The sequence below is a fragment of the Aegilops tauschii genome, chromosome 5 (genome assembly GCF_002575655.3).
Source record: "Aegilops tauschii subsp. strangulata cultivar AL8/78 chromosome 5, Aet v6.0, whole genome shotgun sequence".
In the NCBI taxonomy this organism is placed as follows: Eukaryota; Viridiplantae; Streptophyta; class Magnoliopsida; order Poales; family Poaceae; genus Aegilops; species Aegilops tauschii.
The window spans coordinates 558,140,370-558,212,458 of NC_053039.3; the positions used below are offsets into that span (position 1 = coordinate 558,140,370).

Consider the following 72,089-nt stretch of genomic DNA (forward strand, 5'->3'; position numbering starts at 1 on the left):
TGCCCGTGGAGGGGTGGTTGAACAGTAGCCGGTGGAGTAGCGCGCGGTGGAGGCTGGATGAACAGGAGCCCGTGGAGGCTGGAGGAGGTCGACGGTAGCCCGTGGAGGCTGGAGGAGGTCGACGGTGGAGATGAACAGTATCCCGTGGAGTCCCGTTATGCGGTACGCCACACCCCTCCCAATGAACAGGACCCCCGTTTCGACCGTAGGAGGTCTGTTTCATCTGTTTTGCGGTACGCCACACCCCTCCCGATCAACAGGACCCCCGTTTCGACCGTAGGAGGTCCGTTTCCTCCGTTTTGCGGTACGCCACACCCCTCCCGATCAACAGGACCCCCGTTTCGACCGTAGGAGGTTCGTTTCCTCCGTTCTGCGGTACGCCAGGCCTCGTTTCCATCGCCTGTTCCGTCCAAGCCCTCCCGATGAACACGACCACGCATTCCATTCCGACCTAGCCGGTTGGCTCCCACACGTTCCGTTGCCTCCCGATGAACACGACGCATTCTGTTGCCTCCCCATGAACACGACGCATTCCGTTGCCTCCCCATGAACACGACGCATTCCGTTGCCTCCCCATGAACACGACGCATTCCGTTGCCTCCCCATGAACACGACGACGACGCTGTTTCTCCGTTCCGACCCAGCCATGTACACGAGCCCTGGCCGTACGTATGCGCGAGTAGGCGTTCAAGACCCCGCCCGTATGTACACATACGTGGCCGTATTTTCTTTCTTGCACCCTGGCCGCTGTACGTACGTGTACATGCTACGTGCGCGCCTCTACTACGACACGTGCACGCCTCTACATCCACCAGTATATATGTACGTACACGTTCGCGACCAGAATGACAACGCTTTGTACGCTTCGACCAGGTGGGTCCCGACTGTCAGGCACTTCCTTGCGTGTGAAGATGTAGCTGGTGGGTCCCAGCAGTCAGGGGGGCGAATCGTTTTGTTTTTTTTGCCCGGACGCACTTCCTTGCGTGCGAAGGTGTAGCTGGTGGGTCCCAGCAGTTAGTGGGGAAACATTTTTTTTTTGCGAAATACGGTGGCCCGTCCGGTGGGTTCCCGCTGTCAGGTGGAGGAATAATTATTTTGCACGTAATAAGGAGGCACTTCCTTGCTGCGGCCATGGACCCAGCTGTCAGCCTCTCCACGTACAGTCCACGTCCGATGGAAGCCGTTCCTTGACCACGTTGACCACGCCGCGCCGAGAGCACCAGGGCGGTGGACGACGACGAGGCCTAGGAAGGGGATGACGCGGAGCCGGGGAAGACGCGGCAGTGGATGCCCACGCGTAGAAGAGTACGAGGGTTCACTGGTTCGCTGCGGTGTGAGGTTGCCGTCGCCGCAGAATAACAGGGGGTGTGGGTGAGTAGAGGGATGGCCTGGCCAGCGGTGGGAGTAGTAGGGGGCGGTGAGGCCTCCGCCGCATCACAGCCGGCCACGGGAGGCAGGAGCACGAGGCACGACCGGCGCTGGTTTGGGCGGCTGGAGCAAGAAGACCAGAGGTTGAAGAAGCACTACGGTCGTTGGATGGACATCGTACGGTCACTGGAGCTAGAATCGTGCATATTGACTAAGTTGACAACGCCCTCCGTCCCCGTCAACTTAGTAGGCCCACAAGTCAGCCTGCCACTATACTGGGTCCCAGCTAACAGGGGGAGTATTCATTTTTTTCGTGCGTAATAAGGAGGCACTTCCTTGCGTGCGAAAATATAGCTGGTGGGTCAGCGGCGGTAACATTTTTTTCGTGAAATACAGAGGCCCTTTCGGTGGGTCCCTGATGTCAGGTGGAGGAATCATTATTTTATGCGTGATAAGGAGGCATTTCCTTCCGTGCGGCCGTGGACCCAGCTGTCGGCCTCTCCACGTACAGCCCACTTCAGATGCATGTCGGTCGTTGACCACGTTGACCAGGCCGCATCGAGAGCACCAGGGCGGTGGACGACGGGGAGGCCTAGGAAGGGAACGACACGGAGGTAGGGAAGACTCGGCAGTTGTTTCCCACGCGGAGGGGAGTACGACTGTACGAGGGTTTACTGGTTCGTCTGCCGTCGCCGGAGAATAACAGCAGGTGTGGGTGAGTAGAGGGATGGCTAGGCCAGCAATGGGAGTACGGTGGGGCGGTGAGGCCTGCGCGGTAGCAGAGCCGGCCACGGGGAGGAGGGAGCAGGCAGTCCCGCCGGCGCTTGTTTGAGCGGCTGGAGCAGGAAGAGCAGAGATTGAAGAAGCACGACGGCCGTTGGATGGCCATCCAACAGTCACTGCTTGTGCGTCAACCTTTTTTTAGGAAAGCCTCAAATCTGTGGAAAACAGCATACAACCCATCTGCCATTATTTCTAATAATTTACAGCCCATTTGCTAATTATTAAGGTTTTTTTGGAGCCCATATTCTTTTTGTTAGCATTACAGCCCATATTGTGGCCACGGTTAAAAAATTATACGAAATTTTGCATATGTCGGTGTGGTCCGAACTGTTTTTAATCCCAAAATTTTGACTCACATTCAAACTGATTTTAAAAATAAATGTATATCAATATAAAATCCAACAAATTCTCCACGCATAAAAATTAATGTAATTTAAAATCTCGAAATGAAAAAAAGATATTTGAAACTAATTGCCGGTTTGATGTGTTTTAAAAATGTACAGCCCATTTCTCATTACTGATGGGCCATTTTCTCGGCCATCCGAATGAAAGCTCTCCTCGTCTTGAAAGATTTGCAGCCCAACAGGCCTGACAAAGCGACTTACTTGGCAAATCACAAAAAAATTGGGCTGTGGCCGTGGACCCAGCTGTCAGCCTCTCCACGTACAGTACTCTTCCGATGGAAGTCGTTCCTTGACCACGTTGACCACGCCACGCGGAGAGCACCATGGCGGTGGACGACGGCGAGGCCTAGGAAGGGGACGACGCGGAGCCAGGGAAGACGCGGCAGTGGAAGCCCGCGCGGAGAGGAGTACGAGGGTTCACTGGTTCGGCTGCGGTGTGAGGCTGCCGTCGCCGCAGGGCCTGGCCAGCGGTGGGAATAGTAGGGGGCGGTGAGGCCTCCGCGGCAGCACAGCCGGCCACGGGAGGCAGGAGCATGCGGCACGACCGGCAAGTGCTTTGGGCGGCTGGAGCAAGAAGACCAGAGGTTGAGGAAGCACTACGGCCGTTGGATGGACATCGTACGGTCACTGGAGCTAGAATCGTTCATATTGACTAAGTTGACAAAGCCCTCCGTCCCCGTCAACTTAGTAGGCCACAAGTCAGCCTCCGACCATGGTGGGTCCCAGCTAGCAGGGGGAGTATTCATTTTTCTGTGCGTAATAAGGAGGCACTTCCGGTGGGTCCGAGCTGACAGCGGGGGGGGGAACGTTTTTTTGCAAAATATGGTGGTCCGTCCGGTGGGTCCCAGCAGTCAGGGGCAAACATTTTTTTCGCGAAATACGGTGGCCCGTCCGGTGGGTCCCAGCAGTCAGGGGGGAAACGTTTTTTCTGCGAAAATACTGGTGGCCCGTCCGGTGGGTCCCTGCTGTCAGGTGGAGGAATAATTATTTTGCGCGTAATAAGGAGGCACTTCCTTGCGGCTGCCATGGACCCAGCTGTCAGCCTCTCCACGTATAGTACTCTTCCGATGGAAGTCGGTCGTTGACCACATTGACCACGCCGCGTCGAAAGCACCACGACGGTGGACGACGGCGAGGCCTAGGAAGGGGACGACGTGGAGCCGGGGAAGACGCAACAGTGGATGCCCACGCGGAGAGGAGTACGAGGGTTCACTGGTTCGGCTGCGGTGTGAGGCTGCCGTCGCCGCAGAATAACAGGGGGAGTGGGTGAGTGGAGGGATGGCCTGGCCAGCGGTGGGAGTAGTATGGGGACGGTGAGGCCTCTGCGGCAGCACGGCCGGCCACGGGAGGTAGGAGCATGCGGCACGACCGGCGTTGCTTTGGGCGGCTGGGGCAAGAAGACCAGAGGTTGAAGAAGCACTACGGCCGTTGGATGGACATCGTTGACCACGCCGCGCCGAGAGCACCAGGGCGGTGGACGACGGCGAGGCCTACGAAGGGAACGACACGGAGCCGGGGAAGACACGGCAGTGGCTGCCCACGCGGCGGAGAGTACGAGGGTTGACTGGTTCGGCTGCCGTCGCCGGAAAATAACAGGAGGTGTGGGTGAGTAGAAGGATAGACAGACCAGGGATGCGAGTATGATGGGGCCGTGAGGCCTGCCCGGCAGCACTGCCGGCCACGGGAGGCGGGAGCAGGCGGTTCCGACGGCGCTGGTTTGGGCGGCTGGGGCAGGAAGATCAGAGACTGAAGAAGCACGATTGTCGTTAGATTGACATCTAACGGTCTGACACTGGTAGAGTCGATTGTTGACTAAGTTTCTTTTTTGAGAAACCTTGTGTATGCATGCACTTAGTAGGCCCACAAGTCAGCCTCCAAATCTGTGGCAGACAACATAAAGCCCATTTGCTATTTTTTATAATTTGCAGCCCATTTGCTAATTCTTAAGTAATTTATTACAGCCCATTTTGTGCCCAGGACCACGGTCAAAAAGTTCAACATTATTTTGCATATTTCGGTGGAGTCCGAACTGTTGTAATCCCGAAATGATAAACATTTTTTTAAGAACTTATTGATTTGCCAAAAAAATCGTTTTGTTTTTGTAAGCAAATAAGACGTGGGACAATTGAGTTGGTTTAAGGGAAAACCAGTGGTAAAAAATCAGCGCTGGGTGGGAAAAAACAACAAAAATAAGGATGTAAATATGAAAAGGGAATTTTATGTGTTTTCAATATAATGATACGTGTATATGAACTAGTAAAACTATAGGTAGAGATTAGAAAACGGATGTAGGACATGCGTTTCAAGAGGAAAATAGAACTGGGCTGTGTGTTTGATTCAGTAAAAAAACTGCCTGTGGATGTTGTAAGACAAAATATAACTAACGCTGGCGAGCCAGAGGCCAGTAGATACCTACTGGATCTTTGTGCCCCGTTGTCGTCATGGGCTGGGCCTGTTAAAAACAAAACCAACCCTGGGCAGTCTACAGCCCAGTTGAAACTTGCTCGACCTGAAAAAACAATATACGTGCTCAATAAACGAGAGAATTCTCAAGTACAGACTGATAACTGGGATGCAGCACGGATATTGTTTTTTTATCATGATAATAAGTGCATGCACTTATTTCGAAAAAATTGGAGAACTGGGAATTCGAAGGGCGGGTGCTTATGCTACCCATCAAATAAAACCAGGTGCCTGAAAATTCGTTTCGAAACAAATGATTCAGCTCTATATCCACGTCGACCCTCGGCATAATGGTTGGAAGCAAATGCAAGTTCATACCAAAAGATCGTTAACAACAATACCAACTTGCGGACGACAAGGTAGTACAACTACCAATACCAAACTAACTTATAATCTTTTTACTCCCGGCCCTAGTGTTCGTCTAGTAGAAAATCTTGTAGAGGACCAGCTCCCGCTCCTTCTCTTGCTCCAGGTCCCCGAGGTGGTACTGGTGCATCACCCAGTTGGTCCTCTGCTGGTCGAAGTTCTTGTTGGTGTGCAGCACCAGAACCTTTTTTGCTGCCCGTCTTGCCGGCCGTTGACCATCACTGGCAAGGTATTGCCGGTCTTGTGCCACATCGCGTGCATGCCGCACTCCGACTGTATCTTGCGACGCGTCCACGTGCCCCTTTTGAACGCCCTGGAATTGCGCTGGAAGAAATGCTTCCTTAGGCCACTCAGTGTGATACCTGCAGTATTGTGGAATACAGGTTTTAGTGTACCTAGTTGGCATTTTCATAACATCTTTGGCATGTTGCAGTCACTTGTTTCACTTTTTATTAACTGTCAAATTGTAATTGCTTCACCAGGTCTGCGTCTAAAAAGAAAAATAGAGCTATAAACAAAGGAATATGTTTGTGCAAGTAGACGGCCGATCGGTGTCTTACCTGGAAGTTTCTTAGGTTGGGTGTAGCATATGCCGTGCTCGCCGTCGATGGTTGGTATGAACAAATCGATGAGAGACTGAAATCTCGCGCTGTCAGCACTCACTTTGGCCTCAAGGTGCTCGATCAGCTCCTGATCCGTGGGATCGAACTTGACGCCAGCCGGCAGCACCGGCCAATCCTTCTTCGACTTGCATCGGTAATTCCAGTTATATGGTACTCAATGTATGATCAATCGACTGTTTTAAGTGAATGATGAAAGATTTCGACAGATAAGTGGTACTCCAAATCTGAAGTCCAGAATACCCGAACACGCTGCCGGGATTCTTGTGTTACCTCACGTGCAGCGTGTTGTCACGTCAATTCAATGTGTGGACATGATGAATAATTTGACCGACGTATACTAGTACTGCTACTGTACTACTTACTAGTCGTATTTAGTGTCACAATTTATACATAGGTTTAACTAACAAGTACGCACTTGAAGCCTAACTGATATATATATATATATATATATATATATATATATATATACATATATATATATAATATATGGCTTCTGCACAGCATCTCCATCATCATTATCAGTACATCCTACGCAGGTGAGTTAGGATGCACTTGATCCCAGGAAGGTATCTATCCTTGAAACCAGAGGAGTGCTTCAAAGTAACAACAGTACATAATATCCAACAAAAGAGGGTCGTGCTACAGCAGCAGAATACATGGCTCAGTCTAGATATCAGCATGAATCAAGTTGTGCATATTTGCTGTTGGCATGAACCACATCGCCGCATGTCGGGTTTGCAAAAGCCATCCATCGCATGGAAGCTTGATGCCTTTCACACACTGAAGATTATCTGGCAACAAGCTGTGTCGACGAATATCTGGATATGGTGATTCATGAAACCCATGGTATGATGTGTAAACACAGCCCCCCTCACGAATGGAAGTTGCATAGCACAGTAATCATCGCCGGTGATATGATCGATGATTGGTTGGATGATCGGATAATTGAGCCCGAGGAACAAGGAGTGGTTGCCGAGGCTGTAAACCCGCCTCCAGTTGAATACGCCTGGCCCAACGGAGCTGGGATCTTTCTCGAACATGAAGCAGCCATAGCCATCAATGTCATGAACGCCCCACGCATTGTACTGCATGTGGTTTGATGTAATGGTTTGGTCAATTTGGTACGTGCGAATGAGCATCAAATGACTGCCGTTAGCTGAACGAGCGATAAACCACCACCCATCGGCTGGTATGATTCCAGGTCCTGGAATCATGAAGGCCAGCGCATTTGTGTCTGCTGCAACAATTCAAATTGGAGACCAAAAGGACAAAAATAAACAATCATGTTCAGAGTATGTGTGGAAGTAAGATTATTATAACAGTGACACATATCATAGACAGAGAATTGCAATGTCGTGGTCATAATCATACCCCAAGTTAAAAAAATAAGCCAATGGCTTTCATATTCTAGCAATATGTCATGGTTCAAACATCATGTAACAATGAGAGGAAAACAACTATGACAGCGCCTACTCATATTCTACCATAGCACTTACTACTACTGTTCTCATATCAACTCTAAGCAATAACATGCGTTGTTATAAAAATCTTGTAAACGAGAGTAACATATAGCAATCATGATGTTATGCTCATAATATGTATTCTAACAATCATTAGATGCCAATTGTTCTCATATCAACTCTAACAATAACATGTGTGGTCATAAAAATCTAGGAAATGAGAGGAACATATAGCAATGATGTGGTTATAGACATGCTATGCATTCTAAATTTGTAACAAATGAACATGCAGTCGTATTCATAAGGTAAAGATGAGATGAGATAGAACAATTACACGACGATAGATTCCACCAGTATAGGCAGCCAATCTGTGCGTCGACCGCGTAAACGATGCCATCGTGCACTATAGCATCAGACAGAAATGGTGCCTCAACAGGATTGATGATGAGCCATAACCATGTATGGCGACCGGATTCCAGATAGACTAATCCCATGTTGAACAAGGCAATGAGCTTGTAATCCATGTAGTCTTCTGATGGTGTGGGCACTTCGCAGATTACAACTTTCTGCAAACAGAGGTCGAGCCAAAAGCTTGACGTGTCTCGTGCGTAGTAGCCAGGAGTGTCCGGCGGGCCGCGAGGCTCGATGGAGGCGGTATCCAACGATGGAAGGGTGATCTCTCGCTGGGTGTAGATATCCACGAGACGCCACGGACTACCGGTGTGGTGGATGAGGACGATCCAGTTGGCCTTCATGCCCGCCCAGTAGTGGCCGCGCATGAAGGACAGGTGGACGGGTAGTGGTAGCATGTCAAGGGGAACCACGGCAACCTCCGTAGGATCGCCAAGTCAGTGTCTGGGCCACCTGCGAGGATCGGGCATCAGCAAGCAGGGTGTCTTGAAAAGAGCAGGCCGGTTGCAGACGAGTAGACGGTACAAAGACACCGAGCATGCGGCCAGACGGACGGTGCTGAGTAGGTCCATACGACTACAGATCTGCTCCAAGAGAACATCGGGGAGGGAATTCCAATCACAGCTCTGCGTGTCAGTCGGTTCTGCCATTGGGGTTTTCGGTGCCTGCGAGCCAGCGGGGAAGTGGATTCGGGCGGGCGAGCGAAGAAGCTTCTCCTCGTGTGGCCGAGCAGTGAGCGGGGGGATATGGTACTCGCGAGCTACCAAGGAAGATGGTGCGGGCGAGCAGTGAGCGGGGGTAAATGGTGTGCGGCCAACAATGGGGAAGAGAGGAGGAAGAAGAGTGGAAGACGGGGAAGAAAGTGCATTCAATCTCAATTCTACTAGTACTACTACCAGGATATACCGTCCTTCGGAGTGTAAATAGTTACACCGATGACATGTGGGTCTACCACAACAGGGCCCATATGTCAGTTAATGGAGGACAGAGGTGCGTAGGCGTATTTGCGGAAGCGTGCTCTACTGGCAAACATGATGGCAGTACTGGGTAAGGCTGATTTAGTAACACCAACACGCTGGTTCAGCTTATTAATTACGTGTCCCATCTGCTACAGCGTGTATTGTCACTTCACTGCGAAGACTAGTTGAATAGTTCTCTCTGACCGAGATGGGGAATAATGGATCGCGAGGACTTCCTTTCTACAGTATCCCTATGCCTCTACGCTCACTTAACTCATTTTGCTCCGTACCTAGTCACTTGTTGAAATCTGTAGAAAGACAAATACTCCGTATGGGAACAGAGGGAGGCGTTTACTCTGTACTATTTGGGAACAGAGGGAGTATCACCATATGGAGGGAACAGAGGAAGCTCAAAATATGAACATGTCAATGGGAGGGAGTAAGCCCCATGCATGCATGCAACATGCAACACTCACACGTACACATGGACGCACGCAACACTCACGCACCCATGCGGCACACAGCACACGACGCAACACACACGCTCACGCTCAAGTGCTCAACCTACTCCCTACGTCCGTGAAAGACTGTACATTTAGAGATTTACACATTGACCAGGGCATAATTAACGCCCAAAAGTAGCAGACTTATGTGTGCATGCGACCATTGAGATAAGAAGATTAAATGAAGCCGTTGCATGCTGTAATTAAGGATAGACATGTAGCCTATACCTATAGCACAAGTTGGTGCATTAGTCAATCAATATCGATTTAGATTAAAGGCTAAATGCATTGGAAGTGTAGATATACATCATGTACTACACTCTTTGTTTTATAGCCGATGTACACTCTTTGTTGGAAGACCGAGGGAGGACACGTGCATGCACTCACATACACAGCCAGGGCGGTTCGCGCGCAAGGGTTGGACTCGTGTCGCGCCTGCGTAAAGTTTTGTTTAACTGATTTCTTTGCTCTGCCAACTGACAGGTGGGACCCAGAAACCAGGTGACAATTTAACCAGTCAACAAAGTGCCACGTCGACTATGTGGCCGGTCAGTAGGGGTGCAATACGGTGCTCTACGATGAGCTAGTGATCGTATAATCGCCGCAAAACTATATGTAGTGACCGTAAAGAGCGTATTGTTACATACGTTGACCACCAATGTATTTTTCTTGTTTGAAATTAAGCCATATTAATCGGAAAGGACGCAGTATGGACTACTACTACTACTTGTCTGCAAGGTTTGCTAGCTAGATTGGCACAGCAGCGCGGCGGCTTGCTCACGCGCGCCGCGCTAAGGCCAGCCATCTGGCTCGAGCGAAGGCCAGCGCGGCGGCTTGCTTGCTCGTGAGTCACGCTCGGGCCAGCCTGCCAACCCGTGCGGAGGTCAGCGCGGCGTCCGGCCCGTCCGGCGGAGCGGCGGCCAACTCGCTCATCACCGGCGCCACCGACGAACACGCATCAGTACTGTTTGAAGTAATGTTCAGGAAAAATAATGATTTGAGGGGGAATAACAGGATAGAAGGTCAGATGTGGGTCCCTCGTGTCAACAGTCAAACAAAATGTGTTGGTTTAAGCTGCCTCTCAGCACGTACGTGTGGGCCAACCCTGTCATAAATGGGTTTAAACGAACCTAATCGGTAGGAGTACTAGGTAGTTTTTGGCGTGGATTAAGAAATTATGGGTATGTTTTTGCTATTTTTTGTACAATAGATTCTTCCTAGGGCTGGTTGAAAGTGGTAGTTTTTGTTAAATACTCTACATATTGTAAGTAGGAGTGAAAGTTAAGCTTTGGAAGCCAATAAGCAAGGCTAGTTACATAGTGCATATGTGTACATGATTGAAAGTAAATATCAACCATGAGTGACTAATATCTTGATGGAAAACTCGAAACTATGGAATACTAGGAAAAAATGCATGGTTGGAAATACTAGCAATGTTCATGTCCGTTGCAACGAATCATAATTAGAATAATTCTTATTCACAAACTTGGTACAAAACACTCTAATTTTGATATACATATGTCACTAGAGATATATTATGTTTCAATCAGAATATATTCCTTGGGCTGTTTTGGTGAGGTCAGGGAGGGATGTGGTTGGTTTTAAGATACTAATTATGGGTTTTTCTGCAAATTGGTAGACAAGTGGCATGTTGGTGAGAAAAGGCAACAACTTACCTCACAATCGTTAGATGTAGATCTCATGGTCAGAAACGACGGATGGCAGACACACCAGCATCACCAACTTAGTCTTGTGTAGGAGTACTAGCAAGATCCGTGCATTGCACGGAACATCAAGATGCATTTTTTATAAAATACTTGTTGTGATTGACCCTTGCGGGAGTAATCCCATGTGTAAAAACTAATGATATCTCGAGAAATATGAGATAAGGTGAAGAGGAGTGGGGTGTGGTGGTGGTTGGTGGTCGGACTGAGCGGAGGCATGGGGATTGACGACGCCGGCAGCGGCCACCAGGCCAGTTTGTTCCAGAGGCTTCCTTTCTTAATTGCTCAACAATGAGGTTTGTTGGAGATAAGGATGAACGAGGGAAGGCCTTGTCTGCAAATGTGGAGAGGGGTGCGGGTATCTTTTAGTTTAATTTCCATCCGTCAGATATAGATCGGACGGTCTATATTGCAAGATGGCACACGTACCATCATCACCAACTCGGTTTTTTATAAGAGAAGAAATATAAGTATGGAGATACAAACGTATTATCGATACTTGCTTTTGTAAACTAGCATCTACATTCTATTCAACGCTTCGGCATGTGGGGCCTTAGAACAATGACTTCTCGACTGTGTAAAACAAAGATTTTCCCGTCGCCGACAAGGAGGGGTGACGGCGGCGCGCTTTTTGGCTTGCTCTAGTCCTAGTAGTCATACTAGGTGGTCTAAGCACGTGTAGATTTATTCTTTTTCACGTCTCGTGTTCGCCGTACTGCCACGACTGTTGATGAATAGACGGTAAATTATTCACGGGGAAACCCTTGTTGAGCGTGTTTGCGAGAGAGAGAGACAGTGTGCGTGTGTGATATGTTAGAGACTGAGGCAATGATAACAGATTCTTTGTGTCTATGTGTGCGGAGGATAGAGAGAGACATGTACATGGGGCTTTGTGTTGTGCAACGTGGAGACACGTATACATAATTAGAGAGTGACTGTGTGAGATACACATGCGGACATGAGGAGAGATGAGGATCCAGATAAATGGGTGTTTGTGCGTGTCTGTGTGTGTTTGTGCACGCGTTTGTGTGTGAGAGGGAGAGAGTGTATGTGGAGTAGAGAGACCACTGATGATGTAAACCTAGTATAAGGGAAGGGGGAATGGTGTGACATGTGTAGTAGCGAGATAGCACGGGTGTGGGCGGGGGGAGCAGACTATTTGAAAGAGACATCGAGTGTGTGTGTGGGAGAGGGGTGTGAGAGCGAGAGAAAGAGAGAGCTAGCGACGGAGAGAGAGAGAGAGAGAGAGAGGAAGAGAGGGGGCGAGAGGGGTCGTTTGTGTCCATAAATGGCGTATAGATAGGGAGACAATGTTGATGTTGTCCAAAATTGGCCTATGAACGGAGACGCAAGGGAAGCGAGTCATCGTGTGTGTGATAGGGACTTCATGAGAGATCTAGAATAGATGGTGTAGAGAACAATGTGCGAAATCGAGAACGATTATACATTAGGGAGCTATGCAAAGAGTCACGACATATATGTATACAGGGAAGGAGCTGGGGCGGGTCCGCATGTGGGAGAGATAGAAAGAGGAGAGTGGTGCACAAGGAGACAAAGTGTGCTTGTTTGCAGTGGGGGTGGTGTGTGAGGTGAGTGCGCGAGAACCACATGACTAGGGAGATAGACGTTTGGGGGCGACGTTTTGTGTGTATGGGAAATATACACTCTACATAGTGCGTGTGCTTGGGTAAGAGAGATAGCGGGAGACCTAGAGAGTGAGGGAAGAGATGTGTGCATGCCCGAGAGACAAAGTGATAGAGACCTATGTTGGGGTCCGGACTTTACAAGAGAGAGGGGTGTTAATGTGCTCGTGTGTTGGTGTTTGGGGGAGAGAACGACTTCTCTATGTGTGTGTGTGTGTGTGGTGGTGGGGGGGGGGTTGACTTCAGATAAAGAGTGAGGTGTCTATATTTGAGGGACTTTAGCGTAATTGAGATATTGTGCACTCATGGTTGATCAATTTGTTTCACAGTTTGTACTATGAGATAACGATACTTTTGAACATGCGTGATATACCTTGATGACCAGAATTACAAACCTAAGATTGGAATTTTGGAATTCGACTCCATCATTAGCTTTTGTAATTCATTTAAATGGAGGTACATTTTTTAAGCCGGGATTTCGTGATTTCAAATTCATATATCAAACCTAGAGATATACACATACGGGCATGTTCAAACTTTATAATCATCCACTTTATTCATACACATACACATTTTTGCTTTTGTCATCATATTTAGGATAAACACATTTGGAATTTCATTTGAATTGGACCGTATGATGGTATTTGCTTGTAGTAGCTCAATGATCCATATTTGAATTGAATGGACAATCTAAGTTTCGAGTTGGAGACAATGATTTTCAAAACTTGCACTTTTTTTGCGTGCAAAACAAACAAATTGTCGGCCATGATATCATAGTCGGCCGTACGAGAGCAGAATACTTATAACTTTAGGCGCCAAAAGCTTTCAAACTTCCCGCTCACATCGAAATATCATGCGCCCGAAAGTTTAGCCCTGCGATATTCCTGTTTTACCCCTGCCACATGAACGGAAAAGGGCTGCTTTGGTAACTCCACTGTTTTCCCCTCTTTGCCCCCAACATTCTTCCCTAGAGCCCCTCCCCTTCCCCTCCCCGACCCCCCAACCACGGCAAGCCGCCGAATCTAGTCCTCCACCGCAGCGGTGGACCTCACACCCCGCCGGATCTACCTTCCGCACCTTGGAACCCCCAACTACCAACTCACCACTTCACCGGAGCCGCTTCAGCGACTGGCTTGTCCACCGCTCCAGATCTCCTTGACCGCCATCATGGTCCACCGCACCGGATCTGCTTAACCGGCGCCCTCGTCCACCACAGCGTAGGCCCTTCACTGACTCCCTCGTCCGCCCCTTCGCTGGCCCTTCATACAAGCCCTCGTCCGCCGCAACAGATCTGCCTCACCAAAAGCACTGTACAACGCGCCCGTCGAAGCCTTCGTCCATTGCACCGGACCTGCTCCACGGACGCCATATTCAACTCCACCGGCCCTGCTTTACCGACGCCGCAGCCTCATCAGGTTATTTCGATTTGTACTCCTTTGGTTTTTCTCTTTATCGTGCAACTGTTCACTTACCACAGATGAGCTTTCTTGTATGTCGACAGGCGCCGCAACCGTAGCACCGGAGCCGCTTCAGCGACGGCGACAGCCGGCCCAAACTCAACCGCAACACGAGCACCATCGACGATCCTTAGCTATCAAGTATGACAACGATACCCATACGCCGCCGAGAATCAGGTACTATTATCCAACGGCCGGCGCCTACGTTCACTTTCCTAGCATAAGCACCGCACCTTTGAATTTCTTCAGGGCATCATTCAGTTTTTCATGAGACGCGTTATTCTGCTTGCACCTGTAGGGCCATACTTCTGGCAGTGAACATGTTACATGTGCTAAATTACATACCGGTGCACATATAGTTAATATGCTTTAGTTTTGTTCTGATGCCACCTGTTGGTTCCATCAGACTGCTTAATGTTCTCTATGCTTAATTACACATCAGCAAACTAGCATGTGGTTCCACTGCTTTTTGTTCGTTTTACCCTACATTTTCTGATGCTAGCTATTACATCACTGCTCCGAGCCTCTGTTCATTACTTGTTTGTGTGTTCTTGATCTTCCCAAGTTGCATGACTAATTTGATGCTTCTATTAATTATGGAGCTGCCAACCCCATCAAGCAAAATATTTGTTCTTTTGGGGCTGGCACCTCGAACAAGCATAAAAATAGAGGGAAGCAGATATATTGTCGTGTATGCACACACCCTTCTTTCATTAGTTTAGATGAACCATTGATGATCAATTCGGACCAGCGCATGCGATTAAAATTAATTTTACCTAAATAGATGGTGCAGAATAAACTACAACAACTAGATTTGCAACCACGGGATGCTGACGATATCTTCAAAGAACATTGCAACAGCAGCTAGGCTTCACAGTAACATATGGTAAGCCAGTGTGTTTTAGTACATGTGAAATGTATGCGAGTGGGCTGCTTTCTTGGCTTGTGCCCTCAACATGTAATCCTACCGAATTACAAATAGTTCAATTGTCTGCTTTGTTGTATTGCTTGATTCGAATGCTTATTTGTTGTTACGCTATACCTGAGTTGGCCAATATGTCAGGAGTGCCTGCTGTACTATCGTAAAGAAATGCATGCCTATTTCATTTGAGTCCTTAACTTTTCCTCTCAACTTCATCACAAGACTGTCTTCGTAGTTTATATGAGGCCACACTGTTAAGTGCTTTCTCAGATTATTTCAACTGCTTAGATGCCTTGGCAACTTAAATATAGCGGTTGTACACTCCCTTTCAACTAGGGATGTCAGCTGGGTCCCGTTTAATCCCGATTAAAGTCCACTAGTGGTATGATAGTTCAAAAGAGTTTTTGTTTTTTGAGGAAAATGAACTAGGGAGGTAGCAAAAACTAACTAGATGGGACTGGCGGATGTCGTTTATTTGCCACTTACATCCCTAGTTTCATCTTACCATTTTAATTTCTTTTCAGCTGATGCTGCTTCGAACCATTTAAATATAGTTTGCCATGCTCGGCAATAATTCGTCCGTCGTTTACCATGTAAGCTTAGTGCCTGGATCATACGATAACTATCTCTTACTGATGTCCAGCAGAAACCTTTCAAGATGCCGTTCACACTAGGACACAATGTACAACCCCAGAATCTATTTGTGGAAGCAGTGCACCATCCATGTTACTAGATGGTAGCAGTTCAGAGGCAACACCGCCGGAGAGTAGTCTGAGCACAGATATTATAGTGCTTGAGGCTCTACTAGAGGCGGAAAGAGATGGTGTGGCTGCCATGAATGAGGTAATCTTTATCTTGAGGCTGGAAATTACGGAATTAGCGGCACGCATTATGCAAGCAACCCAAGAATTGGAGGAAGTAAGAATGTTGCATTTGAAGACGGAGGAGGTCCTGCTGTTTCTGCTATCTGAAGCCCAAGGTAATCCCGGTTCTTCTTTAGATACCAGTTGAAATTGTCATTAGATTATTGTACTTGCATGTTGTGTCATGTCTCTGAATGGATTATGTTGCAAGACCCCCTATGTTGTCCATGTGTTGTAATGATCCGAATTTTTTAGGCGAGGTAATCCTCAATACTTGTATGATTGACATAAGGTGAACTGTTTTTCGTGTGAGCATATTGTATTGGATGAAATAACTGTTGGACTCAGAGTGTATCCAACCTACTGAATTCGAAGATCACGACATTTCTAAATCATAATCATATATAAAGGTGGAATAAATCTTTGTTGTGGTTTTGAAGAAATAAATAACAAAACGTATAATTATCTGTGGATATTTGTAATCGAATACAAATTGGATTTGAATTTAGTTTGCCAGGTCCCAAGGCAAACGTGAATGGTAATTCTCCCAAGTTTTGAAAGAAGCGGCTAAACACCCACTATAATTTCTGGGCTGCCCGAAGCAAGTGTTTGCGAGATGGAAATTACTGTCTACCCCTGACACTTGACATCCTTATCGACCGGATTTACACTGCTGTCGATAGGGGTAGACTAGTAACTTCAATCAGACGTGATACGATGGCCTCTGAGCCCATTCAGACACGGTGGGCACCAAACGTGGGCGGCAAAACACATTTGATTCAAGCTCGTCCGAAAGACATGTGTCTCTTCCTCCATTTCCCCATTCATACACGGTGGGCGGCAAAACAAACTCTCCTCGTCCGAAATCGATGTAGGCTAATATTTTAAATAGGGGCAGATGTGTAACTTCCATCAGACGTGACACAACCGCCCTACCTGTCAGGCCCGTTCATACACCATGGGCGCCAACCGTGGGCGGCAAAACACCCTCTCCTCGCCCGAAATAGTTACCGGCAAATATTTGGGAGATGCGAGATTACCGTCCTATCCCCAACCGACGCGATGTCCGAAATTTTAAACAGGGGATAAGTTCGTAACTTTCCACCATTTCAGAGAAGCGCGTCCCAAAGTTTGAGATCCCCCTCCCCTCCATTTCCCCATTCATACACCGTCGGCGGCACGACAACCTCCGCACTGCGACCAGCCTCCTCCGTCCGCCACCCCATCCTCCACCTTGCCGGAGCCGCTACCCCTACCCCATCGTACACTGCAAGAGATGGACGTCTCTCATCCATGGCGCTGGACCAGGATCCTTTCATCGCCTCCTCTCGATTCATCGGCGCCGTCGTCCACCTTGCCGTTGCCGCTCCTACGACCGCCTCGTCCACGGCAACAGGATATATCCCCCGACCCGGCCGTCTGCCGTCTAAAGTCTTCTTCCCCGCTGCCGACAGCCATCGCACCCGCAGCACCCTCAACGTATTAGCATAGGCCTACACGCGTCGCGAGAGAGGTGGTACTCTTCCATATGTGCTTAAGTTATTGATCTCACCCGGAAAATAGATCGTAATTTGTTTACTGTACTTTTCTTGTCTGTACCAAATCGTAGTGGCTAGTTGAAAGCAAACATTGGTTGCGAAGTAGCTTTGTCCGGTTTGCACCTTCAGATCCGCCATGGCATGGGCACTATACTCGTAAAGCTTATGGTTTCCCCCCTTTATATTCACTACCATCATCGTAGGTGCTTCGTGTCGTGCTAGCACTGCTCCTCAAGACCTCAACCCAAAGCTTACGTGTTGAAATACGAATCTGATATGATGCTCATATCACTAAAACAGAGAATGTTTAATTGGTCACCTAATGTTCCTATATTCATTTCGAAAAGCATGTGCGCCACCCACTGGTCCAGCTAGTTCCACTTTCCTGATTTTTCTCTTGATGCTTAGGGTTTTCCCCTTTTATCTACTCTACTATGATCTACGTAGGTGCTTTCTGTCGTACTAGCATTACTCCACCCTTCAAGCTAAACAACACAACACTCAGAATTCGAAAGCTTAGTTGTTCAAATATGATTGTGATATGATACTGATATTAGTTAACCGACACATTTAATTGGTTAGCTAAAGGTCCCACTTGAGTTTCCAAATGCATGTCGCGACATATAGAGAGACAACATAATTGCATTTCTTTGTCACTTGTTGACCGTACTTTCTTGTCCATACCAAATCTTAGTTGTTATTTCAAAGCAAATATCGGTTGCTAACTACCCTTTGCGCGGTTTGCAGCTTTAGATCTGCCATCCCACTGCCACGGTCAACATTGTACTCATCATGCTTATGTTTTCCCCATTTTATGATGACCACAATCAGCCTACGTGGTTCGTGTCGTAATAGCACTGCTCCACCCATCGAGCTAAACAAGCTTAGTTGTACAAATTCATATCTGATATTATTGCTGATATTAGTAAAACTGAGAGATGTTTAATTGGTTAGCTAAATGTTCCTACTTTAGTTTCGAAATGCATGTGAGCCACATATGGAGAGACCGGAAAGAATAGTATTTCTCTGTGCGCTCTGGTTCATCATGGGTGGCCAACCGACATTGTATTGAAAGACTTGTAATATCTTCAATCTGCTTGCTCTTCTGCTCTTCTTTAAGATGATACTCTTCTCTTGCGGTCGACTGGTCAGGTCGAGTTGTTCTCCCTTAGTATATTTTGAATCTGTCAGGTCAGGTCGACTTGTTCTTCTTTATTATATGTTGAAGCTATCATCTGCGAAGTGTCATCACTTCTGGAGCTCTCATATTTTGAGTAGTAGGCCACATTATATTAATGCACACAACAAATTACAGCATGCATGACATCTTTTAAAAGAATTGCAGAGATAGCACAAAGGGGTTTACAGGGAGGCAGTATTGGATTAGAATCACTTCTGCATTACAAAGAAAATCTCACTTGTTTTTATGTTTTCATGCATGTCAGATATTGAACATTATCAAAGTGAATATGAGAATGGGCGCACGAGAGGAATATTGCGGAACGATCCACTGGCTAACAAACTTGGCATGGTGGAGGATGGCCTATCTTATTCACCCATCAAGGTGCTTGCTCTAACTTTGCAAAGTTGTATTGGTCGCACATATTTTGCATCTGACCTCTTGCATTACTTCTACTTTGTTACACCATCTGCTTAGTTTAAGCATCATATATGAGTATATGACATACCTATCCATTTTCTGTACCTATTCCATGTGTCGTCACACTATGTTTTTCCAGTCAAATGTTGTTCTTTCGTAATAGATGTCCAAAAGGAAGAGGGTGAGTGCAGATCCTCAAGGAGTGCAAACTAGGTATTTGGAAAAGGTAGTGATACCTGTTAAATCAGATAGATCAGCAGCCACAGAAAACACAGGCCCAACTGTACCACACTTTACCCCTACTCCAGTGGCCAAACCCCTATTAATACTGCTGGGAGCCCAGCGTCAGGTACTGTCTATGATATCAATTCAAAATTTGAACTCCTAAATTTCTCCTTGTGCCTTACCTTCTCTCTTGTATGAAAACTAATTTCAGATGAATCTCCTTGCTCAAAGGATCATACGATCTCAAAACAATAATGGGCTCTGCATTGCTCTTGTCAGTACCTCTCTCCCTTTTGCCTTGTAGCGCTGTACTTAATTAATTGCTATTTGATTATGTATCATCAGTCTGCACCTGAGCTTCATTATCCTCTGTTTCTTCCAATATTATTTGATCTATATTTACTCTTTGCAAAATGTAGAATAATGGCAACGCTTATAAAGAATTTTCTTTGGGGAATTTATTGAATTATCCTTCCATCAACATGGAGAAGGGCTTTGTCCAGCCCGTGTTAACATGTAATGTAAGTTCATCCTTCTCAAGCCTTCAAACTTTGTTCTATTATAGATTTGGATATGCATCATTTCCTCCACTGTTATTTGCTTTGCTGTTTACATCTGATTGGATGTTTGCAACAACTACCAGTTTCAAATTGTAGTTGTAAATACATGTTCCTTATGCAGAACAGATCCATTTATTTGCTTATATAATTGTGAAACCTGTTACGTGTCTCCTTGTTTCTCTTTCAGACTCGTATCTCTTACGCCAGGCAGAACTTTAGGGAAGATAAGCCAAACCATCTTGAGGACAGCGAGATGACCCCAAGGTCCTGTCTTGATGAAGACAGTGAGTTGAAGCTACTCACCAGCAGGTGTGAGACAACCTCTGTGCAGTCGCTGCCTCAATCAGTTGGACTTCTTCAGTCTCAACTTAAAGCGGAAAGGCTTGCTTCAGCTCAGCTGCGACTTGAAGTCAAAGATGCAATGAAGATGTCAGAGGACTGTCGTGTGCACCATCATGCCTTAAATCTAGTGTTGATGCATCTATCATTGACACAACTGAGGTCTACTCAGCTTCTTCAGCTGTTTGGAGGGCCCGACATGGCCAGGTCTAGTGTCTTCTGAAGTGCTCTCAATTTTGTATATTCTTTTGTCGGCGCGTTTATTTGCACTGGTGGCGAACTTTGATGCCCAGTGGATGTAATATGTGTGATAGCCGTGATAGCCTAGCGTAAGTTACTTGCTTATTTATTTCCTTGTTGTCTTGTTTATTTGTTTGCTTGTAGTCATTGCAGTTCTTTTTCCGCGGTTTGCTAGTGGCTGCAATAACCTATTTTTTAAAACTAGGCCACAATAACCATGGGCTAATATTTACTGTAGTGACACTGGGCCTCCTACGGGCCGTAGAAACAGTGGGCCTTCTACGGGCCGTAGAAACAGTGGGCCTTCTACGGGCCGTAGAAACAATGGGCCTTCTACGGGCCATAGAAACAATGGGCCTTCTACGGGCCGTATCATCAATGGGCCTTATACGGGCAGTATGATCGATTGGCCAAACATGGGCCAATAACAGGCCGCATTATGGCCGTAAACGGGCTAGAGTTGGAATCGTCCGTTCATGGGCCGACCATAATGGGCCATCGTTAATAGGCCGTATTTGATGACGCTATGAAAACGGCCCAACGTATTAACGGACCACAAACGGGCCGACTGTAACCACGGGCTGAATTTGACCCACAAGCAGAAAATGACAGTAACGGGCCGTAAGTAAACGAATGCTGGAAATGAGCCCAAGAATAAATGGGCTCTGAGAAGGCCGAAAGATAACATGGGCTAGAAACGGTCCAACGGAATAACGGGCCGTTAATGGGTATAAAGTGATACACTGTTCATTACGGGCCAGTTTCACCACGGGCCGTTAATGGGTGTAAAGTGATACACTGTTCATTACGGGCCAGTTTCACTACGGGCCGTTAATAGGCCAAGAGTTACATAGGGCCTCATATGGGCCGAAAGACGTCATGGGCCATACATGGGCCAGAAGTGAAAACGGGCTGGAATCATATTGGGTGGCCTAGATGACGCTACTGGGCCTAATTCGGATAGGGCGTAACGGGCCTTAGGTTAGCGGGCTGTAAATGGGCTATATGCGAACAGGCCGTTAACAGGCTTTACATGGGCCGGCCCGCCACCTTTTGACCAAGTCAAACGGGCCGGCCTTTTCACAGGAATGGGCCTCTGTTGGGCCGTGCAACATGTCGACGTATCATAGGCGCCTTCTGTCCAATGAGTGGATGACATCTGTCCCAACGATGAGCCGACACGTGTTTCGTCCAGCCAATGATGATTTTACACGTGGAAAATCCCCATTGGTCGGGGCTGTTAACGGGTTATCGGATCCAAAACCCGACCCGATAGCTTAACGGCGTTCCGTTACGGTGGATGCCACGTGTCGGTCACCCTTGACGAAAGCACTTCTGTGACGCGGGATTTATCGTCATGGAAGTGGACACTTCCGTGATGATAATTTTGGTAATGTCATGGAACACTTCTACGACATCACAGGTATGACTATCTTGATTCTGTCATAAAATCGTCATGGATGTACATGCATGACAGAAAATGCGACCTACTGTGACAAACATGTATCATCACGGAAGTGTATTTTTTTTGTAGTGCCACTCGGTAGGATTTTTCAAACTTAGGCGAGTACTGGATTGCACTTAAGCCCCCGAGTGAGAGGCCTGCTCATCACTCGGTAGGATTTCTTAAACTTAGGCGAGTACGGGACTGCAGCTAAGCCCCCGAGTGTGAGGGTTGCTCACCACTCGGTAGGATTTTTCAAACTTAGGCGAGTACTGGACTGCAGCTAAGCCCCCGAGTGTGAGGGTTGCTCACCACTCGGTAGGATTTTTCAAACTTAGGCGAGTACTGGACTGCAGCTAAGCCCCCGAGTGAGAGGGTTGCTCACCACTCGGTAGGATTTTTCAAACTTAGGCGAGTATTGGACTGCAGCTAAGCCCCCGAGTGAGAGGCTTGCTCATCACTCGGTAGGATTTCTTAAACTTAGGCGAGTACGGTACTGCATCTAAGCCCCGAGTGTGAGGGTTGCTCACCACTCGGTAGGATATTTCAAACTTAGGCGAGTACTGGACTGCAGCTAATCTCCCAAATGTGAGGGTTGCTCACCACTCGGTAGGATTTTTCAAACTTAGGCGAGTACTGGACTGCAGCTAAGCCCCCGAGTGAGAGGCTTGCTCATCACTCGGGAGGATTTTTAAACTTAGGTGAGTACTGGACTATAGCTAAGCCCCCGAGTGAGAGGCTTGCTCATCACTCGGTAGGATTTTTCAAACTTGGGCGAGTACTGGACTGCAGCTAAGCCCCCGAGTGAGAGGCTTGCTCATCACTCGGTAGGATTTTTCAAACTTAGGCAAAATGGATTCGCAGCTAAGCCCCCGAGTGAGAGGCTTGCTCATCACTCGGTAGGATTTTTCAAACTTAGGCGAAACGGATTCGCAGCTAAGCCCCCGAGTGAGAAGCTTGCTCATCACTCGGTAGGATTTTTAAACTTGGCGAAACGGATTCGCATCTAAGGCACCCACTGGGGGATTTGAAACATATAAAAAAAGAAACATCAAACATTTAGGAGACTGTAAAACTGTGTCTTTGATAATCAAACTAGAAGGTATTTCTTATTACATCTCAACAGTCTGAATGCTTAAGTGTAAAAGGGGCGGAGCAGCTCCGCATTCCAAGCGCGTGGCTCGTCTTTCTTGTGCTCGACGTTTTAAAGGTGGTACGCTCCGTTGTGGAGCACTCTGGTGACAAGGAAGGGGCCTTCCCAAGCAGGAGCAAGCTTGTGTGGTTTCTGCCGATCCACTCGAAGAACCAAGTCTCCCTCTTGAAATGCTCGGCCCCTCATGTTTCTGGCGTGGAACCGATGCAGGTCTTGCTGATAGATGGTCGACCAGATCAGGGCCATCTCTCTTTCCTCTTCCAGGAGATCAACTGCATCTTGCCGTGCCTGTTCTGCTTCATCTTCTGAGAAAAACTCGACTCGGGGTGCATTGTGAAGCAAGTCACTCGGAAGCACAGCCTCAGCTCCATAGACCAAGAAGAATGGAGTTCGGCCAGTCGACCGATTGGGAGTTGTCCTAAATCCCCAAAGCACTGATGGAAGTTCATCGACCCAGGCGCCTGCTGCGTGCTTGAGATCACGCATCAGTCGGGGTTTCAGTCCTTTGAGAATCAATCCGTTTGCTCTTTCAGCTTGTCCATTCGATTGGGAAGCATAGTCGACTTGAGTGCCTTGGGAAGCGCAGAAAGCTCTGAACTCATCAGAATCGAAATTCGACCCATTGTCAGTGATGATGTTGTGCGGAACACCATATCTGAATGTTAACTCTCTGATGAAGCTAACAGCAGCACTAGCTTCAAGATTTTTGATAGGCTTGGCTTCAATCCATTTGGTGAACTTGTCGACTACCACGAGCACATGAGTGAAGCCGCTCCTACCGGTCCTCAGAGGTCCAACCATATCCAACCCACAAACAGCAAAGGGCCAGACGAGTGGAATGGTCTTCAGGGCCGATGCAGGCTTGTGAGACATGTTGGAGTAAAACTGGCAACCTTCACATTTGTCGACTATTTCTTTTGCCATCTCATTTGCTCGTGGCCAATAAAATCCCACTCGATATGCTTTGGCCACAATGGTCCGAGAGGACGCATGGTGGCCACAGGTCCCCGAGTGGATGTCGTTGAGGATCACTCGACCTTCTTCTGGTGTTATGCATTTTTGGCTGACTCCACTTACACTTTCTCTGAACAGCCTTTCCTCTTATCACAGTAAAGGCTTTGGATCGATGGAAGATCTGTCGAGCCTCTTCTTCATCCTCTGGGAGTTCCTTCCTAAGAATGTACGCGATGTACGGTACTGTCCGGTCGGGAGTGATGACCAAAACCTCCATGATCAAGTCGACCACGGCTGGGACTTCAACTTCAGTCGGATCAGTGGCACTCTTTGGTTGTGGGGGCTATTCAGTGAAAGGATCTTCTTGAACTGAAGGTGTATGAATATGTTCCAAAAACACATTGCTGGGAATGGCCTCCCTCTTGGAACCTATCTTTGCCAGATCATCGGCTGCTTGATTTTTCAGTCGGGGTATGTGATGGAGCTCTAACCCCTCAAACTTCTTCTCTAACTTTCTCACTGCATTACAATAGCCAGTCCTAGCTGGGCTTCTGACGTCCCACTCCTTCATCACTTGATTAACCACTAAATCCGAGTCACCATAGACCATGAGGCGACGGACGCCGAGTGAAATGGCCATACGCAACCCGTACAGAAGTGCTTCATATTCAGCTTCGTTGTTGGAGGAGTCAAAATGAATCTGGAGAACATAGCTGAGTTTGTCACCTCGGGGGGATACCAATACCACCCCAGCACCGGAACCATTCAGCATCTTGGATCCATCAAAGAACATGGTCCAATGCTCCGAGTGAATCTGAGTTGGTAGTTACTGTTCGACCCACTCGGCGAGGAAATCTGCTATTGCTTGGGACTTGATAGCTTTCTTTGCCTCAAACTTGATATCCAGGGGAAGGAGTTCAATCGCCCACTTTGCCACTCGACCAGTTACATCTCTGTTGTTCAGAATTTCTGACAATGGTGCGTCGCTGACGAATGTGATGGAGTGATCAGAGAAATAGTGTGCAACCTTCTTCGTGGTCATGTAAATCCCATAAACAAGCTTCTGATAATGTGGATATCTTTGCTTGGATGGAGTCAGAACTTCAGAAACATAGTATACTGGGTGTTGAACTTTATAGGCTTTTCCTTCTTCTTCCTGCTCGACCGTGAGTACTGTACTGACAACTTGTCCAGTGGCTGCAATATAAAGCAGTAAAGGCTCTTTGCTGATTGGGGCAGCGAGCACCGGCTGGGTGGAAAGCAGGGCTTTGAGCTCTGCAAACGTTGCATCAGCTTCAGGAGTCCACTCGAACTTGTCAGATTTCTTCATCAGTCGGTAAAGAAGCAATGCCTTTTCACCGAGGCGAGAAATGAATCGACTCAAGGCGGCCAAACAACCAGTAAGCTTCTGGACATCGTGCACGCGCACAGGGCGCTTCATCCGGAGTATGGCACCAACTTTCTCTGGGTTCGCGTCGATCCCTCGTTCGGAAACGAGGAAACCGAGTAACTTTCTGCCAGGAACTCCGAATGTGCACTTTGATGGGTTAAGCTTGATATCATACCTTCTCAGGTTGGCAAAGGTATCAGCAAGGTCAGCCAGCAGGTCGGAACCTTTACGCGACTTGACCACAATGTCATCCATGTATGCTTCCACATTCCGACTGATTTGAGTGAGCAGACACTTCTGAATCATCCTCATGAATGTGGCTTCGGCGTTCTTCAGGCCGAATGGCATGGTGACATAACAGAAGCACCCGAATGGAGTGATGAAAGTCGTTTTTATTTCATCGGGTCCATACAGTCGGATATGATGATACCCAGAATAGGCATCCAGAAAAGACAATCGCTCACATCCCGCAGTCGAGTCGACGATTTGGTCGATGCGGGGGAGAGGAAAATGATCTTTCGGGCAGGCCCGGTTGATATGCTTGAAGTCAATGCACATGTGAAGTGAGTCATCCTTCTTGGGGACCATGACAACATTGGCGAGCCACTCAGAGTGGTAAATCTCTCGGATGAACTCAGCTGCCAGGAGCCGAGCCACTTCCTCACCAATTGCTTTTCTCTTTTGTACGGCGGACCGTCGAAGATGTTCCTTGACTGGTTTTACTTTCGGGTTGACTCGCAAATGATGCTCAGCCAGTCCCCTGGGTACACCCGCATGTCAGAAGGCTTCCATGCAAAGATGTCCCAGTTCTCACGGAGGAACTGGATGAGCACTTCTTCCTATTTGCTGTCGAGTGATGTTGAGATATGAGTAGGAGCAGCATTAGGATCGGTCGGGTGAATATGAATCGGCTTGGTTTCACCGGACGACTGAAATGCAGAATCTGTGACAGGCTTCTTGGAGCGCAGCAAATCACTCGGGTCTGCATTTTTATGGTATTCTTGCATTTCGACTGCTGCTATTTGTGCATCGGCGATTTTTTAGCCCTTCTGGAAGCACTCTTCTGCCTTGTGCCGATTGCCAGTGATAGTGATCACTCCTCTGGGACCAGGCATTTTCAATTTGAGGTACACGTAACATGGTCGAGCCATGAAACGTGCATAGGCAGGCCTACCTAGAATAGCATGGTAAGCACTCTGGAAATCCACTACTTCAAATGTCAACTTTTCCTTGCGGTAATTCTTGGAATCACCGAAAACCACATCAAGGGCGATCTGGCTGAGTGATTCAGCCTTCTTGCCAGGTATAACACCATGGAAGCTCATATTGCTTTCACTAAGCTTGGACATCGGAATGCCCATTCCCTTCAAGGTTTCAGCATAAAGGATATTCAGGCCACTACCACCATCCATCAGCACTTTAGTCAGTCGAGTGCCTTCAACAACTGGGTCGACCACCAATGCTTGCCTCCCAGGGGTGGCTATACGTGCTGGATGGTCAGACTGGTCGAATGTGATGGCAGTCTGGGACCACTTCAAATAACTTGGTGTTGCCGGAGCAACCATGTTCACTTCTCTGTTGATGACTTTCAGTCGACTTTTGCTCTCAACATCAGCAAAAATCATCAGAGTGGAATTGACGTTGGGAAAACCATCATCATCTTCTTCCTTATCCTCACCCTTGTTCGACTCCTTTTCCCTCTCATTGGGTTGTTTCTCTCGGAACTACTGGATCAGGAGTCGACACTATCGAGTGGTGTGTTTAGGGTAAATGAGATTACCCTCTTCATCTTTCTTGGTATGAATGTGGCATGGTAAATCCAACACATAATTTCCGGCTTGATCTTTCACTTTCTTGGGGTTCCAGGGCCCTTTGGGCTTCCCCTTGAACTTTCCTTGAGCCACAGCTAAAGCCTCACCTGGAGCAGTTGGCTCGGCCTTGCGCTTCTGTTTCCGATTGGAATTCCCTCCTCCGGTTTCCTGGGCGACTATTTTGTGTTTGCCACTCCGGAGTCAGTCTTCCTCTTCGCCGTTAGCGTATTTGGTGGCAATCTCCATCATCCGAGTCAGGGACATATCCCCTGTCCGACCGAATTTCATATTCAACTCTCGATACTAAACACCTTCTTTGAAGGCACAAACCGCTTGGTGATCTGACACATTCTCCACTATATGGTGCAACGTGATCCATCTCTGGATATAGTCTCTTAGGGTTTCATTCGGCTTCTGCACGTAGTGCTGCAATTTTGTTAACCCTGCCGGCCGTTTGCAAGTACCCTCAAAAGTTCTAACAAACACTCGGGCGAGTTCCTCCCAACTGTATATGCTGCCAGGTGCCAACTGAGTCAACCATGCTCTGGCCGAGCCTTCCAACATCAGAGGGAGGTGCTTCATGGCCACTTCATCATTGCCACCACCGATTTGTACAGCCACTCGGTAATCCTCAAGGCAAGTGTCAGGCTTGGACTCACCAGTGAACTTGCTGACTCCAGTCGCCAACCTGAAGTTGGGAGGAATCACTGCAGCCCTGATGGCTCTGCTGAAGCACTCTGGACCTGAAACATGCACTCTGCTGCCAGTCGGGTGATCTCTGTCATGACCCTCTCTGTGTGCTCTGTTCCTGTCAACCAGACCTTGCACGAGAATAGATCTCGCATCAAAGCTCGGCTCCCTTGGGTCGACTGGTACTCTTCGCTCGCTGCTATGGGGGCGCCTGTCATCATGCCGCCGAGGCACGTATGACCCACTCCTCGGGGGAGGCATGGGCACTCGGCGACGGTCATCGTGGTCGAGTCGGTGATCATACTGCTCGCGGTTTCTGTACTGATCTTGCCAGTATCCACGTCCCTCACGCCGCGGGGGTGATCTTGGGCTGTGAGCCGACTGAACTGTGTCTGCCATCACAGATCTGCTATGAATCCTATTCCGCGACTGAGATACTGCTGTGTTCTGCTCTCCTGCTGCCCGGAGTAAATCCCGGATCTGCATCAAACCTCTGCCAGCTTCCGACTGGGAAGGCTGAATCGACTCTGCTATTCGGGCTGCAGCTGTGAGATTTTGAATCGGAGTTCGGTATACCTAAGTTTGAGGCGGAAAAAGCTGTCGTCGAGTGGACTCAGGAATCCGCTGCCAAGCACGCTCGTCGAGTGCATGTTGCAGATTTTCCAGCCGAGTGCGCTCAGCCAAGTTGGCTAGGCGCGCCTCCTCCAAGGCCCGGGCCTCGGGGGTTTCTCCAACGAATAGGAGTGTGAAGTGCATCCATATTGCGGCGACGAAGCTCTTCCCTCTGCTGCAAAGAAAGGGGCTTGGGGCGGTACTCCTCGTGAGCGCGCGACGGATCGCCGCCGCCATCGCCACTGTCATCGTGGGAGAAGCTAGGAGGACTGCGTGACCCGTTGACCATCAAGACTTCCGCCACGGGATCGCTGCTGTCGCACTCGAACGCAGTCTCGACGGAGCCAGTCGACAGGTCGAACATGCCGTAGAGAGTTTCGTCGGGCTCGATTGCCACGACTTGCGGGGTGGCCGACTGACGGGCCACCACGTGTCTCACCCACCGCTGGAGCCGCGACCGACCGGAACGCTTGCGCCGGCGAACAGCGGGGAGCGAGGACACCACAGGAGCCGACCGATACTGGGTCGACGGCTGCCGGAGAAGGACGCCGCGGACGCACGCGCGAAAGTGCGCCGCCCCGCGGACGGGGAGCGCCTCGACGTCGAGTGGAGCCTCTTGAAGCCAGGCGGAGTCGTCGGTGACGAAGACGAGCGAGCCGAGACGGATCTCGCGGCCCTCAGCCGATCCACCGCCGGTAACCATGATGATAGGAATCGGAAAAATCGCAACTTCACCAATAAGTCGCTAAGACACCTGCCCCACGGTGTGCGCCAACTGTCGTGGATCTAAGACTGACAGTAGAATGGGGGGTAGGTATAAGGAGGCAAGGTCCTAGCTATGGTGAAGTTGTACACACGAGTTTTACGAGTTCAGGCCCTCCGCGGAGGAAGTAATAGCCCTACGTCTCGGTGCCCGGAGGCGGTCGACTGGATTATGCGTGTGTGTGTGTTACAGGGGTGCGAACCCTTGTGCCAGAGGAGGGGGTGGCTTATATAGAGTGCGCCAGGACCCCAGCCAGCCCACGTTACAAGGAGTTCAATGTACATAAAGAGGGAGCGTTACAGGTAACGTCCATAATAAAGTGATATAAATGATCATTAAGTCTATGGGTAAACGCTCGACCGTTGCTGTGCAGAGTGACTTTAGACCTTCTGTCTGTCGAGTGATTTCTGTTATGGTCGAGTGACATTGAGTCTTCCGAGTGGAATGCTTCTGGTCAAGTGGACGATGTTATTCTTTGAATGCTTCTGACTTTAAGGTGATGTCCTAGGAGAGGGTGTCTAGGTCATGCCTATAACCCTACCCTAGGTGCATAGCTTCATCACCGGCTAAAATCAGAGCATTCCTTTGAAGATCAGCGAAACACTCGTTGTCGTTTGAGGATGTCCAACTCAACAGAAAGATGACTAATGTTTTCTTTTTTGCAAGTCAAAGATGACTAATGTTGATAGTTGTCAATTGTGTGGGAATATAGACACTTGAACACACCACATATGTTTGTTGGCTGGGGTATGCCTTGTGACGGACACCCGATTTTCTTTTCTTTTTGTTGTTTGTATGATTTTCGGCACCGTTTCCTTTATAAAATTGATCAACCGAAACCAAGAGGACGACTCTCTCTTGGCTTTTGGTCTCTTTGAGTAGTATATTCAAGTAAACAAACTCCCCCAGTGATTTCTCCCAAAAAAAATATCAGCGTATTTGCCACATAATAATGGAGTAATAGCATCTAAAGCAGGATACAGCAAATCCGACCTCTCAAACGCCCGCGGACAGTGACCGGTAAATCTCCAGTTACCTCAATTAGAAACATCACACTCATACTATTACATGCAACGTAAAATCTAACCTAAGCGGAGCTCGTCTGACTCTAGCATGCCCATGTCCGGCGGCCGGCTGTACCCCTCGAAGTGGTGCTCCGGTCGCTGCCAAGTTAGAGTGGGACGTGGGACACGCACCGGCTCACGAGACTCGAGGCGCCATCGTCTCCCGTGCCCTAATCCTCCTCGTCGGAGTCTGAAACCTTCACGGTTCAGGTGCGCGTGAGATCTATGATGGATCCGTCCTCAGAGGAGCCGGTGACGTCCACTATGACGCGGGTGCGGCACCCGGACTGGCGCACCATACGGGGCGCCGGACAATGCGACTCCGCCTCGCCAACGTCGACCGCCGCGAGGGCGGCTGTCATCTCCCGCACCCCTGTCTCGCACGGCGGGCATGTCGCGCCATATTTGCGTCGAACGACGCCCATGCGTTCACCTCCGCCTCGGCACGCATAGGAAGCGGCTGCGCATCCACCACCGTGTTCGGACGCCGTACGAACTGCACCATCTCTGTTGAGGCAGCGGCGACACAGCTCGTGGAGGGGAGTGAAATGGCTAGGGTTTGGTTCGAGGAGCAGATGAGGACGAATATATGTGGGCTCGAGTGGGTCAGCCTGGGCCAGGTCTGATGTGGCAGACGCGCTCGATCATGCCCAGGCCACCCCATATTTGGACTAGATATGAGGGGTGTCGGTCAGCTCAGACATTTGAGCTCGGTTTAAGGCGTCCGTCTGGATCGGATATTTTGACTTGTCAGTGACCGAACAGTCCGCCCGTCTGTAGATGCTCTAATTCCAAACATGGCCTTATTTGTTGTTGCTCCCACCTGAGTCTCATGTGCAAGACTTGGTCGTAATGACCCTACAGTGTAAGACTATGTTCAATACTATCACACGGATGTAAGTTGATGTTTGTGATCGTGACATACTGACATCGTTGTTATACGCGTAAGACCATGTTCTGCTCAGCTAGCCTGGATCCTCGCATAGATGTTTGCTACTGTATAAAAAATCGCATTCCTCAAAGTCAAGGTCAAGACAAATATTCAATATTTTTGACGCTGGTAGGTTATTTTGTTTTGCACTGTCACCGACAAATACTTTGTCTTCCTTCTTGTACGAGCGTGCACGCCCATGATCATCTAGTAATAAATTAACACAACGATAGTCAAACCAGAAGGTGAAAAAAATGGCAGTATTACCAAAAGATGTACATTTGGTTTATCATATAACCAACCAAAGATAATTATTAGTGGGCTGCTCGACCGTCCAGAAGCCGCCGCCCCTGTTGACCCCCCGACCGACGACCAGCGGCGCAGGTGCCACCAAGTCAAGCGTACGTGTCGATGGTGCAGTCGCCACCGGCTCATCAGGGCCCTCCGTGGGATCTTGGACGGTTGAGATCGCTTAGAACAGCTGACATCAGAGAGGTCTGTGGGTGGGCTTGGTCTTGAGCTCACCGGCCATGCTCGCTCACTCGTTTCGTCTCGTCCGGAGACACCCTTGACCATTCTGCCTTATTTGTTTTTGGTTGGTGCCAGTAGTTGATTAGCATAGGCCATAATTACTTACTCCAACTGACCACCGGTAGCATAAACAGCAGTTTATCCGTTTGCTCATTGGTTAGGCTGGAAATTTAAACGATTGGATGTCGACCAATGGAATAAAATAGCATCCATTTTAATTTGTGTTTTCGCTATTCTCAAACGACAGGGTACTACATTTCCTCAAAAATCCATACATTCATATGTTCATATTGTTATTCATATTTTTACTCCTTGTAGTTGATGCATAGAAGTTTTATTAGTGAAAAAAATTCATATGTTGACATTGTTATTCATATATTCATCTCCACTAATCATGATCCATATGATGTGTTGTGAGTAGTTCGTTACATTCTTGAGGGCATGGGATAAACCTTGTTGCTAGTAACATTGTGAAGCCAAATCTAGTTCAATGTTTTGATGTGTGTGTGCGCGCGTCTGCGTGTGGGTGCGTGTGTGTGTGCATGCGTGCATGTGTGTGTGTGTGTGTGTGTGTGTTCATGGGGTCTAGACAACAGAAATCTCGGTGCTTTGAGTTGTCAATTGCCCCCAAAGTGTTCGTCTTCGGCGGTGTTCTTTGGGGCTCGGTGGCGGTGCCTTCTACGTCGTAGTGTCGCCATTTTCTACCCCCTATTGTCATGCATGCTCAATACTCTCCATGATGGCCGTTGTGTTGCGGTGAGCAACATGCTCTTGGTGTTATCTCGGTTGATCTTTGCTCTAAGACGGTGCAAGATGCATCCCTACTTGCTAATCAGTCCGGCTTTCTGCGGCGGAGCTCCCAATCAGGGTTCATGTTCCTCGACAACCTCTCGACTTGCATTGCTCTAGTATCATGTCGCCTCTAGCGGAGCCTGTGATCATGCCTATATTTCTCGTTGATTGTTTGTGTTCCTGTATCGTGTCATGGGGATCGGCATTCACGTGGGCGTTCTTGGCGGCTAGTAAATTCTTGATATTGTCATACCCTCGACAACACACCACATATGTTTGTGTCTCTCTTGGTGATGGTAATGATGTCTCTTGGCGAGGGTATGCCTTGTCACGGACATCCAAGTTCATCTTCTTTAGTTTTCTTTGACATTTGTATGGTTTTCGGCACTATTTCCCTCTTAAATAAGTCAAAGTGTTTAGGTTTTCGATCCGACTTTCCTTATAAAGTGGATCAACCGAAACTAAGATGGCGACAATATATTGGCTTTGCCTCTTTGGGTAATATATTTGAGTGAGAAAACTCCCCAGTCGTTTTTTAATAAAAAAAAACCTCATCGTGTTTTCCACATGATAATGGTTCCATATTCTGTGTTCCAAACATGACCTTATTTGATTTTCCTCCCACCCGACTTCCATGTGTAAGACTTGGTCGTAATGACCCTACAGTGTAAGCCTATGTTCGCCACCATACGGATGCAAGTTGATGGCAGTGATCGTGACACACTAACATCGTTGTTGTACGCGTAAGACGATGTTCTGCTCAGCTAGCCTGGATCCTCACATAAAAATTTGCTAGTATAACAAAAAAAAAACTCATTCTGCAAAGTCAAGGTCAATACAAACATTCAATACTTTTGACGCTGGTGGGTTACTTTGTTTTGCATTGTCTTGTCTTCCTTCTTGTTCTTGGAACGAGCGTACACGCCCATGATCATCTAGTAACAAATTAACAGTTTTTTTTTCTTTTTGGGCAACACAACAAATTAACAGTAACACAGTGCTAGTCAAACAAGATGGTGAAAAGAATGCCAGTATTAGCAAAACAAGTCCATTTGGTTTAAGCAACCGAACAAACATAAGTGGGCTGCTCGATCGTCCGGAAGCCGCCGCCCCTGTTGACCCTCCGACCGACGACCAGCGCTGCAGGTGCCACCAAGTCATGTCGATGGTCCAGTCGCCACCGTCTCATCAGGGCCCTCCGTGTGATCTTGGACGGCTGAGATCGCTTAGAGCAGCTGACATTTAAGAGGGCAGTGAGTGGGCTTGGTCTTGAGTTCACCGGCCATGCTCGCTCAATTTGTTTCGTCTGGTCCGGAGACACCTTGACCATTCTATACCTTTAGTTTTTGGTTGGTGCCAGCAGTTGATTAGCATAGGCCATAATTATGCTCAAACTAACCACCGGTAGCTTAAACAGCCGTTTGCTCATTGGTTAGGCTGGAAATTTGAATGATTGGATGTCATCCAATGGATATATATGGTATATACGAGCATCCACTTTACTTTGTGTTTTCGCTATTCCCAAACGACAGGGCAATACATTTATTGTTTCAACCAAAAAATAAATAGAAAGGGGAGTACTATACTACTCTTGCCCTTCCATAATATAAGAGCGTTTTTGACACTAGTGTATTGTCAAGCTTTTATATTATAAAACGGAGAGAGGATTTCTTAGTCATCGCTAAGTAATGTCGTGTGACACTGAGGCCCTCGTCATCAACCGCCACATGCTAGTGCAAAAACCGTCCCAAGTTAAATGACAAGCATGATGCCGAGGTCTGTGCACCGGCGGTTCGTCGCCGGCAAGGGTGCGGCGCGGAAGGCAGTTCGTGAGGGGGGCTCGACGAAGAAGAACTGGCCGATTCCCCCCTCGCAAACAAATCATTTTGAATCAGAAGTGGATCACCTAAGTGAATTTATGATGCAACTTTTGATTTTGACTTCGTGAACTACAAAATACAAGTCCAAACAAGTGTGCATTTTACTCGGCTAAAATTCCCATCGGGAAGCACTGGTCTACAGAGTTGTTAATTACTAGTCCAGTTCAAAAAAAAATACCAGTTTATTCGCAAATTTTTCTTAAAAAAATACTGTAGTCCACAACAAACATACGGGGTTTTTCGCGCAAAAAAAAAAACATACGGGAATGTGACCGAACAACTACAAGGACCGAGCACGGTCATTGAGCGTGCGTGTGCGTCACAGTCGCTCTCCTGCTCCGGCTAGTTCCTCCTCCCTTCCTCCCTCCCTCGCTCACGCTCATCCCCTCCCCTCCCCTGCTTCTCCCCCTCTTCCCAAGCCCCGATTCACAGCCGCAATTCACGCCATGAGAGGGGAAGCCGAGCTACATAGCCCCCGCTAGCTTCTCCGCTGCAGCTCCCGGCGCAAGAATCCGCGGTCATCTTCCACGCTCCCGTCCGTCCAAGAAAGATGCGGCCTCCGCGGGGGGATCTCGCCGTCCTCTGCTGCTGCTGCTTCCTCCTCCTCCCTTTCCTGTCCCATGGCAAGGACATGCCCCTGGGCTCCACCCTCACGCCGGGCGGCAACTCGGCCGCGTGGTCGTCGCCCAACTCCACCTTCTCCCTCGCCTTCGCGCCGTCCCCGACCGCGCCCTCGCTCTCCGTCGCCGCGGTCACCTACGCCGGCGGCATCTCCGTCTGGTCCGCGGGCGCCGGCGCGCCCGTCGACTCGGGGGGCTCGCTCCGCCTCACGTCCACCGGCGACCTGCAGCTGGTCAACGGCTCCGGCGCCGTGCTCTGGTCGTCCGGCACCGCCGGCCGGGGCGTCTCCGCGGCCGCCCTCCAGGAGAGCGGCAACCTCGTGCTCAAGAACTCCACGGGGGGCGCCCTGTGGCAGTCCTTCGACCACCCGACGGACACCGTGGTCATGTCCCAGAACTTCGCCTCCGGCATGAACCTCACCTCGGGCCCCTACGTCTTCGCCGTCGACCGGGCCACCGGCAACCTCACGCTCAAGTGGGCCACCGCCGGCTCCGCCACCGTCACCTACTTCAACAAGGGCTACAACTCCACCTTCACCGCCAACAAGACGCTCAGCTCCCCGACGCTCACGATGCAGACCAACGGCATCGTCTCCCTCACCGACGGCACGCTCAACGCCCCCGTCGTCGTCGCCTACAGCAGCAACTACGGCGAGAGCGGCGACATGCTGCGCTTCGTGCGCCTCGACTCGGACGGCAACTTCCGCGCCTACAGCGCCGGGCGCGGCAGCGGCACGGCGACGGAGCAGTGGTCCGCGGTGGCCGACCAGTGCGAGGTGTTCGGCTACTGCGGCAACATGGGCGTGTGCGGCTACAACGGCACGTCGCCGGTGTGCGGGTGCCCGTCGCTGAACTTCGAGCTCAACGACGCCAACAACCCCCGCAGCGGGTGCAAGCGCAAGGTGGAGCTCCAGAACTGCCCGGGCAACTCCACCATGCTCCAGCTCGACAACACGCAGTTCCTCACCTACACGCCGGAGATCACCACCGAGCAGTTCTTCGTCGGCATCACCGCGTGCCGCCTCAACTGCCTGTCCGGCAGCTCCTGCGTCGCCTCCACCGCGCTCTCCGACGGCTCCGGCCTCTGCTTCCTCAAGGTGTCCAACTTCGTCAGCGCATACCAGTCGGCGTCGCTCCCCAGCACGTCCTTCGTCAAGGTCTGTTTCCCCGGCCAGGCCAACCCGCCCCTCAGCACCGGCGGCTCGTCCTCCTCGGGGTCCTCCGGCCTGCGCGGGTGGGTCGTGGCGCTGGTCGTCCTCGGCGTGGTGTCCGGGCTGGTCCTCGCCGAGTGGGCGCTGTGGTGGGCGTTCTGCCGGAACAGCCCGAAGTACGGGCCGGCGTCTGCGCAGTACGCGCTGCTGGAGTACGCGTCCGGCGCGCCGGTGCAGTTCTCGTACCGCGAGCTGCAGCGGTCGACCAAGGGGTTCAAGGAGAAGCTGGGCGCGGGCGGGTTCGGCGCCGTGTACCGCGGCGTGCTGGCGAACCGGACGGTGGTGGCGGTGAAGCAGCTGGAGGGGATCGAGCAGGGGGAGAAGCAGTTCCGGATGGAGGTGGCCACCATCAGCAGCACGCACCACCTCAACCTGGTCCGCCTCATCGGCTTCTGCTCCGAGGGCCGGCACCGCCTGCTCGTCTACGAGTTCATGAAGAACGGCTCGCTGGACTCCTTCCTCTTCGGCGCCGGCAGCAGCAGCGACAGCGGCAAGGCGATGTCGTGGGCGACGCGGTTCGCGGTGGCCGTGGGCACGGCGCGCGGCATCACGTACCTGCACGAGGAGTGCCGCGACACCATCGTGCACTGCGACATCAAGCCGGAGAACATCCTGCTCGACGAGCAGCACAACGCCAAGGTGTCCGACTTCGGCCTCGCCAAGCTCATCAACCCCAAGGACCACCGGCACCGGACGCTCACCAGCGTGCGCGGCACCAGGGGGTACCTCGCGCCGGAGTGGCTCGCCAACCTGCCCATCACCGTCAAGTCGGACGTGTACAGCTACGGCATGGTGCTGCTCGAGACGGTGAGCGGCCACCGCAACTTCGACATCTCGGAGGAGACGAACCGGAAGAAGTTCTCGGTGTGGGCGTACGAGGAGTACGAGAAGGGGAACCTCCTGCCCATCGTGGACCGGCGGCTGGCCGGGGAGGATGTGGACATGGCGCAGGTGGAGCGCGCGCTGCAGGTGAGCTTCTGGTGCATCCAGGAGCAGCCGTCGCAGCGGCCGAGCATGGGCAAGGTGGTGCAGATGCTGGAGGGGATCATGGAGCTGGAGCGGCCGCCGCCGCCCAAGTCGTCGGACAGCTTCATGACGGTGACGACGGCCACCACGGGCGGCGGGTCGGGCAGCGGCGTGAGCAGCAGCGTGGCGTCCACGTTCGCGTCGTCGGTGGCGGCGCCTCCGGCGCCCGTGCCGTCGCCGAACGTGGAGCAGGAGATGTCCGTGGGGCGGTCGGCCTCCGCCCGCACCCGCGAGATCGCGTCGCTCCCGCTGCGCTCGTCGGAGCCGTACATGACAATGTAACATTGCCGGCGTCAGTCTTCTCCGGCGCAGTGAAAACGATGGAAAATTCGTCCGTGCTCGGATCGAAGGGAAACCGCGCAGATCATCGAGCGAGTCAGTGAATTGGTAGGGTGGTCTAGCTCTAGGATCTGCTTGGTTTTGTTCTTGGTGGAGAGCATGGAGCTGCTCTGCCTTTTGAGATTTGGCATGGTTGAGAAGCATGCATGTATGTGCCAGATGAACCACAATTTGTAAGTAATAGAACTAGACCGAACGCTACTAATCGTAATTTGCACATGTACAAACAATTCAAATTTGAGGCAGAGTATTGTAGGATGAGGGGCGAAATTTGTGATGCATTTCGGATGCCGACCGCACTCTGCGCTGGTGCTTGCTTGATTCGTATGATGATTGTCATTAGTACTAGTGCCTTGGTGTTATGGCACTGGCAGTTTGGCACCTACCACTGGCACTGGGTGTGGCTGCATTGGACGGACGTGGGTGGGTGCAGGGTTCCGTTTTCAGCAGACTTGTCCATCAACTTGAACAAGTGTGCAAGTTGGTTGGTTGAATGGATGAATTGCCCCCGCAAAAAAAAAAGGAAAAGAATGGATGAATTGCCAGCACACCAACCAGACGAGAATCCTGCATCATGTGTCACTCTTTGTCATCACTTGATGATTACGAGGACAAGCATGTGATGTGGCTGAGGTTCGTGTTTAATGCTTGGTTCCTGGAAACAGCTGCTCTGCGTACTGTCGCCGGTGGAGAGAGAGCCGGGGAGCTCAGATCCACTGCCGGCTTCTCGGCTTGATTGCTGGGGTTTAATTAATATAGGATAAGACAGAAATCTTGTCATCAGATGGTTTCGTAGTGTAGTGGTTAGCACTCCAGACTTTGAATCTGGCGACCTGGGTTCGAATCCCGGCGAGACCTCTTTTGTTTTTACATTTTTTAGTTTTTCCTTTGTAGTAATAACTAGTACGTACGTGGCACCTTATTAGCTCATTTTTCCTTGTTGCAAGACCATCAATTACGCTGTCATGTAAAAGAAAACATCGACTTGCTCGCACTTGCAGTCCATTCCATGTCGCCTGAGAAAACAGACACGCTCGCATCTTATCTTGTATCTATACTCCAGCTGGTTATACTACTATTTTATTAGTAGGAGTATATTATGTAGTGACAGAAACAAGAGCATCATCATCATCATCAGCCCAAGCCGTGCACAAGGCACATCACTGTCCCTGTCCCGGCTAATGGCCAAGAGGAAGAAGACGGAAAGGAAGATCTAGAGCACAGGCATTCTTCCATGTTTTTTCAACGCACGTGTGCTTGAAAAGGTCCGTCCATCCAACGACCACCCAGTGCAATGCAAGCACTGAAACAAAGTCCTCTCCCACCATATGCGCGCACTTCCCACTTATAATGATCCCCTTTTACCAATTCTACGCGACGAGGAAGCTGACAGTTGTACAGACTTCCCAAGCCCTACGTCAGGAAAACCCGGCAGAAACCTCCGGTTCTAGAGCTTTGACAGACGGGAGAAAAAGAAAACTCGATCGGCGTTCCATGCAGGAAAACCACGGCCAGTACCTCACCTTTTATTTTTCTGTTACACACTTGTTTTTACAGGTCGGATTAGTCAACTATGCGGGCGGCCCTGCAGTTCAGTACTCGACCCAGTTGATGTCCAGGTCCTTGAGCTTCAGGAGCCACTTCTGCGCGTCCAGGGGCACGCTCGCCTTGTCTGCTTTGCTGCTGCTCGGGTGCTTGGTTGCGTCGGCGGCGCTTGGGTCTGTTTGCTCGCCGTCAGGGTCCGTTTGCTTCCGGGGCCGCCTTGGTTCAAGCGAGAGGAGCCGGGAGACCTCCTGTATCCCGCCCCATTTCTCCAGGGCGCGAGCAATGTCGTAGCGCCCTGCACAGGATAACAGAGTGTGGAGACCGTTAGGGAGGAAGACCGGCCATGGTGGACCGATAGAGAATTATAGACCACATGACTGGTGGCACTAGCATGTGATAGATAGAAACCCATGGCACGACGATGTTGCCGTCATCAATCTGACATATACGAAACCGTGAATGCGACCAGTAATGTCAACTAGTGCATCAATTTCTTGATCATGGACTCAAAAACGTCAGCAATAACGGCTGTAGTAGAAAACTACAGAAATTTGGTGCTAAAAGGGGGGGGGGGGGGGTCCTAGGTATCTTAAGCAATACTCTTTGGCCATGGCTATTTGGAGTACTAACAGATAGTGCAGTGGCATGGCCCATGGCTACTTGACCGCATAGAACTAGGCCATAAAAAGGATACATTGACTAATTACACACCCAAATGGAGTACCGGCTGCAACCAACATTAGCAAGAAGAACGGTCAATCCCATATTTAACTTGGTCCAAGTACAAGTAATCAGGTACCTGCCCTCTCAAAAGATTTTCTACTTGGCATATAAGAAGGGTCCATCCCCCAGTTCTTCTGGAATCTCCTGATCTGCGGACAATGGCCATTCTCAGAGTTAAATTATGACCGTAAACTGAACAAGTAACAACTAAAATGCAAACATAATACAACAAGTACGGCACACGTAGAACGGAGCGCTTGCTACCATTTCCTTCACTAGCAATTCAAAGTTATTAAAAAGAAAAATCTAACCGGAAAAAATTTAGCTTCTTCAGTTCCAAGACATGATACAGCGTTGAAGCTAAGAAAATTATGATGCTAGCAGCCTTGTATGACAAGACTGGACGTCTACTACAAAGCAGAGGGATGAAAAAAAAAAGTATTTTCTCACCTCTTCTTCCAAGTTCTCCAGATTATCCCAATAACCTCTTGGTTTCCGATTTTTATAAGAAAGGGAAAGATTCATTAAGGTAGCAATCTTCCTGAACCCACCCATCCGTGTTATAGCCTTCTCGATATCAACTCTCCCATGTGTACGAAGATGTTTTCTCTTAGGCATGAAACCATTCTGACCATGTTTTGCAATAAAACTACCAAGTTCGGATTTCAGGACCTCGATGTCCTTTTGCAGGCCAGGAACTTTTGGTCTCTGCCTCGTGGAACTTGAAGAGCAATGTACAGATGCTTGCTCCGACTGTCGTCCTTCTGTGTAACACAAAGGAACAGTATCTGGATTGGTTGGCGCATCCGAGTGAATTGTGGAATTACCTCTCTCAGCTTCTGCCTTTTCAACATAATCACGGATTGCACATAAATTTGATGGAAGGTCTTCGTATATGACCTGAAAAGGATAAAATAAAATGTTTTAGTTTATTTTCCCCAAAGATGAGAACGACAACAGTGAGATAACCATGAAATGTTGTCATTTGCACAATGATGCCACACAAGTACATGACCTACAAATATTTGAGATCAGAACTGTTTTTATTAAATTCGCCATCGTGTTTGCATAGCGATGATACCTTGTAACAAGAATGTCTTCAAAACAAATTATTTGGATGCCTGAGATAGATGTTTGTAGCTAGCATAAAATTAGGATAAATAATCCCTAGGAGACAGACACTTCAGAGATAACTTCATACAGAATTATTGTTATCAAGGGAATGGAATACCAGTTATTATCCTTGGGGGAGATAAATGTCAGTTTGTAAAGATAGTGGATACAAGTTTATATTGGTTCAGAGTATACAGAGTCATTCAGTTCATCATTTGTCAGGAACAAGCCTGTGACTGTAACTGGTGTCAGAAATAAAATGAATGGGTAAAAGGATAAAAAGTAAAATCTGTCACATGAGCATGGTTGGTACATTCAACAAGATGATACATCCGCACAAAGGTTGCTTTCTTAATAGTAACACCACAGGCTTCCGTCAGTCCTAGTGTAGTTCTTTCCCAAATAAATGATTTAGAAGGTCGAGGGCACACACAACCATTTTTTATTTCAACTTTTCTACTTCACAACAATAGGGCCTTTTTTGGATTAAGTGCAAAATGCCACATGCATAAGATGCACATATTGTTCCTAGAACAAAGTTGTGAATACCTCTTCAAGGATGGACTCTGAGAGAAAGGTATCTTTATGCATCTTAGTCTCGACCATATACTTCAGCAGTGTGTGCTGATCTCCAAGCTGTCCGAGGCGCCATTTTCCTTTAAATGAGTAGAAATCCCCCTCAACTTGCTCAAAGCTGATCTCACGTTCATGTTTCTCACGAAGATCCATTACAACACGGGCATGAAGAACCATATAAAGTAGGCCTTTGCAGCCCTCCTGGAAAAATAATCTGAGATGTTACAAAACTTGCAAAGCTCGCAAAACAATAAAATTGAACAAAATTATGTCGAGAAGGATCTTCGGGGACAGGGGGCATTGATCTTTTTTTTTCCCACTAGTAGGAGACAGGTGTGATCCCTTCTGTACAGTATTCTGGGATAATATGTGCAATAAAACATGAACTCTTAAGCACCAGAAAGTTTCAGAAATCTTTTCAGTAAAAGCCAAAGAAAGAAACTACAAAAGATGAGCTAGCTAACGACCAGAAAGTGAATTGTGGACTGACAATTCTGTGAAAAATCCATGCAATGCTCCAACCCCAAACTTAAAAGCTATTTACAACCAACCAACCAGAATATCATGTAAAACATTAACAGAACTCCTACCTGTAATATTCGAACCTTGTTATTATCACGAAGAAGAATCCGACTGATTGCCAGGTTTGGTATAATCCTACAAGATAGCTATATTAGGTCATAGCTGTGTATTGGAAGTAGATTATGTGAACTCCAAATACCGCATAAAGATAAAACTACTTACTCGGGTAACTTTTCATATGCTGTTAGTGCATTCCATACTTCTCGAACTGGTGCTTTCACAGTGATACTAGCAACAACACACCTGTGAGCCCCTTCACGCTCCTTCACCCAAAGCATTCCACAAGAGAAGATAATTTTCTTAGTGCGCTTTCCGTGAAATTTAAGAATCGAAGAATAATTATTTGATGGGTATAAGCTTAGTCAGTTACCAAGAGGCCATCAAATCGTCGAAGATGGATCTCATCTACCACACAAGGCCTATCAAGCCTGCAGACACTTCCATATACACCCCATTTCCCATTCAACTCAGGAGGGGGTGAAGCAAGCACACCACCAAAACCGGAAGAGGCAGGCGCTTCTTTGAACTTACTAGAAGATATGACATCATTCTCGACTGTTGCACTACGCAAGTTAAGTGGCTTGGACTCTGCACCGGTAAATTTTGTAGGTCCAAATTTATGGTTTTCTAAATACATTTTTTCAGATCTGAAAGCCAAGGCTGTAAGATTCACAGGAAGATCCGACCTTATAATCCTCTCAAGAAATATTGCTGGAAAATTGAATCGTGGTATCACATTAACTTCATACAGCAAAATCGCACTAGCGGACCTGTTAAAAACCAAACAGGGGTCATATGAGATTTATGAGCGGAATTCTTTTTCTGATGTTCAAAAGCCTAAAGCGATGAAAAATCTAAGGATCCCTGAAATCAAAATATTTCTATACCAGGCCTTAAGCGGTAGCAAAGTAAGCCACTGTGGATTTAAAAGGCTGGATGCTCACTTAAGGCATATGTTACAAACAAGGCATAAAAATGACTGAAAGATGCCCACCTTGGACCAGCCCTGACAGACCATTTCCCTTCGAATTTCTTAAAGTCGCCATCGACCATGGAGAAGTGGAGTTCTCGTCCATCAACCTGCGCAGTAATTTTTACTGAACAATTTATAGTAAATAAGGCTATATAGCTCGACATAGGTAGAGAACGAGGGAGACCATTAATCCTCTTTGAATCTGCTACCCACAACCTAACAAGAAGAAACAACACATGCAGAGACGCCAACAGTAATATGCATGCAGTAGTCATGACTTAATCAACCGATCATTTACAGATGCCACCAATACATTCAGTAAGTAAGAGCACACCGCCAACATTTCAGTGGCATCTCATTTTGCCCCACGATTTTGCAACCAATGAGAAAAATGTACTAGTAAGCAGTAAAAACTGAACTATTATCAAGTTCAATGCAATTGAACTGAATAACAATTACTAGCAGGAGATTATGGTGAAGAGAAGACGGCACGTACGGCATCCGGGACCTCCCGGAGATCGAGCACGACACGCGCCTCGATGTGCCAGTAGAGCGCTTGCTGCAGCCCCCTCTGCTCCAGCCATATCCTGCCCTCGTGCGGGCATGGGATCCTCCCACTGCACGAAATTTCCCCCAAATCAGAACCCTTCAACGGTGCTCCCATGGTGAAGAAGGGACCGAGACGGGCCGGTGGACGAGAAGGAAACGCGTACCTGTGCACGAGGTTGGGGACGAAGTCGGCGAGGCGCTCGTAGTCGGTGATGATGCGCCAGACGGTGTCGACGTCGGCGGCCACCGCCACGGACGCGAACACCCGCCGCTCGCGCCACGACACCACGTCCACGTCGCACTGCACGCTGGGCCCCGCGCGCCTGGTGCCGCCCCTGCCGGCGCCACCGCGGCACTGCTGCTGCTCCCGGTGGTGCTGCTGGTCGTCGGCGCCCCAGTGGTCGCCCGTGGCAGCAGCCCCGGCGGCGACAGCGCGGCCACCGGAAGAAGAGCGGTGCCGCGAGAGCGCTGTGGCCCCTCGAGGGCTCGCGCCGGGGCTCGGGGTCCGCGGGAGGAATGCGGCGGCGGCTGGGGCCGGGGAGACGAGGGCCCGCATGGCTCCCGCGAGCGGCGACGGCGGTGTGGACTGTCCGAGAAGAGGAGTGGAGGTGGAGCGGCCCGGGAAGGAGGGGACGAGAGCTCACCCAGTTCGAGTGGATGCGGACTGGGGAGGGGGGCCTCCAGCCACTGACGTCCGGGCCCAGCGCGTCGGCTCGGACGACGGCGACGTTGAGATTGTTTCTGCCGCGGCCAGGGGCGACGCGTGGCGGGAAGGAGAGGTGGCGGCAGGCCCACCTGATGTGCCGTGGGCCCACCCGATGTGGGGCCGGCTAGTCAGCCTGCGACGCGTGCGCGGTCAGCGCCCGCGCGTCCCATGGGGGAATATCCACCTGCCCGGCGCTGGAGCCCATTGATCTTAACCACTTCCCTTGATTCTAGACCAACTTAGATCACAGTTCACAGTCCTCATTCTCGCCGCCGCCGCCTCCTCCTAGCGCCGCCGCCTCACGCGTCCGATGCCGATCTCCCACTCCCGCTCCCAGCCTCTCCTCGCCCACCACCACCACGACAACGCCGGCGACCTCCTCTCCTGCGCGCAGGGCAGCAGCAGCGACGGCTCCTTCCCCAACAACAACAACAACAATGGCCTGCTGCGGACGCGCTCCCACGAAGACGTGCGTGTCGGCCGCACGCAGTGCGCCGGCAGCGACGAAGCCGAGGTCTGCTTCGAGGGGCGTCGCCGCGCCGGCGATCTCGGCTACGTGAGCTTCGAGGACATGGTCCTCTTCGAGGCGTTCCGGGAGGGCAATGTCCGCTCGTCGGAGGCGGGGGCCGTCACGACGGCGTCGCGGATGTACACGCGCGTCGCCCATCGCCGCTATCGCCGGCGGTCCCCGGGGCCGCTCGGGACACGCCGCGGCGGCGCCATGCATAGGTTCGTGAAGAAGTTCGTCTGCCCTTGCTTGGCCTTCGTGGCCAGAGCCTTCGGCTGCATGCCAGGCGTGCCCGCGCATTGATCTGTAAACTAGAGATAGTCTTTGTTTGATCATGCAATGAGTAGATTGTTCTTAGATCGACTAATAATTCTCTGAATTTAGTTAGCGACGCAGTTAGTTGTAGATTCTCGTGGGATCATTCAGGATTTTTCTCTCCGTGAAGATCCCAGCCAACTAGCTAGCTTGTTAGAGAGTCTGTTTTTTTTTTGTGGGTACGTCGCTACCTCTTTCATCAATCGTTAATTGAAGAAAAAATGCCTGCTGAATGTGGCAGGTTAATATCTCTTGCTGTGCTGCGCAAAAAAGAATATTTCTCCTGCTGTAGCGCAGCGGCGAGTTTTTTTTCCACAAATGGAGTTTTTTAGCACCAAGACACCAAACAGATTGATGCCCAGTTGCTTGTTAACTTCACCTCGATCGACGTCACACCAATCTGAAGAATTCTAAAATAGCGGTTCATGTAACCCAGTTTTTTGTCCACTTACAAAATTTGTTTTCCTAAAGCACTAAAATGTTAGTAATACATAGGCTACTTACTTTTTGTTCACCAACTTTTAAATATTATTCACATTGTTCAGTAAAATGTCCATATGTATGCACGATGCTAGTTCTAGTAGCATTTTTTCACATTACTTATTAGTTTGTTCACTTACACAAAAGTTTCTGGCAAAAAAATGGTACTCTCTCCGGTCCAAAATAAGTGTCGCGGTTTTAAATTGGATTAGTTCAAAACCGCGACACTTATTGTAGATCAATGGTAGTAATAAGTTATAATTTCACACATGAAAACACACTTTCTAACAATTTAACAAAAGTTTTCATAGAACAATTCATATTTATGGCATTATTGTTCAATTCGATCAAGAGAGAAAAGAAGAAGTGGAACCAGTAGCCCGTGCGTTATTGGGCCGACAATCACATAACACTCTCGAAAAAAGGGAGTGAAGAAAGCGATAATCCTACACTTACAACGGTTTACGTTACGTAACCTTCCAAACTGAATCCCCCCCCCCTCCGACGGGAATTTCAATGGGGGTGTTCCCCTTCATCCCCCCCACTTTCAATCATAATCCTCCAAATCAGCAATCCGGTAAAACATCTACATAACTTTTAGCACATCTAGCATTACTCAGTGACTGCAATAAGGGAGAGATAGAGGGTAGGCAAAAGGGGGATTTTTGTCGTTTGTGGATCACTTGGATAAACACAACAACTCGGGTATATAAAGTATTCAATAGTTATAGTAAATTACTACACAACCTGTACAAGTAGAAATTGATTCTTAATCGTAAAATGCTTGCCCAAGTAGTTGTATCAAATCCAAATCTTCACAAATTTTCAATAAAACAAAGATCAACTAATTGACAGGTTCCCCTTGGGGATTCCTAGCTGGCAGCATGGGGAGCTTCCCAGCGCTGCCACATGTCATGTGTTGGGCGTCCCGCGGGATCACACTTTTTTTTCTGCACGCGTTTTAGGGTTTTACCCGATTTTTTCAAGGTTTCAGATTTGCTTAGTTTTTCCTATGTTTCCTTGAGAAAAATAATTTTTTAGTTTTTCACGCGTGAAGCACGCTATATGAAAAGCACATGTGTGCTTCACGATGAAGCACAGCCATGCTTTTCGAAAACTGAAAAGCGCATCTGTGATTCCCCGAAAGTGAAAGCAAGAGTGCTTTCACAAAAAGTGAAAAGCGCAATTGTGTTTTCCGGGTTTTTTGGTTGCAATTCTTTTGTTACATGTTTGTTCCCGTTTCCAGTTTTTACGGATTTTTTCGAGAGAGAAAATGTTCGTCTATAACTACTAGCATGAGATCTAGTTTTAAAGATTTTGCTGTGAGAAACCCAACGATGAAAGCGGTTCGTGATTTGGACGCATGGTTGAAAAGATGAAACATTTTGAAAAGAGTCATGCTATGCACACGACAAAATATGCACGATTCACACATGAAAGTTGGATCCAGGCGGACAACATTTATCTGAGAAGGGCACTAGCTGCTGGATGTGCACGTCGTGCACAAGTCGGGCACAAGTGTCGTCCAAGAAGCAGTTTTGTATTGAAAAAATGAACCTATGAAAAAGTGCAAAACTTTCGTGGTTATGACAAGTGTCGCACATGCAGTCGACCACTTGTCACCATCCTTCGCTGTGAATGTAGAACAATTAGCGAGCACCATAATGAACAACTTCGCTGAAACTACGCGTCCCCTCTCGTTTTTTTCGAAAAGGGGGGTTCGTCCCGGCCTCTGCATCAGAACGATGCATATGACCATGTTTATTAATAAGCAAAAGGTCTTACACAAGTCTTCCTGTCTCAATCAAGGAACAAAAAAGGCTCACGAAGAGCTAAAAAGTAAAAGAGAAGCCACAACCGGCTGGCAAAAATGATAGGAACTAAATGCCTATCTTATTACATGACCGCCATCCAAACCGGTTGAAAATATCCCGAGCTACCATCTCCCATCGGATAGATCCAGTAACCAAACGCTCCCTGGCCTCCGTCGGAGTGAGTAGCGGCCACATACGGATCAACGCAGTGGCTCGGAAAATAACCTGCAAAAAATGAATATTTGTTGTTCTGTTAAAGACCAAATCATTTCTGCAGTTCCAGACTGCCCATAATAAAGCACACACTCCTACACGAATGTGTCTCGCTGTTGCGAAATCTATCCCATCTAGCCACGTCCCAAATAACGTGTTGATAGAGTTCAGAGGAGTGATGTTGAAAGCTATGTGAACCGACCGCCACAGTATTTTTGCCAGAGGGCAATCCAGAAAAGGTGTTTGATTGACTCATGTTGGTCGCAAAAGCTACATCTTGTAGATCCTGTCCAATTGCGTTTTGCCAAATTATTCTTAGTTAAAATAACTTGTTTATGCACAAACCACATAAACACTTTGATTTTCAAAGGTACTTTGACTTTCCAAACATGCTTAGAACGAGGAATCACGCTAGAGTTAATTACATCCAAGTACATGGATTTGACTGAAAACTCTTCATTCTTAGTTAGCTTCCAGCATAACCGATCGGGCAGTTGAGACAACCGAACATCCATCAATCTTCTCACAAGATTGAGCCAGGCTTCCCAACGGTTTCCCACTAGCGTCCTCCTAAATTGAATATTGAGCGGAGTGGACTGGAGTACTAAAGCCACATACGCGTCTCTACGCTGAACAATGCTATACAGAGACGGATATTGGAGTGCAAGGGGCGTGTCCCTAGCCATGTATCCTCCCAGAATCTTGTAGTGGTACCGTTTCCAACTATGAACCTTGTCTTGTTAAAAAAGAGTGATTTGACTCTCATCAATCCCTTCCAAAAAGGCGAATCTGTCGGCCTCACTATCACATGGGACAAGGTCTTGGAGTGAAGGTACTTATTACGCAGAAGTTGAGCCCATGTGGCCTCCGTCTCAATCGAAAGTTTGAACAACCACTTGCTAAGAAGACTTCTGTTCTTCACCTTCAAATTTTCAATGCCTAGACCTCCTTGGTCTTTTGGCCTACAAATGATATCCCACTTAGCAAGTCCATACTTTCGCTTTAGTTCATCGCTCTGCGAAAAGAATCGTGATCGATAGAAGTCTAGCCTTTTCCGGACCCCAACAGGTACCTCGAAAAAGGAAAGAAGAAACATGGGCATACTCGTGAGGACCGAATTAATGAGAATTAATTGGCCTCCGTATGACATCAGCTTGCCCTTCCAGCAGCTCAGCTTCTTTTCAAATCGATCCTCAATGCACTTCCATTCTCTATTAGTCAGCTTACGATGGTGGATTGGTATACCTAAATACGTGAAAGGTAGAGCCCCCAATTCACACCCGAACAATTGTTTATATGCCTCTTGGTCATCATTTGCTCTTCCAAAATAAAACAATTCGCTCTTATGGAAGTTAATCTTTAACCCGTTCAATTGTTCGAATAAGCATAACACAAGCTTCATGTTTCGCACTTTTGCCAAGTCATGCTCCATGAAGATGATAGTATCATCAGCGTACTGTAGGATGGATACACCTCCATCAACTAAGTCCAGAACTAGGCCACCTACCTGCCAAGCATCCTTAGACCTTCCTATGAGAATTGTCAACATATCAACCACTATGTTGAATAGGATAGGTGACATCGGGTAGCCTTGCCTCAATCCTTTGTGTGTTTGGAAGTAGTGACCTATATCATCATTCACTTTAATCCCAACACTCCCTGTTTGCGTGAAAGAGTCTACCTGGTGTCTCCAGGCCTGATCAAAACCTTTCATTCGCAAGGCCTGTTGAAGGAACGACCATTTGACCTTATCATACGCTTTCTCAAAGTCCACTTTGAAAACAACTCCGTCAAGTTTTTTTGTGTGGAGTTCATGGAGAGTTTCATGCAGAACGACCACCCCTTCTAGAATATTTCTATCCGGCATGAAGCAGTCTGGGATGGTTGCACCACAGAGTGCGCAATTTGCGTAAGCCTATTGGTCCCGACCTTGGTGAAAATTTTGAAACTTACATTAAGAAGACAGATAGGCCTGAACTGCTCAATACGAACAGCCTCTATTTTCTTAGGAAGTAAAGTTATCGTCCCAAAATTCAATTGAAACAATTGAAGCTATCCAGAGAATAAATCATGGAACATCGGAAGTAAATCCCCTTTGATAATGTGCCAACACTTTTTATAAAACTCCGCCGGAAAACCATCCGGCCCTGGAGCCTTATTGTTCTTCATTTGTGAGATAGCCTCAAACACCTCTTTCTCCGTAAATGGGGCGGTTAAAATATCATTCTCATCCGCCGCAAGTTGAGGGACATCCTCAACCCTGGACTCATCTAAGGACACAAAGTTGTCCTCCGGAGGCCCAAACAGCTGCTTATAGTAATTGGTTATATATACTTTGAGGTTTTCTTGTCCTAAAATCATCCCCTCGTCCTGCTCCAATTGAAAGATCCTCTTTTTTCGGTGCTTGCCGTTAGCAATCATATGAAAGAATTGAGTGTTGTCATCCCCTTGGACGATTTTGTGAACCTTAGCCCGCACTGCCTACTTCAACTCCTCCTCACGAAGGAGTTCTTTCAGTCTGAACTCCGCCTCCACTTTAGTTTCCAGCTCTCTGGTATCTAAAATGGTGGACTCGGCTTTTAAATCTAGGGATTGAATAAGTATAAGGAGCCTTTCCTTTTCAGCCTTATAAATCCAATGCATGGGCTTAGCCCATCCACGAAGGAATCTTCGTAGATGCCTAATCTTATTCTGCCATCTTTCAACAGGAGATCTCTCACCTGAATCTTTAGCCCATTCTCTGGCTATCAGATCCAGGAACCCTGCTCTTTCAAACCACACCAATTCGAAAGAAAAAGTGTTTTTGTTCCCCACGTGAGTGGCCTCGCCAGAATCAACTAGCAACGGGGTGTGATCCGAGATTGCGCGCGATAACGCTTGGACCGTGACCAGGGGAAACTTCTGTTCCCATTCGACACTAGCAAGGACACGGTCCAGCTTCTCAAATGTCAGGTTTGGTAACGTATTAGCCCAAGTGAATTTCCTACCCGAAAGCTCAATCTCTCTAAGATCCAGGCTTTCGATTATGGTATTGAACATAAACGACCATCTGCCGTCAAAATTACCATTATTCTTTTCCTCCCTCCTTTGAATAATGTTAAAATTGCCCCCAACGAGGATTGGGAGCTGCTCACTCCCGCAAATACGTACAAGATCAGCCAAAAAATCCGGCTTGAGCTCTGACTGCGCAGCACCGTACACCACCACCAATGCCCAATTAAACCCGTCGGCCTTTGATCTTACCCGGAATTTTACCGCAAAATCTCCCATGACCACACTCCGAACTTCCAACGACTCACATTTAACCCCAAGTAAGATCCCACCGGACCTTCCTCTTGGGGGTAGGCAATGCCAATCAAAATCAACACCCCCGATAAAGTACTAAGAAACTGGGGGGGGGGGGGTGAAATTGTCCCTTCCAGTTTCTGAAATGGCAATGAAATCCAACTGGTACTCAATAGACGCATCCACTAGAAACCTTCTTTTAGCCAAGTCCTTAAGACCTCTGCTATTCCAAAAAAATGCCTCTCATATTTCATCATGAAATTTTTTAGAGGTACGGATCCTAGCACTTCTACGCATAGCTGAAGTTGGATAAACCTTCCGTTTCCACTTCCGCTTAGGCTTATTTGGATCCTCCATCCGGTCCTCACAACCAGACTCCGTGGACCTAACTTCTGGAACATCTACATGTATCGAGTTTCCTGGGGAATCGAAACCCTCATCCTCCTCTATTTCAGGAAGTTAAGGGGCCAGATCCGCACAAAGATTGTCAAGAACCCTGACACCCAACACATCTATGTCTGACTCGTTCATGGGTTTGATGGCTGCTAAGTTACGAATCAATTCCAAAGCGCGCTCCGCTTCGAGATCGAGAATATCATTAACTGTTTCAGTGATTTCACTACCATTACTACCTAGTGAAACCCCTAATTGATTTGCATTGTGAACAATCTCATCATTGGAAAAATGTAAAATCGAATTTGACGTGTTGACCGACATACCAGTGGTGACCTCAATGTCACGAAGCTTGGCCGCCCGCATGGCGCACCTGAGCTCCATGTCATCAACATCCGGCTGATCGTGAAGGCGACTGCTGATACGTCTCCAACGTATGTATAATTTTTTATTGTTCCATGCTATTATATTATCTATTTTGGATGTTTAATGGGCTTTATTATGCACTCTTATATTATTTTTGGGACTAACCTATTAACCGAAGGCCCAGTGCAAATTGCTGTTTTTTTGCTTATTTCAGTGTTTCGTAGAAAAGGAATATCAAACGGAATCCAAACGGAATGAAACCTTCGCGAGGATTGTTTTGGAACAAACGCAATCCAGGAGACTTGGAGTGGACGTCAAGGAAGCAACGAGGCGGCCACGAGGTAGGGAGGCGCGCCCCCACCCTCGTGGGCCCCTCGTGGGTCCACCGACCTACTTCTTTCGCCTATATATACTCATATACACTGAAAACATCCAGGAGCACCACGAAACCCTATTTCCACCGCCGCAACCTTCTGTACCCGCGAGATCCCATCTTGGGGCCTTTTCCGGCGCTCCGCCGGAGGGGGAATCAATCACGAAGGGCTTCTACATCAACACCATAGCCTCTCCGATGATGTGTGAGTAGTTTACCACAGACCTTCGGGTCCATAGTTATTAGCTAGATGGCTTCTTCTCTCTCTTTGGATCTCAATACAAAGTTCTCCTCGATCTTCTTGGAGATCTATTCGATGTAATACTTTTTGCGGTGTGTTTGTCGAGATCCGATGAATTGTGGGTTTATGATCAAGATTATCTATGAACAATATTTGATTATTCTCTGAATTCTTATATGCATGATTTAATATCTTTGCAAGTCTCTTCGAATTATCGGTTTGGTTTGGCCTACTAGATTGATCTTTCTTGCAATGGGAGAAGTGCTTAGCTTTGGGTTCAATCTTGCGGTGTCCTTTCCCAGTGACAGCAGGGGCAGCAAGGCACGTATTTTATTGTTGCCATCGAGGATAAAAAGATGGGGTTTATATCATATTGCTTGAGTTTATCCTTCTACATCATGTCATCTTGCTTAATGCGTTACTCTGTTCTTATGAACTTAATACTCTAGATGCATGCTGGATAGCGGTTGATGTGTGGAGTAATAGTAGTAGATGCAGAATCGTTTCGGTCTACTTGTCACGGACGTGATGCCTATATACATGATCATGCCTACATATTCTCATAACTATGCGCTTTTCTATCAATTGCTTGACAGTAATTTGTTCACCTAGAATTTGCTATCTTGAGAGAAGCCTCCAGTGAAACCTATGGCCCCCGGGTCTATTTTCCATCATATTGATCTCCCGTCAACTAGCCAATTTCTGTTGCTGTTTATTTTGCAATCTTTATTTTCCAATCTATACAACAAAAATACCAAAAATATTTATCTTATTATCTTTATCAGATCTCACTTTTGCAAGTGGTCGTGAAGGGATTGATAACCCCTTTATCGCGTTGGTTGCAAGGTTCTTGTTTGTTTGTGCAGGTAGTAGGGACTTGCGTGTTATCTCCTACTGGATTGATACCTCGGTTCTCAACAACTGAGGGAAATACTTACGCTACTTTGCTGCATCACCCTTTCCTCTTCAAGGGAAAACTAACGCATGCTCAAGAGGTAGCAAGAAGGATTTCTGGCGCCGTTGCCGGGGAGATCTACGCACAAGGCAATACATACCAAGTACCCATCACAAACTCTTATCCCTCGCATTACATTATTTGCCATTTGCCTCTCGTTTTCCTCTCCCCCACTTCACCTTTGCCTTTTCTTCGCCCTCCTTCTGTTCGATCTTGTGTTACCATGTGCCTTCTTTTTTTGCTTGCATCTTCGCTTGCTGAAAGTTTATGGATCCTCATCCCCTTGCTAATCTTTTTAGAGATCCAATTATGATGAACCAATTTCTAGTGATTTGAGTGCACTAGATTATCTTTATGAGGTTTTGCTTGAAATTCATGAATCTGAAAATTGTGATGAAGAAATTTATGAAGAGATTCACGATGGCTCCTTGAATAAAAAGCATGATTGCAATGATTTTACTATAAATTCTCTTGATGTCCATTGTGCTAATAATATGCAAAACCCTAAGCTTGGGGATGCTAGTTTTGCTATGTCTACTACTTGTTGCAATGATCATGATTGGGGTGATTCTTCTTATGATCTTGAAAATTTGTTTAAGCCCCATGATGAATATGAGATTGATAATAGTGTTTGCAATAATATTGAAAGTGGGTTTGGAAGAGTGTGAACTTTAGATCCCACATATTTGGAGAATGTTCAATCTTATGGTATTTTTGATAAAAGTGGGTTTGGAGAGGTCATGACTTTAGTTAATGATAATCCCACTATTTTGGAAGAGTGTCAACTTCGCATGCATGTGGATCGTGTTGAGAATATGTTATGTGATAGCTATTTTGTTGAATTTGCCTATTATCCTACATGTAATTATTATGAGAGAGGAAAATATGGTTTAGAATTTTTTATCTTACTAAATTACCTCTCATCATGTTGAGATTGCTATCATCTCTTTCTTCCTCCCTGCATATGCTAATTTTTGCTTGCTATGATAATTTGTTTGCTTATAAAATGCCTATGCATAGTAAGTATGTTAGACTTAGATGTGTTTATCACATGTTTTATGATGCTCTCTTTGTGCTTCAATTCTTGTCTTCCATGTGAGCATCATTAAAATTATCAATGCCTAGCTAGGGGCGTTAAACGATAGCGCTTGTTGGGAGGCAACCCAATTTTATTTTTGTTCCTTGCTTTTTGTTCCTGTTTAGTAATAAATATTTCATCTAGCCGCTGGTTAGATGTGGTTTTATGTTTTAATTAGTGTTTGTGCCAAGTAAAACCTATAAGATCTTCTTGGGTGATAATTATTTCATCTTGCTGAAAAAGGCAGAAACTTTCTGCTCACGAAAAAATTTGTTAAAAATCACAAGAAAGTGATTAAATACTGATTCCAATTGCAGTAGAACAATAATCAAATTATATAGGTCGTCCTATTTTGGTAGAATTTTTGGAGTTCTAGAAGTTTGCATTTGATACAGATTACTACAGACTGTTCTGTTTTTGACAGATTCTGTTTTTCGTGTGTTGTTTGCTTATTTTGATGAATCTATGGCTAGTATCGGGGGGTATGAACCATACAGAAGTTGGAATACAGTAGCTTTAACACCAATATAAGTAAATAATGAGTTCATTACAGTACCTTAAAGTGGTGGTTTGTTTTATTTCGCTAACGGAGCTCATGAGATTTTCTGTTGAGTTTTGTCTTGTGAAGTTTTCAAGTTTTGGGTAAAGATTTGATGGATTATGGAATAAGGAGTGGAAATAGCCTAAGCTTGGGGATGCCCAAGGAAGCCCAAGGTAAAATTCAAGGACAACCAAAAGCCTAAGCTTGGGGATGCCCCAGAAGGCATCCCCTCTTTCGTCTTCGTCTATCGGTAACTTTACTTGATGCTATATTTTTATTCACCACATGATATGTGTTTTGCTTGGAGCGTCTTGTATAATTTGAGTCTTTGTTTTTTAGTTTACCACAATCATCCTTGATGTACACACCTTTTGGAGAGACACACATGAATCGGAATTTACTAGTATACTCTATGTGCTTCACTTATATCTTTTGAGCTAGATAATTTTGCTCTAGTGCTTCGCTTATATCTTTTAGAGCACGGTGGTGGTTTATTTTATAGAAATTATTGATCTCTAATGCTTCACTTATATTATTTTTAGAGTCTTATAAAACAGCATGGTAGTTTGTTTTGGCTATAAAATTAGTTCCAATATGATGAGCATCCAAGATAGGTATAATAAAAACTATCATATAAAGTGCATTGAATACTATGAGAAGTTTGATTCTTTATGATTGTTTTGAGATATGAAGATGGGATATTAGAGTCATGCTAGTGAGTAGTTGTGAATTTGAGAAATACTTGTGTTTAAGTTTGTGATTCCCGTAGCATGCACGTATGGTGAACCGTTATGTGATGAAGTCGGAGCATGGTTTATTTATTGATTGTCTTCCTTATGAGTGGCGGTCGGGGACGAGCGATGGTCTTTTCCTACCAATCTATCCCCCTAGGAGCATGCATGTAGTACTTTGTTTTGATAACTAATAGATTTTTGCAATAAGTATGTGAGTTCTTTATGACTAATGTTGAGTCCATGGATTATACGCACTCTCACCCTTCCACCATTGCTAGCCTCTCTAATACCGCACACCTTTCGCCGGTATCATACACCCACCATATACCTTCCTCAAAACAGCCACCATACCTACCTATTATGGCACTTCCATAGCCATTCTGAGATATATTGCCATGCAACTTACCACCATTCCGTTTATTATGACACGTTCCATCATTGTCATATTGCTTTGCATGATCATGTAGTTGACATCGTATTCGTGGCAAAGCCACCTTTATAATTCTTTCATACATGTCACTATTGATTCATTGCATACCCCGGTACACCGCCGGAGGCATTCACATAGAGTCATATTTTGTTCTAAGTATCGAGTTGTAAGTAAATAAAAGTGTGATGATCATCATTATTAGAGCATTGTCCCAAGTGAGGAAAGGATGATGGAGAATATGATTCCCCCACAAGTCGAGATGAGACTCCGGACGAAAAAAAAGAAAAGAAAAAAAAGAGGCGGATGAAGCTATGTACCTAGGGTAGGGTCATGGGCCTGTCCAAGATACCCTCCCCAAGGCCATCACCCTAAAACCAGAAGCATTCGAAGAAGAATCATCATCCACTCGACCATGAAGTGTTCCACTCGGAAGACTTGAAGTCACTCGACCATGGAGACCGTCACTCGACCGCCAGAAGGTCTAAAGCCACCCCATACTGCAACGGTTGGTCATTACATCATAGCTTTAATGGTCATTATGTCACTTTATTACTAGCGTTACCAGTAACGCCCTATCTTAATGTACCTCAAACCCTGTGTAATTAAGGGCCGGAGGGGTCTGGCGAACTCTATATAAGCCACCCCCCTCCTCAGTGACAAGGGTTCGCACCCCCTGTAACACGCACGCATATAATCCAGTCGACCGCCTCCGGGCACCGAGACGTAGGGCTGTTACTTCCTCCGAGAAGGGCCCGAACTCGTAAAACTCATGCGTACAACTTCTCCATAGCTAAGATCTTGCCTCTACATACCTACCCCCATTCTACTGTCAGACTTAGAACCACGACAGTTGGCGCCCACCGTGGGGCAGGTGTCTTAGCGACTTATTGGAGAAGTTGCGATTTTTCTGATCCCCATCAGCATGGTTTCAGGCGGAGGATTGGCCGAGGGTCGTGAGATCCGTCTCGGCGCGCTCGTGTTCATCGCCGACGACTCCGCTTGGCTCCAAGAGGCTCCACTCGACGTTGAGGCGCTCCCCGTCCGCGGGGCAACGCACTTTCGCGCCCGCGTCCACGCGTCCTCCTGCGGCAGCCGTCGACCCAGTATCGGTCGGCTCCTGTGGCGGCTTCACTCCCTGCTGCCCGCCGGCGCAAGCGTTCCGGTCGGTCGAGGCTCCAGCGGTGGGTGAGGCATGCGGTGGCTCGCCAGTCGGCCACCTCCCAAGTCGCGGCAATCGAGCCCGACGAAACTCTCTACGGCCTGTTCGACTGGCTTCGTCGAGACTGCATCCGAGTGCGACAGCAGTGACCCCGCGGCGGAAGTCCTGATGGTCAACGGACCGTGCAGTCCCCCTGGCTTTCCCCGCAACGACGGTGGTGATGGCGGAGGCGATCCGTCGCGCGTCCACGATGAGTACCGCCCCGAGCCCCTCTCTTCGCAGCAGAGGGAAGAGCTTCGCCACCGTAACATGGATGCACTTCACACTCCTATCGTTGGGGAAACCCCCGAGGCCCGGGCCTTGGAAGAGGCGCGCTTGACCAACTTGGCTGAGCGCACTCGACTGGAGAACCTCCAGCACACACTCGACGAGTGTGCTCGGCAGCGGGTTCCTGAGTCCAGTCGATGACAACTTTTTCCGCCTCCCACCCAGGTATACCGAACTCCGATCCAGAATCTCACAGCTGCAGCCCGAATAGCAGAGTCGATTCAGCCTTCCCAGTCGGGAGCTGGTAGGGGTTTGATGCAGATCCGGGCTTTGCTCCGACGGCGGGGGAGCAGAACACAACAGTGTCACAGTCTCGGAATAGGATGCATAGTAGATCTGTAATGGCAGACACAGTTCAGTCGGCTCACAGCGCAAGATCACCTCCAAGACGTGAGGGATGTGGAGATCGACAGGATCAGTATAGAAACCGTGAGCAGTATGATCGTCGTCGAGCGCCCACACCTCCCCCAAGGAGTGGGTCATACGCGCCTCGGCAACACGATGACAAACGCCCTCATAGTGGAGGGCGAAGGATTCCAGTCGACCCCCGGGAGCCGGGCTTTGACGCGAGATCCATTCTCGTTCAAGGTCTGGTTGACAGGAACAGGGCACACAGAGATGGCCACGATAGAGATTACCCGACTGGCAACAAAGTGCATGTTTCAGGTCCCGAGTGTTTCAGCAGAGCAGCAGTGATTCCTCCCAACTTCAGGTTGGCGACTGGAGTCAGCAAATTCACTAGTGAGTCCAAGCCTGACACTTGGCTTGAGGACTACCGAGTAGCTGTGCAAATTGGTGGTGGCAATGATGAAGTGGCCATGAAGCACCTTCCTCTGATGTTGGAGGGCTCGGCCAGAGCGTGGTTGAATCAGTTAGCACCTGGCAGTATTTATAGCTGGGAAGAGCTTGCCTGAGTGTTTGTCAGAACATTTGAAGGTACATGCAAACGGCCAGCAGGGCTAACAGAGCTACAATCTTGTGTGCAGAAGCCGAATGAAACTTTGAGGGATTATATCCAGAGATGGATCACGTTGCACCACACGATGGAGAATGTGTCTGATCACCAAGCAGTTTGTGCCTTCAAGGAAGGTGTCAAGTATCGAGAATTGAATCTGAAGTTCGGTCGGACCGGAGATATGTCTCTGAGTCGAATGATGGAAATTGCCACCAAGTATGCTAATGGTGAAGAGGAGGATCGGCTCCGGAGTGGCAAGCACAAAACAGTCGCCCACGAAACCGGGGGAGGGAACTCCAGTTGGAAGCAGAAGCGCAAAGCCGAGCCAGCTGCTCCCGGAGAAGCCTTAGCCGTGACTCAAGGAAAGTTCAAGGGGAAGCCCAAAGGGCCATGGAACCCCAAGAAAGTAAAATATCAAGATGGAAATGATGTGTTGGATTTACCATGCCACATTCACACCAAAAAAAGATGAGGAGGGTAATCTCATTTACCCGAAACATACCACTCGACAGTGTCGGCTCCTAATCCAACAGTTCCGAGAGAAACAGCCCAAAGAGAAGGAGAAAGAATCGGACAAAGTTGAAGATAAAGAAGAAGACGATGATGGTTACCCCCACGTCAATTCCACTCTGATGATTTTTGCTAATGTTGAGAGCAAAAGTCGACTGAAAGTCATCAACAGAGAAGTGAACATGGTCGCTCCGGCGACACCCAGTTATTTGAAGTGGTCTCAGACTGCCATTACATTCGACCAATCTGATCACCCAACACACATAGCCACCCCTGGGAGGCAAGCGTTGGTGGTCGACCCAGTCATCGAAGGCACTTGGTTGACTAAGGTTCTGATGGATGGTGGCAGTGGCCTAAATATACTGTATGCGGAGACCTTGAAAGGAATGGGCATTCCGATGTCCAGACTCAGTGAAAGCAATATGAGTTTCCATGGAGTTATTCCTGGCAAGAAGGCTGAGTCACTCGGCCAGATCGCCCTTGATGTGGTTTTCGGTGATTCCAAGAATTACCGCAAAGAAAAGTTGACGTTTGAAGTCGTGGATTTCCAGAGTGCTTATCATGCTATTCTGGGCAGGCCGGCTTATGCACGTTTTATGGCTCGACCATGTTACGTGTACCTCAAATTGAAGATGCCTGGTCCTAAAGGAGTGATCACTATCACTGGCAGTCAGAAGAAGGCAGAAGAGTGCTTCCAGAAGGGCTCAAAGATCGCCGATGCGCAAATGGCAGTAGTGGAATTGCAGGAGTATCAAAAAAATGCAGATCCGAGTGATTTGTTGCGAGCTAAGAAGCCTGCCACGGATTCAGCATTTCAGTCGTCTGGTGAAACGAAGCCGATTCATATTCACCTGACCGATCCCAATGCTACTCCGACTCACATTTCGACAACACTCGACTCCAAATAGGAAGAAGCGCTCATCCAGTTCCTCCGTGAGAACTAGGACATCTTTGCATGGAAACCTTCTGACATGCCGGGTGTTCCTAGAGGGCTGGCTGAGCACCATTTGGGAGTCGACCCAAAAGTGAAACCAGTCAAAGAACATTTTCGACGGTCCGCCGTACAGAAGAGAAAAGGAATCGGTGAAGAAGTGGCTCGGCTCCTAGCAGCTGAGTTTATCCGAGAGATTTACCACTCCGAGTGGCTAGCCAATGTTGTCATGGTCCCCAAGAAGGACGACTCACTTCGCATGTGCATTGACTTCAAGCATATCAATCGGGCCTGGCCGAAAGATCACTTTCGTCTCCCCCGCATCGACTGCGGGGTGTGAGCACTTGTCCTTTTTGGACGCTTATTCCGGGTATCATCAGATCCGACTGTATGGACTCGATGAGATAAAAACAGCTTTCATCACCCCATTTGGGTGCTTCTGTTACGTCACCATGCCATTCTGCTTGAAGAACGCTGGAGCCACATTCATGAGGATGATTCAGAAGTGTTTACTCACTCAAATCAGTCGGAATGTGGAAGCATACATGGATGACATTGTGGTCAAGTCACATAAAGGTTCCGACCTGCTGGCTGACCTTGCTGAAACTTTTGCCAACCTCAGAAGGTATGATATCAAGCTTAATCCATCAAAGTGCACATTCAGAGTTCCGGGCGGAAAATTACTCGGTTTTCTCGTTTCCGAACGAGGGATCGACGCTAACCCAGAGAAAGTGGGTGCCATACTCCGGATGAAACGCCCTGTGCATGTGCACGATGTCCAGAAGCTTACTGGTTGTTTGGCCGCCTTAAGTCGATTCATTTCTCACCTCGGTGAAAAGGCATTGCCTCTTTACCGATTGATGAAAAAGTCTGATAAGTTCGAGTGGACTCCTGATGCTGATGCAGCGTTTGTAGAGCTCAAAGCTCTGCTTTCCACCCAGCCGGTGCTTGCTGCCCCAATCAGCAAAGAGCCTTTACTGCTTTACATTGCAGCCACTGGACAAGTTGTCAGTACAGTACTTACGGTCGAGCGGGAAGGAGAAGGAAAAGCCTATAAGGTTCAGCGCCCAGTATACTATGTTTCTGAAGTTCTGACTCCGTCAAAGCAACGATATCCACATTATCAGAAGCTTGTTTATGGGATTTATATGACCACGAAGAAGGTTGCACACTATTTCTCTGACCACTCTATTACAGTCGTCAGCGACGCTCCATTATCAGAGATTCTGAACAACAGAGATGCAACTGGTCTAGTGGCAAAGTGGGCGATTGAACTCCTTCCCTTGGATATCAAGTTTGAGCCAAAGAAGGCTATCAAGTCCCAAGCAATAGCAGATTTCCTCGCCGAGTGGATCGAACAGCAACTGCCAACTCAAGTTCACTCGGAGCACTGGACCATGTTCTTTGATGGCTCGAAGATGCTGAATGGTTCCAGTGCTGGGGTGGTACTGGTACCCCCCCGAGGAGACAAGCTCAGATATGTTCTCCAGATTCACTTTGATTCCTCCAATAACGAAGCGGAATATGAAGCACTCTTATATGGGTTACGTATGGCCATTTCACTCGGCGTCTGTTGCCTCATGGTCTATGGTGACTCAGATTTGGTAGTCAATCAAGTGATGAAGGAGTGGGACGTCAGAAGCCCAGCTATGACTGGTTACTGTAATGCGGTGAGGAAGTTGGAGAAGAAGTTTGAGGGGTTAGAGCTCCATCATATACCCCGACTGAAAAATCAAGCAGCCGATGATTTGGCAAAGATAGGTTCCAAGAGGGAAGCCATTCCCAGCAACGTGTTTTTGGAACACATTCATACACCTTCAGTTCAAGAAGATCCTTTCGCTGAAGAGCCCCCGCAGCCTAAGAGTGCCACAGATCCGGCTGAAGTCGAAGTCCCAGCCGTGGTCGACCTAATCATGGAGGTTTTGGTCATCACTCCCGACTGGACAGTGCCATACATTGCGTATATCCTTAGGAAGGAACTCCCAGAGGATGAAGAAGAGGCTCGACAGATCGTCCGTCGATCCAAAGCCTTTACTGTGATAAGAGGACAACTGTTCAGGGAAAGCATAACCGGAGTCAGCCAGAAATGCATAACACCAGAAGAAGGTCGAGTGATCCTCAACGACATCCACTCGGGGACCTGTGGCCACCATGCGTCCTCTCGGACCATTGTGGCCAAAGCATACCGAGCTGGATTTTATTGGCCACGAGCAAATGAAATGGCGAAAGATATAGTCGACAAATGTGAAGGCTGCCAGTTTTACTCCAATATGTCCCACAAGCCGGCGTCAGCCCTGAAGACCATTCCACTCGTCTGGCCCTTTGCTGTTTGGGGTTTGGATATGGTTGGACCCCTGAGGACTGGTAGGAGCGGCTTCACTCATGTGATTATAGCGGTCGACAAGTTCACCAAATGGATTGAAGCCAAGCCAATCAAGAATCTTGAAGCCAGTACTGCCGTCAGCTTCGTCAGAGAATTGACATTCAGATATGGAGTTCCGCATAGCATCATCTCTGACAACGGGTCGAACTTCGATTCTTATGAGTTTAGAGCCTTCTGTGCTTCCCAAGGCACATGAGTCGACTATGCTTCAGTCGCCCATCCCCAGTCAAATGGACAAGCGGAAAGAGCAAATGGTTTGATTCTCAAAGGACCGAAACCCCGATTGATGCATGATCTCAAGCACGCAGCAGGTGCCTGGGTCGATGAACTTCCATTAGTTCTTTGGGGATTGAGAACATCTCCCAATCGGTCGACTGGCCGAACTCCATTCTTCTTGGTCTATGGAGCTGAAGCTGTTCTACCGAGTGACTTGCTTCACAATGCCCCCCGAGTCGAGCTATTCTCTGAAGATGAAGCAGAACAGGCCCGGCAGGACGCAGTTGATCTTCTAGAAGAGGAAAGAGAGATGGCCTTAATCCGGTCGACTATTTATCAACAAGACTTGCACCGATTCCACGCCAGAAACGTGAGAGGTTGAGCCATTCAAGAGGGAGACTTGGTTCTTCGAGTGGATCAGCAGAAACCACACAAGCTCGCCCCTGCTTGGGAAGGTCCCTTCATCGTCACAGAGTTCTCCACAATGGGGCATACCATCTTTACAATGTCGAGCATCAGAAAGACGAGCCACGAGCTTGGAATGCGGAGCTGCTACGCCCCTTTTATACTTAAGTACTCATTCTGATGAGATGTAATAAGAAATACCTTTGTAGTTTGTTTATCAAAGACAAGAGCTTTACATTGTAGTTTGTTGCTTATGTTTGCGTCTCAAATCCCCTAGTGGATGACTTGGCCGCGAATCCATTTCGCCTAAGTTTGAAAAATCCTACCGAGTGATGAGCAAGCCTCTCACTCGGGGGGCTTAGCTGCGAATCCGTTTCGCCTAAGTTTGAAAAATCCTACCGAGTGATGAGCAAGCCTCTCACTCGGGGGGCTTAGCTGTGAATCCGTTTCGCCTAAGTTTGAAAAATCCTACCGAGTGATGAGCAAGCCTCTCACTCGGGGGGCTTAGCTGCGAATCCGTTTCGCCTAAGTTTGAAAAATCCTACTGAGTGATGAGCAAGCCTCTCACTCGGGGGCTTAGCTGCAGTCCAGTACTCGCCTAAGTTTGAAAAATCCTACCGAGTGATGAGCAAGCCTCTCACTCGGGGGCTTAGCTGCAGTCCAGTACTCACCTAAGTTTGAAAAATCCTACCGAGTGATGAGCAAGCCTCTCACTCGGGGGCTTAGCTGCAGTCCAGTACTCGCCTAAGTTTGAAAAATCCTACCGAGTGATGAGCAAGCCTCTCACTCGGAGGCTTAGCTGCAGTCCAGTACTCGCCTAAGTTTGAAAAATCCTACTGAGTGATGAGCAAGCCTCTCACTCGGGGGCTTAGCTGCAGTCCAGTACTCGCCTAAGTTTGAAAAATCCTACCGAGTGATGAGCAAGCCTCTCACTCGGAGGCTTAGCTGCAGTCCAGTACTCGCCTAAGTTTGAAAAATTCTACCGAGTGATGAGCAAGCCTCTCACTCGGGGCTTAGCTGCAGTCCAGTACTCGCCTAAGTTTGAAAAATCCTACCGAGTGATGAGCAAGCCTCTCACTCAGGGGCTTAGCTGCAGTCCAGTACTCGCCTAAGTTTGAAATATCCTACCGAGTGATGAGCAAGCCTCTCACTCGGAGGCTTAGCTGCAGTCCAGTACTCGCCTAAGTTTGAAAAATCCTACCGAGTGGCGAGCAACCCACTCACTCGGGGGCTTAGCTGCAGTCCAGTACTCGCCTAAGTTTGAAAAATCCTACCGAGTGGTGAGCAACCCTCTCACTCGGGGGCTTAGCTGCAGTCCAGTACTCGCCTAAGTTTGAAAAATCCTACCGAGTGGTGAGCAACCCTCCCACTCGGGGGCTTAGCTGCAGTCCAGTACTCGCCTAAGTTTGAAAAATCCTACCGAGTGGTGAGCAACCCTCTCACTCGGGGGCTTAGCTGCAGTCCAGTACTCGCCTAAGTTTGAAAAGTCCTACCGAGTGGTGAGCAACCCTCCCACTCGGAGGCTTAGCTGCAGTCCAGTAGTCGCCTAAGTTTGCGCTCCATCCCTATCCGCAAGGACGACGAGGTGCAGGTCGACTGCAACCTTCTCCTTCGGAGCTTCGCCACAAGTACAACGTGCACTCCGTCCCTATCCGCAAGGATGACGAGGTGCAGGTCGACTGCAACCTTCTCCTTCGGAGCTACGCCATACAACGTGCGCTCCATCCCTATCCGCAAGGACGACGACATGCAGGTCGACAATTGCCTCCCCCTCAAAGCTGCATTTCAAGCACAAAGATTATTCCAAATGAAGAACGAGATTCACTCGACGGCAAACACGAGCATACTCAGAGATAAACCAAGTTTGGATAAACCCTAAAGTTCCGGACCACGGATCGAAGTACTCGGGCTTCAAACCCGAAGGAGTTTAACGATTACAAAATCAGTCGGCATTCCGAGGCAAATTTAAAGTGAGGCATAAAGTTTGTCCATTCCGCAGGAGGTGGACTAGCAGGATCAACGAACTCGTCCAGGTCAATTCCGTCAGCAATCCGAGTGGCAGCAGCGATGAAGGTCTCCATGAAGGACGGGAAGTCATGCCTTTTGGTGTTGGCGACCTTGATTGCTGCTAGCTTGTCTTCTCGCGCCTCCTTGCAGTGGACGCGTACCAGAGACAGAGCCACATCGGCGCCGCACCACGCAGAAGACTTCTTCCAATCTTGCACACGGCTCGGGATTTCATTAAGTCGAGTCATCAAAGACTCGAGGTCATTCGGAAGAGTAGCCCTTGGCCAGAGTGCCGTGTCGATCCTTGACACCGCAACCTTCAAGCGAGCAAGATAGTCGACGACACCAGCGACGCGGGATTCCAGTCGGAGCACGTTCATGGCAGCTTCATCCTTCACTGGAGAGTTGATGGGGGTCCAAGCTTGTCTCAACACGCCCAGTTTCTTCTTCAAAGTTCTGACAAAGTTCTGCATGCACAATTCAAAGACAAGTCAATGATTGTACATCGAGTCGACAGCAACAAGTCAATCGGAAGAAAGAAAATACCTTCAAGCATGACGAACAGCTTCTTGGCAAGATCTCCCAGATATTTTTCCAAGTCATTCCTCTTGCGGGCGGTTTCTTCAAACTTGTCGTTCAAGGATATCTTGTCCTTCTTCAGACGAGTCACCTCCCTGTTGGCTTCATTCAAAGCAGTCTTCAGCTTGGTATTCTCTTCCTCCAGTTTGCCGACTGAAGCCAGCTTCTGGTCGGCGAGTGCAGTTTACTCATCAGCTGTTTTCTGCGCAGCTGCAAGGTCCAGATCCTTCTTTGCCAGAGCCTGGTTTATTTTCTCTGAAAGAAACAACGATAAGCTCAGAGGAAAAAACAAATGCCACCTGGATCAGAAACAAAACAGTCGAACGAATTCCTCTTACCAACAACTTCATCCTGGGCCTTTTGCAAGTCCTTCTTGGCCAGCTCCAGATCGAGATTCAGCTGAATCTGCTTCTGCTCTAGGTCAGCGAAACGAGCTCCAAGGTCACAAGATTTCTGCAATCAAAGGGATGTTAGTCAGTGGGTGAAAGGATCGAAATTCAACAAACTCTAAGACTACTGCTGAATCAAACATCCAACAGTAGTCTCGAGGACTACACCCAGTGGGTGCACTCAGCGTGCCCCCACTGGTTCAGTTTCCACTCGTCGCGGTCCGTCCAAGACGAGTAAAAAAAGAGGGAAAGTATTTCTCAGACCATAACCGACTACCAGTAGTCGACTACGGTCTCGGGGACTACACCCAGTGGGCACACTAAGCGTGCCCCCACAGGTTCAGTTTCCACTCGACGTGGTCCGTCCAGGATGAGTGAGAGAATTTCAACTCTCAGACCATAACCGACTGCCAGCAGTTGACTACGGTCTCGGGGACTACACCCAGTGGGTGCACTCAGCGTGCCCCCATTGGTTCGAAGACTCAGTCAACACAAGATTAGTTGACCCAAGAAACAAGACTATTCGTAGCAAATTCAAACACCCAGTGGGTGTACAAACACAAAAGCAGACTGACGAAAAGACGTTTCAAAAGAAGTTTTCAGGTACCATATCCTAATAGAACAAGCGACAAGCTAAGAGAGCAGTCGATAATCAACCGACCTGGACGTTGCTTTGGAGAGCTGAGCTGGCATTGTAGGCAGCTTGGCTGGCATCTCGAACCACCTTCAGTTGCTCCACCTTCAGATGCAACTTCTCCATAGCTAAGATCTTGCCTCTACATACCTACCCCCATTCTACTGTCAGACTTAGAACCACGACAGAGGCCATAAAAAAAAGAGAAAAGGGCCCAAACAAAAAAAAGAGAGAAAAGAGAGAAGGGACAATGTTACTATCCTTTTAGCACACTTGTGCTTCAAAGTAGCACCATGATCTTCATGATAGAGAGTCTCCTATGTTGTCACTTTCATATACTAGTGGGAATTTTACATTATAGAACTTGGCTTGTATATTCCAATGACGGGCTTCCTCAAAATGCCCTATGTCTTCGTGAGCAATTATACGTCTCCGTCGTATCTACTTTTCCAAACACTTTTGCCCTTGTTTTGGACTCTAACTTGCATGATTTGAATGGAACTAACCCGGACTGACGCTGTTTTCAGCAGAATTGCCATGGTGTTATTTATGTGCAGAAACAAAAGTTCTCGGAATGACCTGAAACTCCACGGAACATATTTTTGGAAAATATTAAAAATACTGGAAGAAGAATCCACGTCAGGGGGGCCTCCACCTGTCCACGAGGGTGGGGGGCGCCCCCTGCCTCGTGGGCCCCATGACGCTCCACCGGCCTCAACTCCAACTCCATATATTCACTTCCGGGGAGACAAAAACCAGAGAGAAGGATTCATTGCGTTTTACGATACGGAGCCGCTGCCAAGCCCTAAAACCTCTCGGTAGGGCTGATCTGGAGTCCGTTCGGGGCTCCGGAGAGGGGAATCCGTCGCCGTCATCATCATCAACCATCCCCCATCACCAATTTCATGATGCTCACCGCCGTGCGTGAGTAATTCCATCGTAGGCTTGTTGGACGGTGATGGGTTGGATGAGATCTATCATGTAATCGAGTTAGTTTTGTTAGGGTTTGATCCCTAGTATCCACTATGTTCTGATATTGATGTTGCTATGACTTTGCTATGCTTAATGCTTGTCACTAGGGCCCGAGTGCCATGATTTTAGATCTGAACCTATTATGTTTTCATGAATATATGTGAGTTCTTGATCCTATCTTGCAAGTCTATAGTCACCTACTATGTGTTATGATCCGGCAACCCCGAAGTGATAATAATCGGGACCACTCCCGGTGATGACCGTAGTTTGAGGAGTGAGGGAGTCCTGGATTAGGGGTCCTCGGACAGCCAGACTATATCCTTTAGCCGGACTATTGGACTATGAAGATACAAGATTGAAGACTTTGTCCCGTGTCCGGATGGGACTCTCCTTGGCGTGGAAGGCAAGCTTGGTAATATGGATATGTAGATCTCCTCCCTTGTAACCGACTCTGTGTAACCCTAGCCCCCTCCGGTGTCTATATAAACCGGAGGGTTTAGTCCGTAGGACGACAACAATCATACCATAGGCTAGCTTCTAGGGTTTAGCCTCTACGATCTCGTGGTAGATCAACTCTTGTAATACTCATATCATCAAGATCAATCAAGCAGGAAGTAGGGTATTACCTCCATCGAGAGGGCCCGAACCTGGGTAAACATCGTGTCCCCTGCCTCCTGTTACCATCCGCCTTAGACGCACAGTTCGGGACCCCCTACCCGAGATCCGCTGGTTTTGACACCGACATTGGTGCTTTCATTGAGAGTTCCACTGTGCCGTCACCGTAAGGCTAGATGGCTCCTTCGATCATCGGCAACGATGCGATCCAGGGTGAGGTTTTCCTCCCCGGACAGATCTTCGTATTCGGCAGCTTCGTACTGCGGGCCGACTCGCTTGGCCATCTGGAGCAGATCGATAGCTACGCCCCTGGCCATCAGGCCAGGTTTGGAAACTTGGACTACACTGCCGACATCCGCGGAGACTTGATCTTCGACGGATTCGAGCCCATGTCAGGTGCGCCGCACAATCACGACGAGCATGACTTAGCTCTGCCGTCAGACAGTGTTCGGGAGATCACACCTGCATCTACTCCGACCCTCAATCCGGAACAAATTGCGCCATCTGAGGACGGGTGGATGGACCCCGCCGCGGAGGCCGCACACTCAGTGGCGATTGAGCCAAATACTGACTTCACCTCCCACGAGACTCGTGTTGCCGAACTGTTGGATTCGTCCCCGGCCATGGGCTCCTTGCCGCCTGCGTCCGTGCCTATCGAATCCGATTGGGCACCGATCATGGAGTATACCTCCGCGGATATCTTTCAGCACTCGCCCTTTGGTGACGTGCTAAACTCGTTGAGGTCTCTCTCCCTGTCAGAAGACCCTTGGCCGAACTATGTCCGGCTAGAATGGGATGCGGACGACGAAGAAATTTGCTCCCCACGCACCACCCACTTAGTAGCCACTATTGATGATTTAATTGACATGCTCGACTTCGGCTCCGAAGACATCGACGGTATGGACGACGATGCAGGAGACGAACAAGAACCACCGCCCACAGGGCGCTGGACTGCCACCTCATCATATGACATATACATTGTGGACACCCCCAAAGAAGGCGATGGCGATAAGACATCGGAGGATAATCCCTCCAAGAAGCAATCCAAGCACCGGCGTCCGCGGCACCGCTCTAAGTCCCGCCATAGCAAAAGCAGCGATACCGGCACAAGAGACAATAACGCTCCGGATAGTGCCGAGGACGACGACAATCCCCTCCAGCCAAACCTTGAGCGGGAGGATGAACAAGCTAGCCCTCCGAAACAGGCAGCAGACGGAGAATCAGAGGATGACAATTACATGCCTCTCTCCGAAGACGATGAGCCTCGACGACGAAGAATTTATCGTGCCTGAGGATCCCGTCGAGCAGGAGCGCTTCAAGCGCCGGCTTATAGCCACATCAAACAGCCTGAAGAAAAAGCAACAATAGCTTCGAGCTGATCAAGATCTGCTAGCGGATAGATGGACTGAAGTCCTGGCGGCCGAGGAATACGAACTCGAGCGCCCAACCAAGAGTTACCCAAAGCGCAGGTTGCTACCCCAACTCGAGGAGGAAGCATTGAAACCTACATCTCCAGCGTATGATGCGGTTGATCGGCCACCTCGTGGCTGGGACAGAGAGGCATATCAGCCCGAAGTCCAGCCTGCACCCCGCCGCCACTCAAACAAAAATACCAAGGCCCGGGGCAACACGCGGGACCTGCGAGACGTATTGGAAAACAAAGCAAAACATGCAAGATCGATCTACGGATCACGGGGGCGCGCCCCAACACGGGACGATGACCGTCACGCCAGATATACTAAAAGCAAATCCGGCCGGGCCGAATACAGCAGACAAGACTCGTATGAACTGCATTGTGATATAGCCCGGCATAGAGGCGCCGCACACCCCCTATGCTTCACTGATGAAGTAATGGATCACGAATTCCCAGAGGGTTTTAAACCCGTAAACATTGAATCATATGACGGTACAACAGATCCCGCGGTATGGATCGAGGCTTTCCTCCTCCACATCCACATGGCTCGCGGTGATGATCTACATGCCATCAAGTACCTCCCACTAAAACTCAAAGGACCAGCTCGGCATTGGCTGAATAGCTTGCCAGCAGACTCCATTGGCAGTTGGGAGGATTTGGAAGATGCATTCCTTAACAACTTCCAGGGCACTTATGTGCGACCACCGGATGCTGATGACTTGAGCCATATAATTCAGCAGCCAGGGGAATCGGCCAGGAAATTCTGGACCAGGTTCCTAACTAAGAAAAACCAAATTGTCGATTGTCCGGATGTAGAGGCCTTAGCGGCATTTAAGCATAACATCCGTGACGAGTGGCTCGCCCGGCACCTCGGCCAGGAGAAGCCGAAGTCTATGGCAGCCCTCACGACACTCATGACCTGCTTCTGCGCGGGCGAGGACAGCTGGTTGGCTCGCAGCAACAACACATCAAGAAGTCATGGCAATTCAGATGCCAAAGATAGTCACGGCAGACCACGTCGCAACAGACACAAGCGCCGCAACAATGGTGATAACGCCGAAGACACGACAATCAATGCCGGATTCAGTGGCTCTAAATCCGGTCAGCGGAAGAAGCCGTTCAAAAGAAGCAATCTGGGCCCATCCAGTTTGGACCGCATACTCGATCGCTCGTGTCAAATTCACGGCACCCCCGATAAGCCAGCCAATCACACCAACAGAGAATGCTGGGTGTTCAAGCAGGCCGACAAGTTGAATGCCGAAAACAAGGACAAGGGGCTGCATAACGACGACGAGGAGGAGCCTCGGCCGCTGAACACAGGAGGACAGAAGAGGTTCCCTCCAGAAGTGAAAACGGTGAACATGATATACGCAACCCACATTCCCAAGAGGGAACGGAAGCGTGCACTAAGGGATGTCTATGCGATGGCGCCAGTCGCCCCAAAGTTCAACCCATGGTCCTCTTGTCCGATCACCTTCGATCGCAGGGACCACCCCACTAGTATCCGTCATGGAGGATCTGCCGCATTGGTCCTTGACCCCATCATTGACGGATTTCACCTCACTCGAGTCCTTATGGATGGTGGCAACAGCCTGAACTTGCTCTATCAGGATACAGTGCGCAAAATGGGCATAGATCCCTCGAGGATCAAACCCACCAAAACCACCTTTAAAGGTGTAGAGGCTTGTTGCACGGGCTCAATCACACTGGAAGTAGTTTTCGGGTCTCCGGACAACTTTCGAAGCGAGGAGTTAATCTTCGATATCATCCCCTTTCGCAGCGGCTATCACGCACTGCTGGGACGAACCGCATTTGCCAGATTCAATGCAGTACCACATTACGCATACCTCAAACTCAAAATGCCAGGACCGCGCGGGGTTATAACAGTTAATGGAAACACAGAGCACTTGCTCCGCACGGAGGAGCACACTGCGGCCCTCGCAGCAGAAGTGCAAAGCAGCCTTATTAGGCAACCGCCAATTCGGTGAAAAAGACCCCGGACACCTTCAAGCGAGTCCGGAGTACCCCACAGGCGGATCGGCAGGCACGTTTTGAGCTCGACTAGCAATTCGGCCTCCGTCCTAGCCCCAGCCAACTGGCGAAATTCGTGCCACGCGTACATAACTACGCACTCAAGATACCATGGGCATGGGCGGAGGCACCACTACGGCACGTCCCACAATGCGGCTCAACCGCCCCAGGAGCTGTATACCTTCATCATTTTCTCTTTCAGGACCTTACTCTCTGGAAGCCCTTTTCGGCAGTCTGATTGCTGGAAGCATTACGGGAAGGAAATACCAAGGAAGCAAGAAGCTCGGACGTACAAGGGAATTCCCAGGTGGTCTCTGATAACGATTGAAATACCTGTTTTAAATACCCATACGTAGCTTGCCCTTGGATAGGACATGTCAAATAGTCCTATTTTTTGCTTATTGCAC

General features: G+C 48.5%; 2 protein-coding genes and 1 non-coding gene across 3 annotated transcripts; 2 read left to right on the top strand and 1 right to left on the bottom strand.

Moving 5' to 3' along the window:
* Nucleotides 1-34,766: 34,766 nt before the first annotated feature.
* LOC109735946 (G-type lectin S-receptor-like serine/threonine-protein kinase At1g34300) lies at nt 34,767-37,943 on the top strand. The gene has a single exon (XM_020295147.4). It carries the CDS (start codon nt 35,017-35,019, stop codon nt 37,603-37,605), a length of 2,589 nt encoding a protein of 862 aa, XP_020150736.1. The 5' UTR covers nt 34,767-35,016; the 3' UTR covers nt 37,606-37,943.
* Nucleotides 37,944-38,448: 505 nt separating this feature from the next.
* TRNAQ-UUG (transfer RNA glutamine (anticodon UUG)) lies at nt 38,449-38,520 on the top strand. The gene has a single exon. It is a non-coding gene; the product is annotated as a tRNA-Gln (tRNA).
* Nucleotides 38,521-39,130: 610 nt separating this feature from the next.
* LOC109735945 (uncharacterized) lies at nt 39,131-44,377 on the bottom strand. Its single transcript, XM_020295145.3, has 10 exons — nt 43,888-44,377; nt 43,671-43,791; nt 43,196-43,281; nt 42,572-42,971; nt 42,364-42,464; nt 42,210-42,276; nt 41,593-41,820; nt 40,381-40,830; nt 40,007-40,079; nt 39,131-39,502 (listed from the first exon to the last, which is right to left on the bottom strand). The coding sequence occupies exons 1-10, from the start codon at nt 44,277-44,279 to the stop codon at nt 39,255-39,257; spliced, it is 2,166 nt and encodes a 721-aa protein (XP_020150734.1). The 5' UTR covers nt 44,280-44,377; the 3' UTR covers nt 39,131-39,254.
* Nucleotides 44,378-72,089: the final 27,712 nt, after the last annotated feature.

Bases quoted from the DNA above. Each gene is read 5' to 3' on its own strand.
- LOC109735946 (XM_020295147.4), top strand. From the start codon at position 35,017: ATGCGGCCTCCGCGGGGGGATCTCGCCGTCCTCTGCTGCTGCTGCTTC.
- LOC109735945 (XM_020295145.3), bottom strand. From the start codon at position 44,279: ATGCGGGCCCTCGTCTCCCCGGCCCCAGCCGCCGCCGCATTCCTCCCG. The intron at 43,282-43,670 runs GTACGTGCCGTC...ATTACTGCGCAG, and splicing joins TCCGGGAGGTCCCGGATGCC to GTTGATGGACGAGAACTCCA. The intron at 42,465-42,571 runs GTAACTGACTAA...CTTTGGGTGAAG, and splicing joins GACGATTTGATGGCCTCTTG to GAGCGTGAAGGGGCTCACAG.